Source organism: Nymphaea colorata, chromosome 6 (assembly GCF_008831285.2).
Source record: "Nymphaea colorata isolate Beijing-Zhang1983 chromosome 6, ASM883128v2, whole genome shotgun sequence".
Taxonomy (NCBI): domain Eukaryota; kingdom Viridiplantae; phylum Streptophyta; class Magnoliopsida; order Nymphaeales; family Nymphaeaceae; genus Nymphaea; species Nymphaea colorata.
This window is the reverse complement of record NC_045143.1, coordinates 22,902,348-22,974,436: the sequence shown is the minus strand read 5'-3', so window position 1 is coordinate 22,974,436 and position 72,089 is coordinate 22,902,348. Positions and strand designations below refer to the sequence as shown.

Genomic DNA, 72,089 nt, shown 5'->3' with positions numbered 1-72,089 from the left:
ACTCTTCGTGGTTTGGCTAAGTTTTGAAAGATGTGACTAACGGGTGTGATTGTGTATGTTGCGAATTGTTGCATATGCATTGCCATGAGCAATGATGCAAATGAATGGAGTGAAGGATAGTTGTACCCGTATTATTATGACCGCTTGCTAAGACTGTTAATGTTGTGTGTAGCCCTCATATGAAGGCAATTGGAGGTGTAGGTGCACTTGTGAAGTGAACCAACCTCATGAGCTAGCCAGTCATGTTGTGAATGATTTGTCATGTGACAAGTTTTGTTTTGAAAAACTATTAGAAGCTCGTTTTGAAAATTGTTACGCATTTACATGTACATGCTAGAATTGATAACTGTTTATGACAGATGAGGTGGGGTATCGAGTCGAGTGTCTCCTCGACCCTGATTGTGCACTAGAGAGCATCATAGAATGATAATTGCATAGGACAGCTACGAGCCATCACAGATCGAGACTACTCTCCGAGATTAGGCTAAGTTTTGAAAAATGTGAACGATGTGTTTGATAAGATGTGAGTGCTTATGAATGTGAATACTGTGAATTGTTGCATATGCATTGCCGCGAGCAATGATGCAAATGAATGAATTGAAGGGTAGTTGTACCTGTATTATATGACGGCTACCTAAGAATGTAATGTTATGTGTGGCCCTCGTGTGGAGGCAATTGGAGGTGTGGGTGCACTCATGAAGTGTACCAACCTCATAAGCTAGCTAGTCATTTTGTGAATGTGCAATTATAATGATAATAATGAAAGAATAAGATATGAGAGGTCAATTGAATGTGGCTATGTGTTTGGGAGACGTCCTGCTTTCGCCATTGGTCTCGCCTGTTTGGAGCGCAGGCGGTGCAAGGCCACAGGGTACTGTTGTATGATGTGCTTGGAGCATTGGGCTCCCGCCTTCTCAACCTGGGTGTCCTAAGGAAGGCTGAGTATCGCTCCTTAGAATTCACACATCCATGGATGAGTGTTCTACTGCTGCAGCGGGTGAATGGATCCATACTGCCCTGGGCCACCACGGGGTTGTCTCTCGGCTATGGGCCGCCCGCGGTGTGCACGTGTCTGTGTTTGCATCCACAGGAACTGTCAATTCACTGAAGTTAATTAAATGTAAAGTATATGAATAAAGGTTTATGATTGAAGTGTATGTGATTGATGTGTGTGTGAATCGAAATGGTGTTATCTTGGCCATTGAGTGGCATTTACATGTCGTAGTCTGTGAGGGGCCTTCTTGGCAAATGATGTGACTATTCCCTGACACAATATGATGATGATCTGTTTTATAATTGTATATTATCATATTTGAGTCATGTCTAAGAGGGTTTAGGATTTTCCTGGCTTGTTGTTATACTGTGAAGACTAAGTCTTCAGTTGTTTCTTTTTTCAGGTTTTGGCTTCACTCACATCCTACTGAGGAAGTTTTGGGTCTTTGGTAGTGCCGGCGCGTCATAGTTTGGTCTCTTTGATGTCTTATTTTTGTTAGGCATGAAGGTTGTGGTTTGGGGCAGTTTTGGCATACACATAGATATGATTTTTTATTAATTAAAATTGTTATATAAATGAAAGTTTGCCTCATTGTTTCGAATGACATAGCTCCCTCTTTTTTTGAATTGCTGTGTAGTCGCACCCCAATGCTCTATGTTTAGAAAAAAAATTTGTTTGAGGGTCAAAAGGTTGGGGTGTGACACTGGGCATCAGGCCGAGCTAGTCATTTTTATGCCCGATTACTGTATCGGGCCAACCCGATACCCAACCCGTTAATAATCGGGATGGGCTGGGCCTATAGCTAATCGGGCTTCGGGCTTGATCTTATGCCCGAGGCCCGGCCTGGCCTGATTATTAACGGGCCAAGCCGGGCTTCTTTTGGACGGGCTTTTCTTATAGGGCGATATTTCCTGTGAGCAACCTAAGCCCTGTTGCATTGGAAGTTTTAACGTGTTACATAGTTACAAATGCAGTTAACGTGGATAAACATTCTTCGTACAACTTTTGTGAACAGACTGTCTTATTCAGACGTGGATAAACATTCTTCGTACAGCTTTTGTGAATAGACTGCCTTATTAAATTAAGGAAACATCTCCAAAAAGGATGCTAGATACAATCCACCCACAGACTACTGCCTTACTGCCTTATTAAATTAGTGAAACAACTAACATCCGTAGAACAATTAGAATGCCATATTAATTCATTGAACATCTTGTGTGCAAAAAAATTGTTCAACAGCCAAAAATAATGTTATGAAGGTGAATAAGAAGGAAAATCATTCGCCATCACCATCCAAAAAGCAAAACCCTGATTAATTCAATCCTCTAATTATTCTACCATTTCTAGCTTTTGCACTCAATGACAACAAAGGCAATCATGAATATTCGAACGGGAAAGAAAGGAGAATTGGGAGAAAAATGTTTCCTCTCTTGCAAGATGAGAGGCAGTCGAACGGCGACGGAGACAACCATAGAAAACAACCGAATAGCCGATGGGCAAAAGTCGACGGGGAGGACCAGAGAAAGCGGTCGATGGGCGATGGGGAGGACTGGAGGAGGTAGTCGCGCTGGTCTTGCTTGCAAAGCCGCAGAGGAGTGGAGGACTAGAGGAGAACGACAGATAGCTAGAGAATGAAAGTATCGAGTATGAAATGAAAACTGCTTATTTTTTTGAAAAAAAAAATATATTTTTTTAAAATTATTGTCTGAGCCCCCTACGAACACAGTCGAGGGCCCAAGCCCGACCCGTTAATTACCGGGCCGGGCCCGATAAAGTGAGCTCATTTAGCAGTTTTTCAAGGCCCGGGCCCATGCCCGAGTCGGGCCAGGTACCGGGTACCCGGCGGCGGCCCGGCCCGATCCAGGCTTGCTTTCATCCGATATTAATATATCTTACTTTCATCCCGGTATTAATATGCAACACAGAATAAACCCAAAAAAAAAAACAGCATCTTTAAACATGTCTCCTTTATTGGTTTGTTAGTTTGGTTTCATTTTTTCTTTATCTGCTTTTTTTGTTTGGTTTTCATATTTGCTCTTCTTTGTGGGGAATGCCATGCACCCAAAACCACCCACTCCACCTACTGACACCTACACATTTCGCATTTCACTTCTGGCACTAGAAGTGAAACTGATTTCTTACCGGTTTATCTATTTTCATTTTTTTTTTATTGTCCACCATTTTTTCTCCTGGCATCGTTTTGTCATTTTTGTTTCATTGATTCAACTACGGGCTACAACTGGTATGATGACTATGTCATATGCATTTCAACTACGCCTGTAAACACCTAAAAACAACAGCCGACTAAAACATACCTACAAAAAAGACCTGTGAAAGATTAAAACAAAGCAACCATCACCTAAACACGACACTTAAAACGCGTCATCAAGCGAGTCTGCTGCGAGAAACAAAAGGCTTGTACACGCCCAAATCCCAACTATATCACACACAAAAAAATCTCAAATTAAAATGCTCCAAGAAAAATCGAATCCAAATTCACAATCCCAAATGAAGAAACAACAAAAACAAGAAGAAGAACGAGAGAGGAACATGATTTTTTATGACCAGCCGCCCTACTGCACCGGCACCAGCGGCCTCCACACAGGCAGAACAAATCTGCAAAAGGGAGAAGCCTTCAATAGTAAAGACGAAGAACACAGGGCAGATATAGAGAAACAGACCGCCATAGAGAGTCAAAGAGAGAAGTGCGGTGGGCAGCCAACACTTTCCAACAGGTAGAAAGGAAGTCGGCAAAAACTTGCTGTCAGACGGGAGAGCTCGCGTGAAGGCTATATTCAAAATTCGGACAAGCAATTCGTGATGAAAATAGCAAAGAAACTTTAGTGCCAACAGATGGATATGGGAATGAGATGCAAAATGATATAGCCTCACCTGCCAGGGGAAGAAGAAATAGTTGCCCTCATCGCCCGATTAAAACCGCCCTTGAGATCTTCGATCGATATATGGTCGCCTGAAGGAAAATCGGGTGAGATGGTGAGAGAGACGACATCGCAGATGTCAACGAGAGAACCGGGGACGAGTTGCAGAAGACGACGCTGGGTGAAGTTTTAGCTGTAAGGGATCACAAATTATAGACCTTGTGGTCAGCAGATCACCCGCACAAGAGAGAGAGAGAGAGGAGTACCTGCGCAGCAGGAGAATGAGATGGTGTGAGAGACGACACCAGGAAAGGGTTTTCAGCATGAGGTCCGCAGGATAGCAAGCCGGCGAGAGAGACGACGACGACAACAGGGTTTTCAGCGTAAGTTTTGAGCGAGAGTAGTTTCGGAAAAAAAGAAAAAAAAGAACTCCCGTTCCGGGGGAGGCTATTTCACGAGAGAATACGTTCTTCAAGGACAGGACAACTGTGTCCTTCATGATTTTAAGTCCGGTGTTTGGTAGTGTCACACTTTTCTGAGAACAGCCCTTAGAACAGTGTGTTACTCAATCCAAACGCCCTAAGTACATAATTGATCCATCTAACTCTCTCCAAAGCTTTTGACTTTCCACGAGAATTCCATCATCAATCTTCAACTTGGTTCCAATTACTAAGAATCTCAATCTGTTATCATTTGTTATTCTTATCCTAGGAATAATATTTATGGCAAACTTGGTGTCAAAGAAAAAATATTCATGAAGGTAATCAACTTTAGTTTCTAAGAAGTATGTTAGAAATCTCAAATCTGCCTCTTTAAAGATTATTTTTGAGGACTGTTCACCTTAATTTCTTTATTATCACTTGCTATTATCAAGAAGCCATCCACACATTGAAACAATATCCCATTACATGCAACGGAGCTCCTAGCAAACAAAAATCATGTCAATAAAACAAGATTTAAAATGTTTCATCATTATGTTAATAAATTTATCAAACCAATATTTAGGTGCGTGCTGCGGACCATAAAAGGTCTTTCTCAGTTTGAGCACCTTCAACTTGAAACATCCATTCAAGGTGGAACATTCGAAGAAGCTTAGATCTCTATTCATAAAAGCATTTTTTGTGAATTCATTTGATACATACTAATTAAGACAATAACTAGATGTCGTAAGAGTCCTTGGTTCATGTTGCATGTGGATCTAGAAATTGGGTTAAAGTAGTTTCCTCATTTTTATTTCATATTATTGAGTATAACCTTTCACTCTAGCTTTGTGTATTTCAGAGAATACCACTCTTGGTTTTTACTTCATAGACCCAAATACAACCAACAGCCTTCATCTTTAAGAGCAAATTTTGTATCTTCTAAATGTCGGCTCTTCAAAGTACACATCTAGCTTAAAATTCTTGGCTTTGCTAACCCATAGCTTCATTATGTTTAGATTGTACAAAATAGAGACGCGGAAAAGACCGAACTGAAAAGCAAGTTCAATTTCGTACAAGTTTAACTTTCGGAACATAAATCGGAAGCACATTTAACATTATTTTCAAAGAGGATGTTCCATCAGCCGTAGAACATGCTACACATTAATGTTTGGTTGACATTTAGAATAAAAAAGAGTTGGGATCAAATGAAGAGACGCTCTCAAATGTAATAACCATGAACAAATACCGTTATGTCAATCCTTTAAGAGGCTAAAAGGACCTTATGCTGACTACAATGGACGTCTATTCATCAGAGCTCCGTACCAACCTTTCTGACGTTCAAAACATTATTGGATTTGGGGATTGCGAATTAACGTGGTTTTGTTCACAATACAAATGGCACATCGCCCTAAATATTCCTTTGTATTAATACTTACTGCATTTGTGAGTAAGGTGGGGTTTGATGTAATTTCTAAATCTAGATTTCGCAAGTCCTTTAGTGTTTCTCGAAGATCACATACACAGGAAAGGAGACGGGTAATACCCTGATCGGCTAAATTTAAGCTCGCACTCAATTCTTTGGTACTAATGTCCAGGTTATATTTCCACTTCTAAATTACAGAACCTTTTGTCTTGACTGTCAATCTAAGATACATATCACCACCCAAAAACAAACCAAAAAGCCCCTCCTTTGGGTACAGTCCAACAGACACCTTTGAGCAAGTTGTACATGATAAAGCACTTTGTATACCAAAAAGGTGTTGTGCAGCAGAAACATTTGAGCAAGTTGTACATAGTAAAGCAGTTTGTATTCCAATAAAGGCGTTCTATAAAACTCTGAGTGAGGTCGTCATCATAGGCAGTCATAAAGACCAGTTTTGACATTGCACATTTTTCTTGGATCTAAAGAGAACAACGGCCCATAAGACTGGCAGCACTCCCTAAGCAATAAAAATCTCCAAAAGCTCCACCACCCCATATATGACCTGTAAAAGGATACAGAACCATGGGGCTTAGCCTCGGCTATGTATGGCCACAAATCTATATCACCCTCTCATACGCAAGCATAAACATATAAGAGTAACTATTATAAGACCTATCTCATGAAGAAGCATAAATGCAACAGAATAGTTGCTATATCAGCTGAGCAGGTACCTATGAGCAATACCAACTCCTCCTGGTGGTGCATACAAACTCATCATACTCAGACATGTAAGCAAAAACTAATAGGTAAATGCAAGTTCCATGATAAAGTCAGCAAAATAATGTGTAACACAGTGCACAAGATGAATCATTAAAGAAACATTATCATGCAGGAGCAAAATGGTGATTGGACAACCCATCACCAAAAAGTTCTCAAACTAGGAAAAAATCCAGCATGATGTCAAACAAAGTTAACAGCCTACACGCATGCATAGTTCTCCCTTTGATGAGCAGTAAATTTAGGCAGAGCACTCAAACCTAAGTCCAAACACTGCTCACCATCAACTGGATTTGAATTCATTCAATCTCTCGGTGTAGCTTGTAGTGTCTGTCACACCCCGACCTTTTAACACACAACCATTTGTTTTTTTTCTAAACATCAAACATCGAGGTGTGACTACACAACAGTTCAAAAAAAATGAGCCAAGCAATTAAAAACAATGGGGCGAACTTTCATTTATAGAACAACGTCATTTCATACAAAATCACATCCCTATACATGACAAAATGCCCCAAAATCCTAACATTGATGCCTAACAAAATAAGACATCAATACAAACAAAGCAAGACGCGCCGGCACTATACAAACAAAACCCAAAACCTCTCCAGTAGGACGTGAGTGAAGTCATCTGCTCAACCTGCTGCCCGGGGTCCGCCAAAACCTGAAAAAAAAAACAACTGAAGGCTCAGCATTCGCAGTATGGCAACAAGCCAGTAAAATACCAAACCCATCCATGTAGGGCTCAAATAAGAGAACAAATATCAAAATCATCTATCATCATGTCGTGTCAGAGTGTGACACGTAAAGGCCACTTAATGGCCGCACTAACACAATTTGAATCTCATGCAAGGCCAGCTTAAACATAACACTTGCATTCAGATCATTCACATGCACATCAGTCATATACATTCAATCATATACATTACATTTTCATTAGCTTTAACTTTAGTGAACTAACAGTTCCTGTGAGTGCAACACAGGCACGTGCACACCATGGGCGGCCTACAGCCGAGAGACAACCCCCGTGGTGGCCCATACAGTATGGATCCATTTCATCCGTTGCAGCGGTAGAGCACTCAACCCTGGATGTGTGAATTCCAAGAAGAGATACTCAGTCTTCCCTATGACACCCAAGTTGGGAAGGCGGGAGCCCACGCTCCAAGCACAACACACAACAGTACCCTGGGGCCTTGCACCGCCTGCGCTCCGAACAGGCAAGACCAGTGGCGAAAACGGGACGTCTCCCAAACACATAGCCACATCCCACTATCCTCTCATCTCTTAATCATTTGTTATTATCATTAGAAAAATGCATTTACAAACTGGCTGGCTAGCTCATGAGGTTGGTACACTTCACGAGTGCACCCACACCTCCAATTGCCTCCACACGAGGTTCACCCATAACACTAACAGTCATAGCTAGCCGTCATACAATATGGGTACAATTACCCTCCAATCCATTCATTTGCATTATTGCCCACAGCAATGAATATGCAATAAAATACAACATTCATATCAGTTATCAGATCAATCATATTTTTGAAAAACTTAGCCAAACCACAGAGAGTAGTCTCGATCTGCGATTGACCCGTAGCTGTCCTATGCAGTTATCATTCTATGATGCTTTCTAATGCATAATTGAGGTCGAGGAGACACTCGACTCGATACCCCGCCTCATCTGTCCTAAACAGATATCAATTCTAGTATGCACATGCAAATGCGTAACCTTTTCAAAACAACTACTAATAACCTTTCAAACAATTCATATTGTATATCAAAGCATGGACAAACATACATATACTCATTCACAAGACAATCAATCAAGTCACATCACAATCCTAGGATCCCATGATCCTAGGAGCACACAATCACACATTTGCCCAGGCATGGATTTGCCTGGAATGTCGCCATACCTGTGGCGCGCTCACAAAACTCTTCAAAATTCCTCGACCTTCGAAATCAAGGTCGACGGGACGTGCCCGGTGCACCTGCAGACATAAACAAAAGGTAAGACTTCTACTAGTTACCTTAACATTCCAAATAAATACAAAACAAAATCATTGAGGCATATGTCATCGCCTCAAGAGGTAGTCGACTGGTAGTGTCGACCTACAAGCCCTCTAATAGGCCACTACGCAACTTCTTGCCATTCCCACCCAACATCAAAACCCCAAAGCTTCGATCAATCCATTCTTCATGCATTTCTCATAACCTTTCATTTAGTTGAGACGTCTTCCCAACATGCACGCCCTCTTCCTACCACACATACCACCCACGATATCAAGGGTGCTCCAAGCATTCCCCAAAGGCGGTCCTACGCTTCTCCACAACTTCTCTAACTCTACCATGCTTCCCTATTGCATCGAAAATCAACTCATCATGCTTAAATGATCATTATAGACATTAATCAACGCTTTTCAACATAATCATAAACTTTCCCCCAAAAACAAAATCGCTATCATGCGTCCTAATTCATCAATTCGAAATTGTAGCATGCTTAAACAATAATTATACATGCTCTAATAGGTAATATTCAATAAAATGAGTTCAAATACGCCTTGCTCACCCCAACTCAAGAGTCTAGGCTGCAGCAATCCTTCCGGCAACCACCCTCCCAAGTTCAAATGGTCCCCAAGCAACTAAAATCCTTCAATGCCGCCACCCCAAGGCCTTTTAATCACTGTTATGCGGGGAAGAACACGTCCCCCAAACTGGAATCCAATCAACAGAGATAAAATCAATTCAGACGAGAGCTATGTTGGGGAAAAGGGGAAAACAATTAGCAAAATGGGGAGAAAAGGGCTCACGTAGGGAACGTGAGGACAGGGGAACGGCGCTGACCAAGGGAGACGGACAGAAAAGAGGGTGAAGGAAAGAGGGTTCGGCAAAAAAAGGGAAGACGGCGATGAGGGTAAATGCGTGAGAGAAGAGGGAGAGAGCAGGTGGGAGAGTGAGGGCGAGTGAAGAGAGGGATCGTGTGGGAGAGAACTAGCAGAAAGGGGAAAGAGAGTGGCGAGGGAGAGGAAGAGAGGGCGTGCGGCAGAGAGGGCAGGAGCAAGAGAGAGGCAGAGAAGGGTAAATCGCACAAAAGAGAGGGAGAGGGTTTATCAAAGCGTCGCCGCCGCAGTCGCCGCTGCCACCTCCGTCGCCGTGGCCGTCGCCGCTCCAGCCACCACCACACCGACTGCCACTTCTTCTCTGCGCTGGCACGGGAGACCACCAGGAGAACGACGAAGGAGGAAAAGGGAAAGGCGAGGGAGAAGGGGCCTCGCATCGGGCTTCTTTCCACGAGTGGAGCTTGGGTCTGGATCTGGACCCGATCCAACCCGTCCTGAGAAATAAAACCTGCGTCACAGTGCCTGAGATATATCAACGAACCAACATGGTACTCACTAGTCCATAACAAACCACCAAGGATAAAACATGGGTTCACATAACTTGTTAATCCATTAGGATTAACTTCAAATCTAAGAAACATTAGCACAAAGTTTAGAGTCTTCAGACACCTTCAAGCAATCACAAACCCAACATACAAAAGTTAATCCAACTTAGGTATCTCCCCAGCATCTTCCCATGTGGGATTTGTAAGATTTTGAGATATTACGCCAAACCAGTGGATTGAATCCTTTGTAGATGCGAGAAGAGAAGAAGAGGAGGCGACTGCACGTGCAATAGAGAGAGAGAAGAAAAGAGGGCAGCAACCGTGACCCCTCCTCCTTGTCATTAATATAACCTAATGTACGCTACAAGTAAATACAGAAAACAACAAGTATTTACAAGTATGCCACCGCCCATTATGTTTAGGTATATGGGCAAGCTGTGCGAGAGGTTTGATCATGCACAACTTGTTCTTCAATTCCCAGAAATGGTGCCCTGTGAGCCCCTTGGTAAAAAGATCAGCCACTTGTTGAGACGTGGCTATATAAGTAGGAACAATCTCGGCTTCCTCGACCTTTTGACGAATGAAGTGTTGATCAATCTCTATATGCTTAGTGCGATTATGTAGAATAGGATTGAAAGCAATCTTGATCGCACTTTGATTGTCACAGAATAAAGATGACTGAGCAATGGGAATGGAGACTTCCCCAAGCAGATGACGTAACCATGAGGCTTCAGCTGTGCCTGCAGCCAGTGCCCTATATTCTGCCTCAGTGCTGGATCTGGCAACTGCACGTTGTTTCTTGCTACTTCAACAAATAAGATTGGAATCAAGGAAGAGACAATAACCTGAAACTGATCGTCCATCGTCTGGATCACCTGCCCAATCTGCATCACTGTAGGTGGAAATGTTATGTGTTGAAATTAGAAAGTTTGTTTTTAAATGTGGTAGTTATTTGATTATTTAAGAGTTAGGGTTCCTTTTTGTCCTTTTAATATTTTATTTGTCCTTCTCTTGTAACTGTCTCAGCCGTGCCCTAATCTCCCTTTAAGTTGAGATTAGAGCACGAGATTAATGGGAAGTTTTCTCGCCTCTCTCTCTCTCTCTCTCTCTCCCACTCTCGTTCTTCCCTTCTTCATCACGTAACATGGTATCAGAGCCTACGTTGGTGTGATCGACTCAAGTTTGCTGGCGTGATCCTCTCGTGCCTTCCTTGCGGTATTGATTCAGTCTGCTGGCGTGAACCTTCAAGTCTGCTGGTGTGAACCATTCATCTCAGATTTCTCATACGTGAGCATCTCAAGTTGTTGCTGGCGTGATCGCTGGTTTCCCTTATTTTTTCTTCTTGCGTGGAAGAGGACCTGATCTCGCCTATGTGGAAGGCGTGATCAGATCCTCTAGTGGAGTGCGTGGACAAGGTTATGGGCTGTTGATGGATAGTGCGTGGACAAGGTTATGGGCTGTTAATGGACGCTGTTGAGAGTATTTGAGTGGAACGTTATGCTGTTAGTGGCTGCGGTGTAAGGTATGATAGAAGTTTTGGTGACGCAGAACAGGTTTTGCTATTTTTTTTACGAAAGATATGGACCTGCTGTTTAAGAGTTGAGGTTGGGAATAGTAGAAGCAGCGGCAGACCTTGTTTGTAAGGTTTTTTTTTTCAGCAAGTTATTTTCTGGCGTGTTTTTCAGCAGGCTGTATTCCCTGTTCTTGTCTGACGTGTTTGTTCAGCAAGTTATTTCCAGCAAGTTGTTATTTTCTGGTGTGTTTTTCAGCAGACCATTTTCAGCAAGTCACTATTTTCAGCAAGTTATTCCCTGTCCGTTTCTGGTGTGGTTTCAGCAGGCTACTTTTATTTGCTGTTTGGGAATGTGAAAGAAACGTGTGCATGTTCCTTTGTTTCGTGTTATTCCTGTTGTCCACGTGAAGTTGCTGCTTATATACAGTTTATTGTGGTATTCTTATCCTTGCTATGATTTATTATGGCTGAGAGCCGCAATTCCGAGGGTGGTAACGATCACAAAGGAGGTGGAAATCCCTTCTCCTATGGATCTACAGTTAAACTAGATGGACACAACTATGAACTGTGGTCCACATCCTTTATGTTGTCAGTTAAAGGTCATCGGAAGAGACACATAATTGAAGAGGATGAGCCTACTAACAAATCAGGGAAGTACATAACCTGGGAAGAGGACGACAGCATGGTAATGTCGTGGATTATGAATAGTGTTCAACCTCAGATTGCTTCTACTATTACGTACTATACTACTGCGAAGGAGATGTGGGAATTTCTTAGACAGACATATTCTCAAGATAAGAATGTGAGTAAAATCCTTCAAGTTGAAGAAGAGTTGCACAATCTCCGACAGGGAAGTCAGGATTTATCTCAATACTTTGCCACAGTTAAAGCCACTTATGAACGTTTGAAATTCTTGCGTCCTCCGTGCAAATCATGTTATAAGTCACACTTTGAACCTACTATGGTTGCAAAGTTTCTTGCTGGTCTCTCTCCTGAATATGCTGCTGCTAAGGATCAGATGCTCACTGGAAGTGAAATTCCTGACCTCTCTGATGCGTACAACAGACTTAGCCGTCTTGCTATTAGTCTGTCTCAACCAGCTGGTGTGACGCCTGCCTCTGCACTTGCTGTGGGGGGTGGTCGTGGTCATGGCTCCACCTATAGTACAAGAGGAAGAGGTATAGGTCGTGGAACTGGGGGCCGTGGGAGGTTCCAATGCACCTATTGTGGTAAGATTGGTCATTTAGAGGATCGCTGTTGGGATAAACATGGTCGCCCATCCTCTTTGTCACAGGGAAGAAATATGGTCACCAAACAGGGCAAGAGCTCTACTTACTCGTCTATGGGTTCTGCACAGACTGCCACTCCTACAGTGGAGGACTCTTCGCCTAGTATAGCTCCAGAGACAGTTAGCATTGACAGAGTTGAGTATGAGCAATTTTTGGCACACAAAGCCTCACAGGCTTCAGCTACTACAGCGGTGACTGATCGAGCCTTCTCAATGGGTCCTTCCACGTCTGACTCAGGTACTTCGTGGATTATTGATTCAGGAGCATCGAGACATTTCTGCAGCAGACCCGAGTCTTTTACTACTCTGCATAAATTTCCCCAGCCACGTCATGTAAAAATTGCAGATGGTAGACTGTCACCCATATTGGGTTCTGGAGATGTGAAACTCTCTAAGTCTATGACTATTTCACATGTTTTATATGCTCCTGAATTTCCATCTCATTTACTCTCAGTTAAACAGTTGACTACTGATTTACACTGTCGTATTATTTTTTACCCTGGTTCATGCTCATTTCAGGACTTGCAAACTGGGAAGACGATTGGTGGCGGCTATGAGAAAGGGGGTGTCTACATCCTGTCGACTCCTATGGGCCTTGCTGCAACCTCCTCTACATCAGAGTCTACAGTCTTCCAGTGGCATCTCCGGCTTGGTCACCCTTCAGCACCCAAGCTCCGTTCTCTCCTTCCTAATCTCTCTATTCCAGAGTCTTTTCAATGTGAGGCTTGTCAACTAGGCAAGCACACACGTAGTAGTTTTCCTTCGAGTCTTAGTCCTTCCAGTCAAGGGTTATTTGATCTTCTTCATGTTGATGTGTGGGGGCCTAGCAGGGTTGCTAGCCGAAATAAGTTTAGGTACTTTCTTGTCGTTGTTGATGATTATTCTCGAGTCAGTTGGGTATTCCTTTTGAAGGAAAGGTCTGAAGTTATTTGTATTCTCAAAAACTTGATTATTGAAATAAAGACTCAATTTGGTTCTGTGGTTAAGTGTATCCGCACTGATAATGCTCTTGAGTTCAAATCATCTATCTTAATTTTATGCTGAAAATGGTATCTCTCCCCAATTCACTTGTCCTCATACCTCACAACAGAATGGAGTTGCTGAACGAAAGCATCGGCAACTTCTAACTGTTGCTCGTACCCTCATGCTTCATAATCATGTTCCTGCATACTTATGGGGTGATGCCATACTCATGGCTTGTCACCTGACCAATCGTTTGCCGTCATCCTCCATTGACCACAAAGTACCTATCAAACTTGTTTATCCCAATCGAAGCTTGTTTTCCGTTGCACCAAAAGTTTTTTGTTGTACCTGTTTTGTACACATTCTTGGGCCTAAACGTGATAAACTTGCTGCTCAAGCCATTAAGTGTGTGTTCATTGACTATCCTCGAAACCAAAAAGGGTACAAGTGTTTTGAGCCGGTAACTCACAAAGAGTATATCAGTGCGGATGTCACTTTTTTTGAGTCTCAGTCTTACTTCAGTCACACTTCTGCCTCAACTGAAGTACCATGTCCTATCCCGTTACCTATTCCTCCTATCCCGTTGCAATCCTTTCCATCTCCTACTCTCACTATGAATAGGTTTCAGGACCCCCCATTGGTCTACACTCGACGACAGGACTCCTCTCATGGTCGACCATCAGACTCTTCTCAAGATGTAAGCCTCACTGACGTAAGTATACCTGGTGTTGTTCCTTTAGATGACTTGCCTATAGCCCTGCGCAAAGGCAAGAGACAGTGTACCATGCATCCTATCTCTCACTTTGTTTCCACTACCCATCTTGATGGTAACTTACAACAGTTTCTGAAGGCTATGACAATTCATACTGTCCCAACTTGTCATCAACAGGCCTTACTAGATTGTAAATGGCGAACAGCTATGCAAGACGAGATGGATGCTCTCGTACAGCGTGGTACCTGGGAGTTGGTTGATCCACCTAAAGATTGTGACATCGTTGGTTCCAAATGGGTATTTACAGTCAAATATAATTCAGATGGGTCGTTAGAGAGATACAAGGCTCGATTAGTAGCTAAAGGTTACACTCAGACATACGGGGTTGACTTCTTTGAGACGTTCTCTCCAATGGCACGATTGGGCACTATTCGCCTTATTATTTCTGCTGCAGTACACTCTGATTGGCCTATGTATCAGCTTGATGTGAAGAATGCCTTTTTGTATGGTGATCTTGAGGAGACTGTATATATGCAGCAACCACCAAGGTTCGAAAGACAGGGGGAGTGTAGTAAAGTGTGTCGGTTGAAGAAGGCCATCTATGGACTCAAACAAAGTCCTAGGGCATGGTTCCACAAATTATCAGAGGTGGTTTCACAATGTGGATTTGAACGATCTCTGTTGGATCATTCCCTATTCATTAAGAAGACCTCCACAGGTATAGTTGTCATGATAGTTTATGTTGATGACATTATCTTGACAGGTGATTGTGGTCGAGAAATATCTGCTACTAAGGTCTTTCTTCAAAAACATTTTGTCACAAAGGATCTTGGTCACTTGAGATATTTTCTTGGGATTGAAGTTGTGGAAAACAAAGAAGGTGTAGCATTGTCTCAAAGGAAGTATGTCCTTGATTTACTGCAGGACACAGGGATGCTAGGGACCAAGCCGGCTAATCTCCCTATGAACCCACGTATTCACCTTCATGATGATCAATCAGAACTAGTAGATTCTCGATCTTACAGGTCTCTCATTGGGAAACTACTTTATGTTACTGTAACAAGGCCAGACATAAGCTTTGTTGTTGGAAAATTAAGCCAGTTTATGGAAAAGCCTAGAAAAGTCCACTGGGATGCAGCGATGATGGTATTGAAATACCTAAAATCATCCCCAGGCAGAGGCCTCTTCTTTAAGAAGGGTGAATCTCTTGATGTTGTTGCTTATAGTGATGCTGACTATGCAGGGTCTGTTGATGATAGAAGGTCTACAACTGGCTTCTGTGTCTTTGTTGGAGGTAATCTCATATCATGGAGAAGCAAGAAACAAAATGTAGTCTCTAGATCAAGTGCAGAATCTGAATATAGAGCAATGGCTCAAACGGCGACTGAGATTACGTGGGTTAAATCTATGCTAACGAATATGAGTATTCATGTTCCTCTTCCTATGAAAATGTACTGTGATAACAAGGCGGCCACTTACATTGCAAACAATCCTGTATTTCATGAAAGAACAAAGCACATTGAGGTGGATTGTCATTATATTCGTGACCTTATAAAAGAAGGTGTGGTGTCCACTGTTCATGTTGCTTCTGAAGACCAAGCAGCAGATATGTTTACTAAAGCTCTTCCAATTGGTGATTTCTCTAGATGTTGTAACAAGCTGAGCATGGTTGATATCTATGCTCTAGCTTGAGGGGGAGTGTTGAAATTAGAAAGTTTGTTTTTAAATGTGGTAGTTATTTGATTATTTAAGAGTTAGGGTTCCTTTTTGTCCTTTTAATATTTTATTTGTCCTTCTCTTGTAACTGTCTCAGCCGTGCCCTAATCTCCCTTTAAGTTGAGATTAGAGCACGAGATTAATGGGAAGTTTTCTCGCCTCTCTCTCTCTCTCTCTCCCACTCTCGTTCTTCCCTTCTTCATCACGTAACATTATGTCCATTCAAAATTGTTGTCTGTCTTGTGTAAATGAGTCCATCCCCAAGAGTAGCCTTAAGGTAACGCAAAATGCGTTTGGTAGCATCCATATGCCCTTTTGTGGGTGCATGCATAAACTGAGATACTTGATTCACTGCATACACTATGTCTAGACGTGTAAAGGTGAGATATTGTAGCATGCCAACTATACTCCGATAGAAACTAGGATTTGAGTATGCATCATTCCCATCAAAGGCATTCAATTTTGTGTTGAGAACACTAGGAGTATTTATGGGCTTGCAATTTGTTATACCTGCTCTATCCAGAATATCAAGAGTATATTTATGCTGCGTAAGAGTTAATGTGTCACCTTTTCTGCCAAGCTCAACACCCAAGAAATACCGTAGTTCGCCGAGATCCTTCATCTTGAATTCTTGTTTTAATACCTCCTTAACATGAGATATATGACATGAAGAATTTCCAGTAAGAACTATGTCATCAACATATATGAGTAGCCAAGTGGTAACTTCACCCGCATGATATATGAATAAGGAATGATCAAGTGAACTTCGGAGAAAACCAGCCTGCTGTATATGAAAAGAAAATCTATCGAACCATGAGCAAGATGCTTGCTTAAGCCCATACAACGATTTTTGTAATTTGCACACCCACTGAGTTGGATCATTGGTAGCATAACCTGGGGTTATTCCATGTATACCTCTTCCTTTAGAAAGCCATGAAGGAAAGCATTTTTAACATCCAACTGATATAAAGTCCATCCATGTGAGACTACAAGAGAGATGATAACACGGATCGTTCCCATCTTGATGACTGGACTGAAAGTCTCATCGTAATCTTCCCCATACTGTTGAGTAAAGCCTCGAGCCACAAGACGAGCCTTATATCTATCAATGCTACCATCAGGTTTGTACTTGAGTTTGTAAACTCATTTTGAGTCCACTACATTCTTACCATCTGGACGAGGAACAATCTCCCAAGTTTGACATTCATTCAAGGCAACCATTTCTTCGTTCATGGCCTGTCACACCCCGACCTTTTGACACTCAAACACATTTTTTTTTCTTCTAAACATAGAGCATCGAGGTGCGACTACACAACAGTTCAAAACACGATGAGTCAAGCAATTCAAAACAATGGGGCGAACTTTCATTTATATGATCATTTCAAATAATACAAAATCACATCTATGTATAACAAAAATGCCCCAACCATATGATTGATGTCTAACAAAAACAAGACATCAATACAAATGAACCAAGACGCGCCGGCACTAAACAAGAAAACAAAACCCAAAACCTCCCCAGTAGGACGTGAGTGAAGCCATCTGCTCAACCTGCTGCCTCGGGTCCGCCAAAACCTGAAAAAGAAACAACTAAAGGCTCAGCCTTCGCAGTATGGCAACAAGCCAGGAAAATACCAAACCCTCTTAGATAGGGCTCAAATCAGAAAACAATTATCAAAATCATTCATCATTATGTCGTGTCAGAGCACGACACGTACAAGCCATTCAATGGCCACAGTACACAATTCAATCACATGCTTTCATATCCATCACATGCACATCAGTCACATATACAATCATCTACATTACATTTTCATTAACTTTAGTGAATTAACAGTTCCTGTGGGTGCAACACAGGCACGTGCACACCATGGGCGGCCTACAGCCGAGAGACAACCCCCGTGGTGGCCCATAACAGTATGGATCCATTTCATCTGCTGCAGCGGTAGAGCACTCATCCATGGATGTGTGAAGTCCAAGGAGAGATACTCAGCCTTCCCTAGGACACCCAGGTTGGGAAGGCGGGAGCCCAACGCTCCAAGCACAACACACAACAGTACCCTGGGGCCTTGCACCGCCTACGCTCCGACAGGCGAGACCAGTGGCGAGAACGGGACGTCTCCCAAACACACAGCCACATCCCACTGGCCTCTCATCTCTTAATCATTCATTATTATTATTAGAATAATGCATTCACAAACTGACTGGCTAGCTCATGAGGTTGGTACACTCCACGAGTGCATTCACACCTCCAGTTGCCTCCACACGAGGTCTACACATAACACTAACAGTCATAGCTAGCCGTCAAACAATATGGGTACAATTACCCTTCAATCCATTCATTTGCATTATTGCTCACAGTAATGAATATGCAACAAAACACAACATTCGTATCAATTATCACATCAATCATAACTTTGAAAAACTTAGCCAAACCACAGAGAGTAGTCTCGATCTGCGATTGACCCGTAGCTGTCCTATGCAGTTATCATTCTATAATGCTTTCTAATGCATAATTGGGGTCGAGGAGACACTCGACTCGATACCCCGCCTCATCTGTCCTAAACAGATATCAATTCTAGCATGCACATGCAAATGCGTAACCTTTTCAAAACAACTACTAATAATCTTTCAAAACAATTCATATCGTATATCAAAGCATGAACAAACATACATATACTCATTCATAAGACAATCAATCAAGTCACATTACAATCCTAGGATCCTATAATCCTAGGAGCACACAATCACACATTTGCCCAAGCATGGATTTGCCTCGAATGTCGCCATACCTGTGGCGCGCTCACAAAACTCCTCAAAATTCCTCGAGCTTCGAACTCAAGGTCGACGGGAGGTGCCCGGTGTACCTACAGACATAAACAAAAGGTAAGACTTCTACTAGTTACCTTGACATTCCAAATAAATACAAAACAAAATCATTGAGGCATATGTCATCGCCTCAAGAGGGTGTCGACAGGTAGTGTCGACCTACAATGCCTCTAATAGGCCACTACGCAACTTTTTGCCGTTCCCACCCAACGTCAAAACCCCAAAGCTTCGATCAATCCATTCTTCACGCATTTCTCATAACCTTTCCTTTAGTTGAGACGTCTTCCCAACATGCACGCCCTCTTCGTACCACACATACCACCCACGACATCAAGGGTGCTCCAAGCATTCCCCAAAGGCGGTCCTACGCTTCTCCACAACTTCTCTAACTCTACCATGCTTCCCTATTGCATCGAAAATCAACTCATCATGCTTAAATGATCGTTATAGGCATTAATCAACGCTTTCTAACATAATCTTAAACTTTCCCCCAAAAACAAAATCACTAACATGCGTCCCAAAACATCAATTCTAAGCCCTAGCATGCTCAAACAATAATTATACATGCTCTAATAGATAAAATTCAAGAATCTAAGCTCAAATAGGCCTTGCTCACCCCAATCCAAGTGTCCAAACTGCTGTAACGCCTCTGACAGCCCCCTTCAAACGTTCAATCAAACTTCAACGGCACCAATCGTGAATCGTGCAGTGCCGCCACCACCAACACCGCCTAATCGCTGCTAAGAGGGGAAAAACACGTTCCCCAAGCTGGAAACCTAACAAACCATGCTGAAAACAGTGAGGAAGAGTGCTCGATTGGGGAAAAAATGAAAAAACAAATAGGAAATAAGGAGAAAAACTCAAGTAGGAAACGTGAGGGCAGGGGAAGGGCGCTGCCAAAAAGGGGTGGACAGAAGAGAGAGTGAGGAAAGGAGGGCTCGGACTGAAAGGGAAAGACGGTAGAGGGGAGGGAAAATCGAGCGGCCAAGGGAAGAGACGGTGAAGAGAAGACGGGCGGAACGAGTAGGGAGCTCTAGCAGAGAGGGAGAGGAAAAAAAATCATGCGGTAGGGGGAAGTTGACGAAGGGGGAAGAGGCTGCGTGGGAGGGAGGAGAAGAAACGAACAGAGAGGGCGAGAGAGAGATAGAGAGCTCACCCACGCTGCCGCCGCCGCCACCTCTGCCACTGCCGTCGCCGCCGTCGGTCTAGCCACTGCCCCTTCTTCTTCTCTGCGCTGGCACGGAAGACCACCAGGAGAACGACGAAGGAGAATAGGGAAAGGCGAGGGAGGAGCCCTCGCGTCGGGCTTCGTCACGACAAAGGGGTTCGGGTCTGGATCTAGACCCTGACCCGATCCAACCCACAACATTTTCACTTATACTGATGCAGATTGGGCAGGTGATCCAGACGATAAACGATCAGTTTCAGGTTATTGTCTCTTCCTTGATTCCAACCTTATTTGTTGGAGTAGCAGGAAACAACGTGCAGTTGCCAGATCTAGCACTGAGGCAGAATATAGGGCAGTGGCTACAGGCAAAGCTGAAGCTTCATGGTTACGTCATTTGCTTCGGGAACTTTCTCTTCCCATTGTTCAGTCATCTCCTATGTCACACGGGTACTCCTCCAAAGGAGGAGTACCCGTATAGTACCGGTACGACACCGGTACCGGTACGGGTACGTGGTTGGGTACGGCAAAAAGGTGCGTTGACCGTACCGGGTACGGTCAACGCACCGGAGGTCATTTTTGACCTTTTTTGGACACGGTCAACTTTGACCGAGTCCAAATGTGTTTTTTTTTAATTTTAACGATTTTTAGATTTTATCGTTTAAAACCATTTTCACGTTAAGAAAATGAAAGCTCGAAACCATTAAAACATGTTTTCGTTAAGGGTTTCGTTCTCCTCTCAACTTGCGACGGCCGGCGACAGGCAGGGGAGGCGACCGGCGACGAAAGGCGACGGCAAACGATCGGTGACGGCAAGAGGCGAACGGCGACGGCGATTGGCGACGGCAAGAGGCGAACGGCGGTGGTATATTTTTGTTTTTATCATTTTTTAGTTCATTTTCTTTGGCTCCGCCCCTGCCGATCTTACTTCTGTCGCCGGCGACAGCAGGGGAGATGATCTTACTTCTGTCGCCAGCGACGGCAGACGGCAGGGAGATGATTTTACTTCTGTCGCCGCTATCAGACGTCGTTGGGGCCGATTCTGTATACGTATACCTTATTCTGCCGATTCTGTATACCTAATTCGTGTTTTGGTATACATATACCTTATTCTGCATATTCTGTATTGCATGTTCTATACTAATTGAGAAGAAGTCCTATTTCAGAACATTCTTTGCTGCATGTTGTCTTGTATTGATTGAGAACAAGTCCAACTATATTGCATGCTCTTAATATGGATTTTACAGAACCTGTTGTTCCTTCTAATCTTGATGATGCAACTGAGGAGTGAGGAGAATGAAAATCAACAAAGCTAATGTATTTTGAATGTTAATTATGAGACTGAGGAGAGTGAGACTGAGGAGAATGAGAATGTATTTATGAATATGACAATATGTTATTCTGTTTGAAATTTTTTATATAGATATGTGCAAATATGTTATTTTTCTGCATTTTTTGACATATATATGTGTGTGTATACGGCCGTACCCCCGTACCCAAGTTTTTTGAAAATGGTCTGTACCCGTACCAGTACCAGCACTCATACCCATGTGACATAAATCATCTCCATTTTGTGACAACCAAAGCGCGATCAAGATTGCCTTCAATCCTATTCTGCATAATCGCACTAAGCATATAGAAATTGATCAACACTTCATTCGTCAAAAGGTTGCGGAAGACGAGATTGTTCTCACTTATATATCCACGTCTGAACAAGTGGCTGATCTTTTTACCAAGGGACTCACAGGGCATCATTTCTGGGAATTGAAGAACAAGTTGCGCATGATCAAACCCCATGCACAACTTGAGGGGGGCTGTTAAGTTTGTACATATGGATCGGCCGATCGGGTCACCCAGACCCGACCCATTTGATCCACACGCCCAACACATCATGGGCGGTGGCATACTTGTAAATCTAATTGTTATTTTGTGTATTTTATGATGTACCCTAAATCGTCATTAGTATATAATGATAACAAGAAGCAGACGTCATCTCTCTCTTGCTTGGACGTGCAGTCCACTTCTCTCTTCCTCCTCTTGCATCTAACTTCATTCAGTGGTTCGGTATTAGATATCAAAATCTTACAAAATCCACAGCATAGCCAAGCCCTAAATCCACATGCTTCTCTAGTCAGTGCGAACGATAAAATTAATCTTGCAGTTTGGACCCATAGGAACTAATTCAAGATCCCAATTATACATTTGTATGCACCATATCAACTTTGCATACATCTGCTAGCTAACATGCTTGCACCTTTGATGGTAAATCTTGCTAAGAAACAAAGAATCTGAAATTAACTCCCGAGATATTGCTATGACTTTTTTGCCCCTAGAGAAAGTAGGCATGCCAACAATTACTACATGGAGTAGCAAACACTCAAGATCAACCATAACGGGGAACATACTTCACCTGAAAGAGCATGAAAGCGCTTCCAGTTGGGTGGATGCTACTTCGAAGAGAAGATATCTCAGTTTGATGGATAACTTCCTCCTAAAACTGCAAGCGCAGATTAGAACATAAAAAGCTTGAATAGTTTATAAGTAGGCAAACAGAAACAAATAATTGAAGTACTTACCAACTTTTGAAGGGCTTGAACCTTGCTAGGTATTCCTCTTTCTTCACAATAGGTGACTCATTGAAGCGCACTTTAGCTAATGAGAGCTCTTGTTTACCTTAAGCCCAGTTTATCTTAAAAATGCAAACGTTGCACATGGATTTTTCAATCATGTAACACGGAATTGGTGTTCCATTTGCCTATAAGCCATCAATAAATATGAAAAAGACAGACAAAACCACAAGTACATTGGAGGATAAATGTTTTTTGCACAACTAATTTAATATGTAATGGTGAAACATATAACATATTTAAATAATGAAAAAAAGAAATCTTACCATTATAAGGCAAGTCAAGTGACATTAGGAGCAAATGCAATTCAAGCAGTTCTTGTCACTGCATTACCAGTTATTTGGATAAAGATATACCTAGGTAATGAAAATTTATTGTGAAAAATCTTTAAAATTTGAAACATTCGGTATCATTTCTTGCCATTAACACATTTATATATGTATACTATCTTTTAAGATAATGATCATTTGATGGTTAGATTGAACTATCATAACCTAGTGCCCCTGAATTTCAGTTTTATGGAACAAATAAAGAAATAAAGATAAGCACTCATAACAAATTCCAGTAAGTCCTAATCATACTTGAATATAGTGAGTGAGTTCCCCCGCTGTAGAATTTTCTGAAACAGTAAAAGACTAAAAAAAAGTCAAATAGAGACTTTATCTAACAATGATCATTCATCTCTTTTAAATTAACTAAAATACATCACTTTCTGAGTGAAATTTACAAGGGAAACGCCAACATATCTTGGCAAAATATCAATAAAGATACAAAAATCACTACACATCAGCCTAGCCTAGATATCCTAAGCATAGATAATAGCCCCACCCTTTGCACAAAAAGTTAATAACCAACATGATTCACTATGATCTTCACCGAATGGGCCAATCGAACATCCAGAGGATTCATTTTACTTGCATTATTTTCACATATTGCTGCACCACCAACCATTAGGAACCTCATTTCCCATGTTTTTTATAATGTGCTTACAACAAGAATTACTTCCATATACATCACTCAAGATTTACCCTGCTGTTGCACTTGAAACATCAATTTTAGTCATATAAAGGCAAGAGATGAGCGATCATTAGAAGATTGTGGTCTACCCCTTGTTGGTGTGGGTGGCCTCTGAATGTTAAGCTCCTGCAGGAAGAAGTAAGTGTTAAGATATATACACAGGTACCTACACATATATATACATACATCCACACACACACACACATAGATATATATATATATTAACTTCTCTTTTTCATTTTCACTATTTATCTAGCAGTTTTCTCCCTACTGCTAGATTTCTAGAAGTGACTAGACTCAGTTAGTTCCCCACAATTAATTTGTATATATTAGTCTGACTAAACCACCATTTATTTCTGCTTCTTGAACAAATCACCAGTAAAAGATTTTAACTGTTTATGTCAGTGCACTACATGGCTTTGATCGTCCCTGCTTTATTAAGCTACTTGGTGAACACATTGCTCCTTTTTTGTTAATAGTGAGGAAACAAATATTCTGCATATGAGCAGATAATATAGCCCATTCTTTCAGCTGTAAATAAGAAGCAGATGGCTAACAAGACAACTTACCTGCATCCACGTCATGTCCATGGAACGATCAGGGGACGATTCTGGTGACTGAAAAGGAGGTGGAAGTGGATGAATCAGTTTAGGCACCACCACAAGATCCCTACCAATTACAAGTAATGCACCAGCGTTGTTTGCCGTTCCTGACAAGTGCCAACACAACCAATATGGAATGCTCAATTATTCAACCAATATAAGGCTATAAGACAAACAGCTTGTTTTACCACAATAGTTTGTCGCAGAGAACAAAGTGATTAGATGACCCTGTGCAAATCGTTCAAAACCATCCATAACGCATTCATGAGCTCTGATGATAAGTTGCAACTTGTTCTTCTTGCAAAATTCTATTACTCTATCAGGCTGCATCCACAGAACATACAATATTAATCACAAGAATCCTTTGTTCACCTTGGAGGCATTTCATTTTCATAACCGCAGACCTAATCGGGTTTGAGGTTCAAGAAACAACCTTTTAACCATGTCAAAGTCAAAAACATGGATCCCGCATCAGACTTTACTCAGTTTCATAATACCTTCAGTTTTTACTTCAATCCTTTTGTCTAGATATACTATTATCTATCTAGTTTAGGTAGGTGCCAAACTATGTAAAGGGGTCAAATTCAAGCATTTTACAGGTTATCAGGTGTATTTCAACAAGTGTGTTAAGCTACCTACACTTGCAGTCTGTGTAATCATCTACCAGACAAATACACGCCGCTTTATTTCTGATTTCTTGCTTTCTCTATTTGATAATCGTTTGGTTCGTCATCATGCCACTTCGACCTTGCAAGTTGAGAGACCAACAGTGGCTTGTGGCAGTATAGAAGGACATTGCACTGCATTTGCCTTGAAGACAAACTTGTGACTCTGGATAATTTTGTGGTACTTTATTTGTTGTAAACTTGATGTTCTTTTGAATTTTTTATTTATGAAGAGCTACAACAAGCATGTGAATTGGACTAGACCAATATGAAAGTATTAGTTTCTCATCCATGGTGATTTTTTGTCAATATTACTGCCTTTTATGAAATTAGTCACTTCTTCAACAAGTCAATCAAACTAAGTATTCAGGTCAAGTTTTGGCCTGGCTGTCATAGTTGACATCAAAATCATGATCAACTCTTGGTCTTCAGATCTACACACAAGAATTCATATGAGCAGCATTCGTATATTTTAAGTGTGTATACCTAATGGGCCCAATATCCTGCACTGAGAGTGAAGGATATCATTCCTGTACATTGATCTCTCAATCAAGTTGTTCCCTGGCAGGTTGGTATCTGCTAGACAGGACGCTCCTGCCAGTTTTGGGTGGAGTCATTTGGAAACAAGCAAATGTTTTACCACCAAAATACTAAAAGAAAGTGTTTTTGGAGGAAACAAACAAAAGAAGATACCAAACCCCCAAATAATTTTGAAGACCTATGAGTTTGCCCAGATCATACCTCAACTGAAAAAAATCTGAAAAAAAGTTATGAAACTTATCAGACATACTGCTATCTTATTTTACGAATGCAAAGGAAAATTTTCACAATCATTTTATAGAAGAATTTTTTTAGAGTGCTTAGACAATTCAGGGAATTGGTTCGACTACAACAAAAACCACTATGGCTCAACCATAATGGAGTCATCTCGTATGCCAGTAAAAGTGGTGAAATATAAATTGCATCTTGAGTATGGAATAGTAGCATTGCAACACTTTATGCTACAGCCATCTGATGAAAGCAGAAAAGCAATAAGGTGTCATTTATCAAATGCTCATTTTGGATGGTACCAATTATAACCACCAGAAAAACCTAGAATGTGCCTATATGGAACTACCTGTGTAAAAAGACATTTTACAGCTACAAACATGGTAAACTCTTTTACTTATAAGTTCCATACCCCAAAAGTGACCAAGCCTGGTCCCCTTGCATTGGGCCGTAATCCTTCCACCGTATCATTTTCAGTGGGGTCAGACCTACAAATTCATAAGCATCATTAAGATCGTCAAAAAGTTGTATCCTTCAAATATCAGCAGTAAGCTAACCATACCATAGTAGGTCCATAAGAACAATCGATCCAGAATCCATCGTTATGGGCCTCTCCAGTTTCTCAATCTGTTCAACATAGTTTATGGATCTCCCAATGCCACCATGCATGCAGATTATTTTCTTCTCAATAAGAGCACATAGAGGGAGAGCATTGAAGACTTGATTGAATTGAGTCCAAGCCCATATTCCATCGTTCTCACCCTAAGAAATTCAAAAGCCATTTCACGAAAACCATTTGGTTAGTTTCAAGCACGCTACAAAATTACAGCAGTATCTCTGTCATTCTCACCATTCTCTCAATGCATTCCAACCGAAATCCAAAGAGTGCATTTATATCAGCAGCTTCGTGATTTCCCCGGATCAGATGTACATGCTCAGGATATTCAATCTACAAAACGAACAAACTAATAGTTACTTCATCAGCAAGTCCAACATGCTCTATCAATGTAAGAAATAATATTTGTTAGACTCTTCAAGCTATGGGCTTGCCTTGAGAGCAAAAAGCAAGGTTATTGTCTCCAGGCTGTGCTGACCACGATCAACATAATCACCCAAAAACAAGTAATCTATATACCTGAAAACAAAAAAAAAAATCCGCTTTACCATGGCAATCAAGTCCAAGCCAATGATCAAATGGCATTCATGAAAGTCTAGTAGAATCACCATATAGAATTTGGGTTTCAGATAATGAAAATCATATTGGGTGAATAATCAACATTTGAATAACGAGATTGTGTTTCAAGAGCATAAACAGACAGGATTCTTCTTGAAGTACTCCAACCCAGAATACAATCAGCTACAATGTTTAAACAGTGTGTGCCGTACCCAAAATAAACCTACAGAGATGGTTGACAGTCCTTTCCAGATAATTGGCCAGTACAAACAATAATTGAGATGAAGAAAACCGCATAATCAGGATAGCCAAAGCAAACACACAAAATGATGAGGCCAACCATGCGAAAGCAATTGATGGTTTTCAAGATCTAGGCCATTATGCAAGACAAAGAACAGTCAGACAAAGATTAGCTTATTCTGCATTGAAAACCCAAACCCAAAGTCAACTTCACCAACTAATGAAGCTTCATTTTCTACAGTGTCAATAAAAAAGTGTTAAATTGAACAGACCTAGGAAAGAATAGAAGTAGAGACTCACGTTATATCTCCAGCAGTTGAAGGAAACCCATATTCATCAAAAAGACGCATTAAGTCACCAAACTGGCCATGAAGATCCCCAAAAACTTTAACTGGAGCTTTCAACTGCAAAACTGCAGGTTCTTGCAGAAATATTTGTTCAGCAGCATAACAAAGTTCACCAACTTCATATGAGTCCAGAAAGAAGTTGCGGTTTGTCGGAGCCATCCAATTACGAGGCCTCAGCAATAAGGATATAATCTGCAAAAGCAAAAGAAATTATGATAAACCGGCCACCAGTTCAGACACCATTATAACCACAATTTCCAGATAAAATGTGCCTTCTTATGCAAGCTAATAGGGGATTTCTGTTTATTGAGTATTCTTTTCATTGCATATCCCTGATCCATGTTCCAGGGGTTCGTTCGCCTGCTCTCATTTTCAAATTGGTCCAATGAAAGCTGCCGAACAAGCCCACCCAAGCTTCCAACCGGCTCTTTAGCAACAACTACCTGAAGGATTTCAAGTTAGCTACCAGTAAATGCCATGAAAAGGTATATTGAATGCTGTGAATGGGCACAAAATCCATGCACATACAGCTCTATGGTGAAGCCGAACATCTGTTTCAAGGGTATCTTTGTCACTTGCTTCGGAGGATGTTTCTGAGCCTTGAGATACATCCTTGACATGATGTGGTGACAGTTGTCCATCTAAGAGATGATTTTCATTCATTAAAGCTGCAGCCTTTGCAGCTTCCCAGACTGCGCTAACAGCCTCAGCTTCAGCAGCAGAAGCCTCCACTAGCTTTTCAAGAGAAGTCCTGTACAGAATAACAACAGTTTCAATAGAATGAAACTCTAAAATTGGAGATAGGCTACAATAATATCCAGAAGTTAGATTTACAAGATTAGAAGCATTTGGATAATGAACACACCTTGAAGCGCCAGATATGGCTGTCTCAAAAAGTGCACCTGGCTTTGTCTCAACATATGATGACTCGGTCATGATTGTCTGACCAATTTTGGTGGGCAGAGTTGTTCTGTCAGCCCCACTAAAAGAGTTCACCTCATCAGTTCGGATAGCTGAATTTTCCGCAAAGAGAAGATCATCAAGTAGTGCATCTGCACAATTTCAACAGTCAACACTGACTAATGTAAATCAACAGAACTAGAAATATTTCCTCAAGCCTCTCTAAAGCACAGGAAGAACAATTCTTGCAGGATATCAACAAGTGGCCTAATGAGGAGAATGTGCCCTTCTTCTTCTCTCTCTTTCTAAATATTTTATATTTTTTCTTTTCCTTTCTTGATTTTTTGGAAATTTTTAATATTAAAAATAAATTTGAGATTTTCACATACGTTACATGTCTAACTTTGGAGCCAACTGATATGGGTCACAGACTCACAATACAAATTTTACAACATTGGTTTCAAACAGCAGAATTAACCAGTCAACTGTCTGAAGCAAAATACCTCCCTTTAGACCACCATATATAAACACTCGATTTCCCACACAAGCTGCTGCATGGCGGCAACGGCACAAAAGCTCCAAAGAAGGATTGATTTCTGTAGATGATTTACTTGAGCGGGAGGATGTGACTATCCCATTTCTGTCAACCCAGACTCCAGCAGCAGTATCCATAACTAATAAGGCATAAAAAAATGTCAAACAAGTGAACAACAAATAAGAAAAGGAAGTGCAAAAATCATCAAAACCCACCTGCAATAGTTGCTTCACCTTCAATTGTCCGCCCTCCTTTAAGAGTACCACCAGTAACATGCAATCTATTGCCCAGAAATACCTGCTAAATTGAAACATTTAATTGTGAAAAAAAGCTTATGCAGCAAGCAGTCACATTCCATATATGGGCAGCATCCTAAGCTATGGACAAGATCAACCTGATCCAAAACAAAAAGAATATTTAAACAAGCAAATATAAGTATGTCCAACACAAGGGAAATTTTTCAACCTCAGAATAAACATTCTTATGCACTGCGGATTGTGAATCGACGATGCACAATCTTTGCACAGGGTAAACCATCAAGACCTGTGAGAACTTAAGCTACTATATCTGTTTCTAGATTTTTTTAAGAAAATGAATTTGCACGATTGTATCCTATATGAACTTTACCTAAGAAAAAGTTATAAAGCATTACTGTCTGAAACTTACCGCAGCATGCTGATACCTAGGGGAAGGAGGCACCCCAGGAGCAAGAGTCCATTCCCATTTACCATCTCTGTGCCTTAGCAGCCCATATGCATCCGATTGTGGCTGTGAAATATGGAATAAGAATCCCAAATTCAGAAAGTAGTTTATACATGAATCCTTAGATTATAGCCTCCCAAAACAAAAAATTCATGAAAATAAGATGTGTTGATTAGATTTATAAGGATCTAAAACTTAACAACATTAGCTCGACTCATAAAATCTAGACATCGGATCCTCATTTTTTTCTTTTACTTCAAGCATCCCACATCAATGTATGTGTCATATAGCCAAGAGAAGAAGATGATAATGCTCAAGGACAAACTCCCAAGTTTTAAAACATTAATTAGCTCTTTTGTGAAACCAAGTTCCCAATTAATTTGGTGAAAATATATTGAAAAGATACGTTGGTTAGAAAAGCAAGAATACGGGAAACTTTTTGCCAATCAACTTTGAATATATGAGTAAGTTATTGTAGATTTCCTGCAATAATAGACAAAGCTTAATCATATCATGCTCATTAACACTTTATTGAATATGAGCCATGAGCCACCAAGCCCTCAGGGTAAATTTGGTCCATCATCTATCTGGATTACAATATAAGAGACTCAAAAATCTAATCAAGAGGTTCCAAATTGCAACGTGTTTGTGTAGGAAAGATGAGAGATGACATACAAATTGAAGCGGTGCGGCCCAGGCCTCAAAACTTGCAAGGGAGCTTTAACCTTGCAAGGGTGACCGCATGGAAATATAAAACACTAAGGACCAAGGAGCAGAAGCAAGATTCCATCCTATGGCCTAATGAATTAGAGGACCTAAATTCATCTAGTTTTGTCCAATGAGCCAACAACAAGTAACTATGTTGTCGAAAGCATCAAAGTGCAGCCTGTCAGAGTTTGCCGAAGCTCCATCTCACTTGTCTGGCCTTAAGAGACTAACAGCAAGCAGCCCACTCAAACAACAATCCATCGACTATAAACACCTACAAATTAGCATGGTACAATGCAAGCCCTGCCCCAAACTCACAATACACAATGTGGAAACCAAAGATTCAGGTTCAATTACAAAGTGTGAACATTACCAGTGTTTTTCCCTCAAATTAAGCATCAAACGTTCATCCATACAAGCATATCCATCCAAGCCATGGCCAATACAAGCTGCCCACACTACTCCACAGCCGGATGACATACAAACCATGCAAATCCCCAACTCCCAACCTCCAGACAAGTTTTTTGGCTCAAGAGCATTGGACACATCCCCCTCGGATTGAGGATACCTTGGACAGTCAACCAAGCCAGAATGGCCTATTAGGCCCACACATCACCCAATAGTGCTAGAAGAGGCTACCAGCTATCTATCAGGCTGCAACCAGCAGTCCTAATGCGATACTACATCTGAAACAAAGTAAACAGTGTTTGCATCCAAAATTTTTGGTTTTGAAAAGCATTTGCTTCTTTTTGAAATTTAAAGAAGGAACCATCTCTCGGTATGAGGTCCAGCCATTCTCAATGCCTTCATCAGGTTTGCCTTTATCAGGAGTAACCAGACCAAGTATTAATTCCTTTCCTTCTATATCTAGAAGATTCTTCAGTATTATCAATTTATCGTAAGTCTTAAATGCATGGCATGGTTTAATATGTACAAGGTTTAAATGAGAGCTTTCAAAATATTAGTTTCGATCAGTATTATCCACTCGTATCATGTGATGCGTATCATGTAGGTTTGAAAAACCTATATGATATGCTTACAATAAGCAATACACCCACGTATCGTAGGCATATCGCCCATACCGTGCGATACGGGTGGCATATTGTATGATACATGCGATGTGCCCTCATAACAAATGATACAAGATAAAACAAAAAAAGGGCCCAAAGCTCCTTTTTTCATACTTTTTTTTTAAAATAGCTTCTTCCTCTTGCTTTCTAAACATCTCTAAGAGCTATGGGATGAGAGGTTTTGCTAGTTTTCTAGAAAAATCGGCCATATGTTGGTGAAGACCTTCCATTTGAAGGCATTGAATTGAAATAATTAGAGCACAAAATAAAGCTTAAGATGACGAGGATTATCAATGATTCATGTTAATCATGATTTTTGGCACTTGGCAATGAACAATTGTAAGTTTGTAAACTTGTGATATAATCTAAAACACTTTAAACTTGTGATGGATGTTTATTATGTTGTTCTAAATCTATGATTTCTCATTGTCTAAATGCGTTGTTGAGATATTATGACTTATGAATGATAAACCATGAATATTCTTTATGTGCGATAAGTTTTTTATATGGAATACATTTTCCTCATTTTTTCTAAACTTTTCTCTATTTTTCTGATTTTTTTAATTTTTGGAATCAAACATTTTACAATATGCTACGCTACATTTACAATATGCTATGATACGGCATATAGGTCAGCGCGACCGATATGGGTTATGAGACACCTTTTACAACATTGGTTTTGACTCCTTTGAAAGACATGATTCCCAACTTGTTTATTCAAAGCAAGCACTTTAGCATGATGAGAGCCATCAACATCGTCTTTGCATGTGGCCCTTAAGGTTTGAAAACTAGGTTTAGGAAATGAGTTTTGAAAATCCCTTTTAACAGTTTGGTATAGGTTTAGATTTGACCATAGATAGAAATTGAAAAGGCAGATCTGTAGTCAAGATATTGGTCCACACTGTAAGGACCTTGTTGTTTTGAAGATATTGATCTTTAAATTGATTTTGTTTGGACTAGAAGCTCTTTAGTTTGAAGTTTGAACTTTATAGCCTTTTCTCAAATTTGGAAATCTAGGAAATCATGTTGAAGGATGACTTTATTTTGGAAAAGGGGACCTCAATTTGAAATGGAATTTTGGTTTGATTTAGCCATGGGAGTTGCCTATAAGAAGAGGAAGCCTTGACCTCAATAGGCTGTGAAAAAGATTTGAGAAATCAGCTGTTCCATTATTGAAATACATCAAGTAGCTTTCCTTGAGAAAATCTGGATTTTACATTGATTAACATGCTTTAGTTAACATGATCCATTTTGATATAATCGCATACATCGATGAATTTCTTTGGTTGTTTGGAGCTACCCAACTGGAAATACCCCAAGTGCCCAAGGTTTCGGGTCAATTTTGTTAAAGAGAGTGCCATGAATCCTTTTAGAATAAGGGCGAACAAATTTCGCTTGCTTCTAGCATTATGAAACTTGAGTTGCCTTGAAGTAAAATTGTAGCCTTTCTCCGATATTTCAATACCTCCTTCATATGTGCAATCAATGTTGTTAAATGCAATGAGGCAAGGTGATGTGTTGAGCCTGTGAAGTGATGTAATGCGTAACAGTGTGATGCGATGCGTAAGCATGAAGACCAAAATTTTGTTAATGTACTTAAAAACAATATCAATTAAAACCACATGATAGAAAAACTTTCCTAAGATGAATTCAAACCACATAAATTAAAATAGAACATATCCAAGGAATACACCTTCATTGTCATGTTTCGAGTGAATAAAATATGTAAAAATGAATCTCATATAGAGACCTTGTCATCCAAAAGGGATTTTTATAAGTACACCAAAGTTATTAATGGTCATAAAATATGCCTACAATTTAAAAGAAAAACATCCAAAATACATGAGAAATTTTGGCTACTAAATTCAATTTTGCACAGAGTTTTAAAATAGCGTAAGCAATTGATTTAAGAACAATAAAAATGAAAAAAAAAACGTGGACAGCTTCTATATAATAGTGAAGAAAACTTGTATGTGAAAAAGACTGGAATGGAGATCATAAGCATGGTGCGTAACAAGGACAGAAGGAAACATAATAAAAAATTTTGACAAGCGATTCCACTTTGTATTTAATGAACATGAATCAGTTACAGAATTACATCAAAAAACTATGTGGAGAATCATGAGCGAAAAGGTGAGCTAAGTTACATAAGGATATCACAAACAAAACATTTCAGTTGCACAAATTATATACACTTGTGAATAGTAACTGTTACGGTGAGAGACAAGAGAAAATGTAATTTCTCTATTAACTAACCCTAATCTCAAGAATAAAAGAGATTACGGCTGGTGAAACAAATTTACAATATTAGTCCAGACAAAATAGGATAAACATTAAAGGCACACTCTAACTTTCTAATATTATAGAAAAAACTCTAAACAACTACTAAAGACATTCAACAGTCACCCTCAAGCTGGAGCATAGATATCGGTCATGCTCAGCTTACCAACACTCACCCTCAAGCTAGAGAATAGATATCAGTCATGCACAGCTTGGTAAAGGTGTCAGCCGCCTAATCCTCAAAGGAGACATGAATGGTACTAATCACTCCTTCCTGTACTAAGTCTCAAACATAATGGCAGTCCACTTCAATGTGTTTCGTTCTCTCGTGAAAAATTGGGTTATTGGCAATATAGGTGGCTACCATGTTATCACAATACATTTTCATTAGGAGCCACTAACATGCTCAAATTTAGAAGAACTGACCTGGCTCATGACATTTCAATTGCAGTTTGAGTCATAGCTCTATATTCAAACTCAACACTAGATTGGGCAACCACATTTTGCTTCTTGCTCCTCCAAGATATAAGATTACCTCCAACAAAGACACAAAACCCTATAGTAGACTTAATGTCATCCCTTGATCCTGCATAATCAGCATCACTGAATGTTTCTATGTCAAGACATTCTCCCTTTTTTAACCATAACCCCATCCTTAGGGCTGATTTTAACTCTCACTATCATCAATGCTGCTTCCCAATGAACCTTCAAGGTTTTTCCATGAATTGACTTAACTTATTTACAGCAAAACTAATGGAAGGCCGAGTGGCAGTCAAATATAAAAGTTTCCTTAATAGAAATATGCATGATCTTGAGTCAACCGTCTCTCTGATCCATCATCATGGATATACTTTACAGATTCATAGGAAGTGTGGCAGGTTTGGCCCAAATCTGTTTCCTACAAAAGATCAAGAACATATTTTTGTTGAAACAAAACAAACCCCTTTACTACTACAAGCCACTTCAATGCAAGGAAATAACAGAGTTGACCAAGATCTTTTGTGACAAAATGCTTTTGTACAAATTTTTTTGTCTCAGCAATCTCTTGGTCACATTCACCTGTGAGAACAATGTCATCAACATAGACAATCAATATCACTATGTCTGATGTGCCTCGCTTGATGAACAACGAGTGATCAAGCTGAGATCTTTGAAATCCACAGTTAGATATAACTAATAAGTTTGCACACCTTGGAATACTCTCCCTGCCGCTCAAAACTAAGTGGTTGCTGCATATATACAGTTTCAGAGATATCTCCATATAGAAAGGCATTCTTCACATCAAGCTGAAATAATGGTCAGTCCCATTGGACAGCAATAGTGATAATTAGCCATATAGTGTCTAACCATGCCACAGGCAAAAACATCTCAAAGAAGTCAACTCCATAGGTCTGTGTATATCTTTTAGCAACTAAGCACGCTTTGAATCTTTCTACTGAACAATCAGAATGATACTTGATGGTGAACACCCATTTGGAGCCAACAATCCTTCGATGGATCAACCAGATCCCAAGTCTCCTTAGAGATAAGAGCATCCATTTCATTTTGCATGGTGTGTTTTCACCGTGGATCTAATAAGGTTTGGCGGTGAGAGGAAGGAATAAAATGATTGGACATAGCCTGATCAAACTGCACCAAACTCGCACTCACACAGTCAATAAAAACAGATTTAAAAATCGGGTGCAAACTACATTATCGCTATCCTTGTGAATGGCAATAAGTAGATCATCTACACATCACTTACGTCTGAGTCAGTCTTATCATTGAAACTTACCTCTTGAGAGTTAGCGGTTTGGAGGGAGACCTTGACAACGAGAGCAAACTAATGGAGGATTAAGGAAACGATCATAGGGCATTGGGGGTATGGGTAGAGGAGTTGGGAATAGACTCAAATGACACTGGAGGGATAGAAACTGGCATCTCAGACACAGAGGGATTAGGAGAAGGGAAGTAAGGACGAGACTCAAAGAATATGACATCCACACTGATAAACTCTTTTTTGGTCAGGAGGTCAAACCAACAATATCCTTCTTGATTGGTGGAGTAGCCAATGAATACACATTTGACTGCGTAATCAACAAGCTTGTTTCTATTTGGGCCTAAGATGTGTGCAAAACATGTGTATCCAAATATTTTGAGAGGTACGTAAAATACCAGTCGATCTGGATATAGTAATTGAATTGGAATTCTTTCTTGGATGGCCAACAAGGGCAACCGATTAGTAAGGTAACATGTGGTAAAAATGGCATCACCCCAAAAATAAGCTGGCATATGAGTATGTAACATGAAAGTCCAAGCCACATTGGGAGTTTTCGATGTTTGCGCTTGGCAACACCATTTTGTTGAGATGTGTGTGGACAAGTACATTATAGTCGGATTCCATGTAGTGTAAAATTGAAGTAGGACAGAAAATTTGAATTCAAGAGCATTATCAATGCAAATACATTTGACAATTAAACCAAACTGAGTTTTTATTTCATTGACAAATTTTTGAAAAGTACAAATAACTTCAAATCTTTCTCGTAACAAGAATACCAACTAACTCTAGTGAAATAATAAATCAAAACAAGATAATACCAAAAACGAGACCGAAAAGCAACATTGATGGGTCCCCAGACATCTACATTAAGAAGTTCAAAAGGACTTAGACTAGTTGGACTTTGACTTGAAGAGAAACTGCTCTATATGTTTGCCTAATTGGCAAGCATCACATTGAAAAGACTCTGATGCAAAAATATTTGAGAACACTCGACAAAGTTTGGACACAGATGGATGACCCAATCTAAGATGCCATTGGAAAAGAGAGGCTTTTGATGTGAAGGAAGATGTAGTAACATCGACTGGGGTAGATAGGAAATAGACTCCCTCACGTTTGTGGGTGCCACCAATCGTCTTTCCAGTTTGTAAGCACTAAAAAGAACATGAACCAGAATAAAAAATAACTTTACACTATAAATCACTAGCCAGTTGCCTAACCAATAATAGATAAAAAGGAGCATACAACACTTGTGTAATGTTGTCTAAGTGTGGGAGTCTAACATCACTACTGCCCATAATAAATAAAAAACAACTTGCCATCGGCCAGCTTGACATGTTGAGGTGTAGAAAACATGATCAATGATGAAAATAGTTGTGGCTGAATACAAAAGTGTTTGAATGCTCCCGAATCAATCATCCACATCACACCTAGGTCACTATAGAGGCACCAACAGAGAAAGTCAAGTTCATTACTACAGTGGAGGTTGATGTAGAGGATGACCTCTGAGCGAGGACAAGAACATATTCAGCCTTGCTTAAATTTAGGGAATATGAGTCAGGTGTAGAGGAATCAGTAAGGGGCTTGACCACAGATGATGTAGCCTGTGAGAAGGGTGCCTGAGATGAGAAAGAGCCCTTGCCTGAGGGGGATATACCTCCACCACGCCCGGGTGGACCAGTTGTTGAACGGAGATGAGGATGCATATCCCAACATCGGTCTTCCAAATGACCTAACTTGCACAATAGATACACTAAAATCAGCCACTGCATGTACCTCGTCCTTCATGGCCATGTCCTCCTGATATTGCAAGAGCAGAAATAGGTGTGTCATGTGCAAGCTGTGAGAGGGTAACTGCAAGATGACTCAACCTATTATATGTGTTTGCTAAGTCGGGAAGATCACTCCATGTGAGGATTTGTGTCTTAGCCACAGAGTACTCTGAAGATAACTCAAAAAGAAACTTCACCACCATCACAAATTCAAAGTGTGATGCATAACAGTGCTGGCATGGTGGGCGAAAGGCATTTAACTTTTCATAAGCAGCAGTCAACGTGGCAAAATACTGGAATAAGTCTTGTCACCTTGTTGTATTTTGTACAATTCCTCTTTCACCTGTAAAATCTTAATGACATTAATAACATGAGAATAAGTTTTCTTCAGGAAAGACCACATATCTTTGGCCTTGGTGTAGCATGTGATTGTTGGGGCTATATGAGACTCCACAGTGTTTATAATTCATGACGTTACAATATTGTTGTCTTCATCCCACGCAGTATATTTGCCTTTCTTCTTGGCCTTACAGTGTACAAAAACACTATCACATCCTCAACTGCTTGTGGTAATTTGAGACGATGACAGTGCTAGAATTAAAATAGTAATTTTGTTGTATTTTTTCTTTTTCTCATTTCTCATGCATGTCTTTTATGCATTTTTCTTTTTCTTTTCTTTTTTTTTTGTTCTTTTGTTTCAGCTGAAAACTCAGCTAAGCCAGCCATTGGACTGTCCAACGGTTATGTATGTATGTATTATGTATGCAGGGTTTTGTTCAAACTTCAAACAATAATATTTTAAATAAACAAACAATACATTCACAAATCATAAATCATAACCTAAGTCACACGGACGCTTTATTTTTGCCACCTCACCCACGTCAACATGACTCGGGTGCAAGTGTGGTTGCGGCTTCGACTTGCACCAACAATCGGTCAAGAAGAGTCGGACCTCAAGCGACCATTTCTGTCCATTTTCGACATGCACCCGACTCGCATTTGACTCGAGTCGGGTGCGATCAACCTGTGTCGAGTCTAAAAGTGTCCTTTTGTTGTTTTTTGTTTTTCAATTTACAACTATTGAAAAGGGGGGGTTAGGGCTTCAATTGAAGTTAGTCGACCGCCCGATCCCTTTGGAGTTCGGCCTTCCATGTGTGTGCGGAGAGACTTGATAGACGATGATTTCCCGGCAGCCATCAGTGCGACGGTGACCTGAGACCGGCAGACTGTCTTCCAAGTTCCAACGAAGACCTTTGGCCCTTCTCTAGCACAAGGCAATCAGCATTCAGTCCTCTAGCAGCTACTATTTTTCTTTTATCAGTTCTCAATCCTTCGGTGACCAGCAACAACGACCTGAGACGGCGGCTGTCTTCCAGTCCTCCGACGTCCAATCCTTCAACTTTCTCCGTTGAGTTTTATTATGCTATCAAGTATCAACTATCACCCTTTTATGTTAATCTTTTCACTGCTGTTCAGTTTTTTTTTTTTTTTTTTAGCAAGCCAACTTGGTGAGTAAATCAACAATCACCCAAATAACATCACTTTGACTTATGGTGAGAATTAATCCTAGCACAAAGTCTATGATAATATCATCCCATTTCCACATTGGAAAGCCTATTCTTTGCAATAAACCACTAGGTCATTGATGTCCCACTTTCATTTTGTGACAACTTAGACATCCAGCAACGTATTCTGCGATCTTTCATTTTATTCCAGGTGTGTCTAAAATTTTGTTTCATACCTTGAAACATCTTTATACCACCAGTATGTATAGAAAATTTAGATTTATGGGCTTCAATGAGAAGTTGTCTCTTTATTGTCTCATCTCTAGAAAACCACAATCTTCAGTAGCACAAGGAAACGCCGTCCGCCAAGAAATATAGGAGATTTTTTTTTTTAGTTCTCTTCTATATATTTACCAAAAATATGGATTTTCTTTCTGCTTTTGTATAAGTTTATCCAACAACCGATATTGTATCCAGGCAGTCAATGTCGCGTTGGCATTTTCACTCAGGTAATGTGCATGCTATCACTTCCACAACCAGTTTCCAAGCATGAGCGATGAGGCTATATGTCATTACACCAACATATCTATTCATCAGTTACCAGTTTCCACATTAGCTTTTCCCCAGCAATATGATATTTTGAAGTTATAAACATTTAAATATTCCAAGCTTCCAACCACCTTTTTTTGCCTTAAGTCACCAGATTTTAAAAAAATGTGAGAACTCTCTTTTGGCTGAGTGCCTAATTGTCTGATTTATTTTTCTTGTGCTTGTTTGGAGCTAGATTTGCATATATGTCATTGATTTCATGTTTGTAATTTGTATGGTTTGAGACTGCATAGAAGGCATCATAGCCACAAATATCACAATATCAGAAGCTAGTTTTCAGGACAGGGGAAGGCCCCTTCCTTTCCTTTATTACCTATGATCAGACCCGAATCATGTCATGCATGAATAGGCTTCGTAGGATCTAGTAGAATAAGTGATGTGGCATGATCCAGATTATGTTCTATCTATTCCACTTCCATTTATTTAACTTATAGTAGGGAATGCAGTCATTTCTCTTGCATCGACCCCGAATGGATTTGGTCTCATACATACGCGAGGAAGATAATCAAAAAAGAAAGAAGATGAGTTCTTCATTAGATCTCGAATTTTGATGAACCTCGTTTCATTTTCAGGAATTCATGGAATAATGAATTGGGATCGGGAAGGATCAATTCGGATTGGCTTTGGTTCACTTGGAAAATGTGATTCGGGGAACTATATGTGGATCACCCATCCGCCACCGGAAACACTAATTCCCGTCCGACTTGCATGATATTTTCGAAAATATCCTGATATAATGAAAAAATAAAGAAAACGAAAAAAAGGGAAAATATCACGATATTTCAAAAAAATTGTTAAAATGAATTTATTGCGATTTTATCATGATTTTATCATGATTTTTTCATTTATTTTTTATTTCATTTTCTGTTTTTATTTCTTTCAACTTTTGTTTCATTGTTTTATTTCCTCTTGTTTTAGTTATTTAACATGACCTTCCAAATGCAATAGAATACTTATTAGTCTTTCATTTCCTGTATCTTTACCTAACATTTTTTTTTTCCAAAAAAACTGAAATTTGCCCAAGATATTTCCAAAAAGACAACATGGACAAAAAATACCCAAGAACAATCTTGCCAATAAAAACCCGAGAATGATATTTGTGGCTATGGATGGCATCATAGTCCCCATCAAGGTTGACCAAGCCAATGCATTACCAAACTAAACGTACCTTAATGGTTGTTACATAGAGAACCACTTTGAGGAAAGTGACCTGGAAACTCAAACAAGAGGCACCTAAGACTATTTTATGTTCGGAATCAACCAAAATAACAAAATATATATCAAGATGCAAAAATTTTGACCATTATGTTGTCAAAACGAGAAACATTAAGATGTATTGTAAGATATAGTAGTGCTAGTTTCTCCATGATCATGTAAGCAGAATAGATCAGGTAACATATGAATTCAACTAGTATATTTTTGTTGCATATGTTTATATATAAGTTTGTGTTACACTCATGCACATGTAAGAAGGCAACAAAAAATCCAAGGAAATCAACTTCATTTGGAATTTAAGCAATTTGGCAGACAATGTTATGACTTGGTATGGCGGATCCCAACCTCCTCCTTAGCAGCTTGTGCTTCCAACCCCAAAAAAGCTAGGAACCATGATAACCAGTAACTTACTAACCCATTTATAAGTCTCCCAAGATTTTTCATAGTCTTAGATATGGGGCTAAACTTTTGGGGTGTTACAATCAAATCCAGCACTTAGAAAACACTTTTTTTTTTGTGAAATATAAAACCTCATTCAGTCACTTCTCATTCTCTATGACTGTTATTATTAGTTGTTTCCATTGAGTCAAGGGTTGAAGCACAATTTTGGAAGTTTGATTTTTAATCTCATCTAAGTCACGAGTTAAATATTGTTCCTTGGCCACGTCCTTTTGTGTAACATTTGTAGAATGGAAGAAATAATCAAGTTCAAATAAGTACTTTATTGCAATACATTTGTAGCTTGGAACAAATATGGTTCAAATAAATATTGTTGCATCAATTTGCAGGTTACATCGACATTTAGTTCTTAAATAACTAAAATATTACTTGAAACAGTGGCGAAACCAAGTGGTTGCCAATCAACCAAAAAGTAGACATCTATGACAATTTTTCATTCACTACCAGTGCATGTGGAGTTGCAAAACCAGCATTATTTCTACGGATTGCCTAAAAGATCTTTCTAAAGTCTTGGACCAAACCATAATTAAATGATCTCATGAGTTCATTCCTTTTTCCTCACCGGAAGGTGTTGTATCCATTAGCAGTTCTAAAAATTCACCTTCTTTGCAACTTGCTTTTCTCCTTCCTCCACTACCAAGGCCAGAATTTGTTCCATTATATAATTTAGGAGAAAGATCCCATGAGTAATGGCACAAGAATTACAAACAACCTTCTTGTAGCCAATCATGTTACAACTAGTATTAATTAACAAGCATAGTTCAGTCATTATGCTTCTTTATCATCCTTATCTGAGTGTCTATTGATAACAAAAGGTACAAAGTGGAAAAGCCACAGAGAGAGAGGGAGGTGTAGATCAACAGTTTCTTTAACCTAGTGATGACAATAACTCACTGTAGCAAGAAAGAGTGAAGAGATAAGATGAAACAAAGGATGGCAAACTGACACTTCATTGAGTCATTCCTTTCATCGGTTATGCTTGGTAGCTTAAATGCTCTTTCATAAGACAAGCCAAAGCCTTTCTACTTTTGTTTGTAGAGCCAGGTGTAGTATCTGGCTTAACAAGCAAAAGATTTCCCATTTCTGGTAGTCCTTTAACCAAGATAAAGAAAAACAAGAATCTTAGGAAAAAGTTTGAGCACAACAATTTTTCTTTGAAAAGAATTGCAAATTGAATATTACAGTGTGACAAAAGTTGTAACATCTAGATTGAGCTGTGATCTGCAAGTTCCAGATTGAGCTGTGTCCTTGAGAAGCAATACAAGAACAAAGTTGTAGTTATAAAGTTGGTCATCTGAACCAACAAGAAGTTGCAAAACTTCCCAACCTGACAGGCCTCAAAAATAAAGCATGTCTCAATTGTCGAATGATGCTGTAGATGCAGTTATAAGACGTCTTGGCATTATGGGGCCATAATGGAGAATGCCAGATTCAACTTAACTCTTCAAAGTTAGAAAATTACCACACCAGAAGCATCTCTTCCACCACAGAGCAAAAGCAAGCCATCTGAACGAGCACTAGCTGTTGCATACCTAAAAATTTGGAGAAATATTATTTTCTGCAGCATTTCACATGAAAATATTTCATTAAGAAAGCATGATTCATGAAAATGGTGCTCAACTCATCATTCATTTGAGTTCAAACAGGCACTCTTAGATCATAAGGAGATCCTTATGAGCTCATCTGTATGAACCAATGTCTTAAAATAATTTGGGACCTGACTTGGCCACTGTCGACTGACTCAGCAAGTCAAACCACATTTCCTCAACCATTAGTTCTTGGAGATGTATACACACACACACACACACACACACATATATATATATATATATATATATATATATATATATATATATATATATATATATATATATATATATATATATATATATATACATACATACATACATACATACATATATATATATATATATATATATATATATATAGTTACACTGGAGTTGGAGAGAGGAAGAACATAAAATCATATATCAATAATCTACCCTCATCTCTTACTAAAAGAGAATTAGGGTGACACTAACTAATTCCAAAGTAAGTCCAAGAAAAAACAAATATTAATCAAGAGGTATTCCTAAACTATTTAATATTTCAAAAAACCACTTAATGTAAATGCTATTCAAGACTCCCCCTCAAGCTAGATAATAGATGTTAATCATGCTCAACTTGTCACAACATCTAGAAAACTCATTACTAGGTAAAGTCAGTAAAAATGTTAGTTGTTTGATCTTCTGAAGCTACATTCATGGTAGATATGATTCCCCTTTGAACCATGTCCTGGATGTAATGGCAATCTACTTCAATGTGTTTTGTCTTCTCATTAAATGCGGGCTTATTGGCGGTGTAAGTGGCAGCCATGTTATCGTAGAACATCTTCATAGGTACGGAAGTAGGAATACCAAGACTCTCAAAGGTCTGGACAATGTCATTTCTGCAACAGTTTGAGCCACAGTCCGATAGTTTGACTCTGCACTAGACATAGCAACAACATTTTGTTTCTTGTTCTTCCAAGATATGAGATTTCTTCCCACAAACACACAAAACCCCATGGTAGACTTCCTGTCATCTATAGATCCTGCATAGTCTACATGAATGTAAGCGTCAACATCCAGGGACATACCCTTTTTGAAGAAAAGACCTTTGCCATGGAAGGACTTTAAATATTTTACAATCATCATTGCAGCATCTGTATCTTAACCACCTCAAACTTAGGTGACAGTCCAGCCAAGAACTTTGCTACCATCGTCTGCTTGAAATGAGTCTTGTAGCATGCTTGACAAGGAGGTCAAAGGGCCTTCAGTCACCCATACGCTGCTTTAACTGAAGCAAAGTAATGGGACAGTTCTAGGTCACCCTCTTGCATTTTGAGAAGCTCCTCCCCAACCTATAAGATTTTTTAAATATTCTTGTCATGAGAATAAGTTTGTCACAAGAATGTCCACATGTGTTTGGCAGTCGTGTAATAAACAAAGGTAGGAGCAATATCAAACCGCATACTATTCATAATCCATGACATGACGATGCTATTATCTTCTTTCCACAAGGCATACTTCCCCGTTGTAACAGTTGGTTCATCTTCTTCAATGACATGGTCTTTCAGATGTCTTACCACTGACATCATGAACATGTGGGACAAAATCTCACAACTACGTCTATCTAATTTCACTGTGGACCCAAAAGAAAAGGGGTTCCCAACAACTTTGTACTCATTATGGATCTCAGTGTCGGTAGTGTCAGCTGTACTAGGCTGCTGTCAAAAGTACAAAAAAATCGGAACCACTCAAATTTACCAGAATATACTGCAGTATGTAGGTACCTCCCTGCTGATCAGATTTGCCTATATTATGCAGATCACAACAGGCACGCCAGCCAATTTGCTCCACGCAGTCCATACCAGCCACACTCAGGCTGCATTGAGATCAGACGACACCTCCACTGCAACAGCACCTTAATGGCTGACACACCTTGTAATGCTCGTTGGTTCGACGGGTCGGGTCGAGCTAGGGTCCAGACCCGGAACCGACCCCCACTCGCGTAAGGGCCCGACGCGAGGCCCTTCTCCCTCGCCTTTCCCTTCCTTCTTCGTTGTCTCCGGTGGTCTCCTGTGGCAGCGCAGAGGGAGGAGAGTGACGGTCGGGTGGTGGTGGCTGGAACGGCGACGGCGACGGCGACGGAGGTGGCAGCGGCGACGGCGGCGGCGGCTGCTGGGTAAACCCTCTCTCTCTCGTGCGATTTTTCTTGCTCTGCCACTCATGCCCTTTTGTCTGTTTTTCTCTCTGCCGCACGTCCCCTCTTCTTCTCTCTCGCCATTTTCTTTCCCCTCTTTCCGCTGGTTCTCTACCGCTCGACCCTCTTCTCACTCACCCGCACTCCCCCGCCTGCTCTTTCTCTCTCTTCTCACCCCACGGCTGTTTTCCCCCTTGACCGAACCCTTCCTCTCTCTGTCTCTCCTCTCTGTCAGCGTCCCTTTTCTTTGTTTATTTCAGTTTTTTTTTCCCCAACTACTACCGTGGGTCTTTCCTAGCAACAGAGTTTGTGTTAAACTTTTTGGGCGTTTGGGGTTGGTTTGCAGTTTTGGGGACGTTTTTCCCCTCTTACCTGATAGTAGGGTGTGTAGTGAGCAGCGACAGCAAGTAATCTCGAGCATTGGCACTTGATCGGACGTGTGAAGTGGTTGCTAGAAGGGTTGTAGCAGTTTGGACGCTTGTTTGGGGTGAGCAATACCTAATCAAGCTCAAAATGATGAGTATTTATCTTTTAGAGCATGTATAATTATGGTTCGAGCATGCTAGAGCTTAGAATTGATGATTTTGGGACGCATGTTAGTAATTTTGTTTTTGGGGGAAACTTAGGATTTGCGTTGGAAAGTGATGATTCATGTACTTATTGATCGTTTTAGCATGATGGATTAAGTTTCGAAGCTTTAAGGAAACATGGTAGAGATTGTGAGGTTGTGGGGAAGTTTTGGAACCGTCTTAGGGAGTGTAGCGCAGACTTCGGTGAACGGGTGTATCATGAAGTTAATTAGGGATATATGCGTTTTGGGATGTGACTTGAGGTTGATGTCTTACTTAAAGAACGTTATTGAGGAAGGATTTAGTGACGGTTTGATTGATGGTTGAAGGCCTTGATAATTCAAGGCAACGTCAAGACGTAAAGGAGGAGGCCTTGTGGAGAGCCCGTTGGTCGACACTACCTGTCGATGCCCTCTTGAGGCGCTGACACGTGCCTCAAGGATTTTATTTTTGTATCTGTTCATTTCTGGTTGATTGGTGTAGGAATTTAGTAGAAACCTTATTCTTGTTTATGTTTGCAGGTGCACCGGGCTCATCCCGTCGACCTTGAGTTCGAAGCTTGAGGCATTTTGGAGAATTTGGTGAGCGCGCCACAGGTATGGCAACTTTCCAGGCAAATTCCTGCCTGGGGCAATTGTGTGATTGGGTGCTCCTAGGATCAAGGGATCCTAGGATTGTGATGTTAATTGATTGACGGTTTTGTGATTGAGTATGTGTATGTTGCTTACGTGATATGAATGGGTTAGAAAGATTATTAGTCATTCGATTTAAAAATGTTACGCACTGGCATGTGCATGCTAGAATTGATATCTGTTTAGGACAGATGAGGTGGGGTATCGAGTCGAGTGTCTCCTCGACCCCAATTGTGCATTAGAAAGCATCATAGAATGATAACTGCATAGGACAGCTACGAGCCAACCGCAGATCGAGACTACTCTCTGTGGATTGGCTATGTTTTTCAAAGAGGTGATTGACATGATTGATGTGATGATTGATATAAATGTGTATGTTGTTGCATATGCATTGCCATGGGCAACGATGCAAATGGATGTTTGGAGGGTAGTTGTACCCGTATGCTATGACGGCTAGCAATGACTGTTACTGTATGTATAGACCTCATGTGGAGGTAATCGGAGGTGTGGGTGCACTCGGGAAGTGTACTAACCTCGTGTGTTAGCCAGTCTTCTTGTGAATGTGTAACTATAATGATAAGAATGAATAACTAAGAGATGAGAGGCCAGTGGGATGTGGCTATGTGTTTGGGAGACGTCCCCTTGATTGCCACTGGTCTCGCCTGTCAGAGCGCAGGCGGTGCAAGGCCCCAGGGTTCTGTTGTGTGTTGTGCTTGGAGCGTTGGGCTCCTGCCTTCCCAACCTGGGTGTCCTAGGGAAGGCTGAGTATCTCACCTTGGACGTCACACATCCAGGGATGAGTGCTCTACCGCTGCAGCGGGTGAAATGGATCCATACTGTTATGGGCCACCACGGGGGTTGTCTCTCGGCTGTAGGCCGCCCGCGGTGTGCACGTGCCTGTGTTGCACCCACAGGAACTGTTAATGCACTAAAGTTAATGAAAATGCAAAGTGTTTGACAGAATGCATGTGACTGACGTATATGTGATTGATATGAATGCAAGTGTTATGTTTAAGCATGCTTCGCATGTGACTGATGTTGTGTTAGTGTGGCCACCAAGTGGCTTTTACGTGTCGCACTCAGACGCGACATGACGATAGATGGGTTGATATTTGTCCCTTTATTTGAGCCTTACTTGAGAGGGTTTGGCATTTTTCTGGCTTGTTGCCATACTGCGAAGGCTAAGCCTTCAGTTGTTTCCTTTTTTCAGGTTTTGGTGTACCCGGGGCAGCAGGCTGAGCAGATGGCTACACTCACGTCCTATTGGGGAGGTTTTGGGTTTTGTTTTGTCCTTGTAGTGCCGGCGCGTCGGGTTTTTGGTTTTACTGATGCCTTGTTTTGATGAGGCATCGATGTTGTGATTTTGGGGCATTTTTGTCAAATGTACAATTGAATTGAAATGCTATATAATGGAAAGCTTGCCCCATTGTTTTGAATTGCTTGGCTCATTCCTTTTTGAACTATTGTGTAGTCACACCTCGATGTTGGATGTTAAAAAAAAAAAAAAAAAATGTTTGAGTGTCAAAAAGGTCGGGGTGTGACAGTTTTGGTATCAGAGCCATGGCAAACCCCATTATGGATGTGAGTTAAAGCCTATCTGTGAAGTCGTGTTGCCCAGGTACGCATTTGTTTGATTAGTTGGTTATTGTAGTTTTGATTTTTCAAGTATAAGTATGTAATGTGATCTGTGTTTTGAACTTCGTGCTAATGCACGTTGTGATTTGACTTGTGAGTTTGGTATTGGTCGTGATTTGAGAATTAAGGATCTTGTTTGTACAGATGGAATATCATCGTAGGGGTAAGAAGCGAGCTGGGCCGTCTTCAGAGGCACATAGAGAGCCCAGCCCAACCCATTCTGATGCACATACTCCGCGGGGTGACGGTGCGTCAGAGCCCCAGTATGCCCAGCTAGGTGGGGGTGCCCAAACCCCACCGAGACAGACTCCGCCAGTGGATCAGCAGACTATATTGCTGACCACGTTGCAGACGCTGACCACGTTAATGCAGTCTATGGTCGGTAATCAGAGAAGTAACGCATCTCCTTCGGGGGACACCAGTGCTCCAGTTCGGGAGAAGGCAACGACAGTGTCTTATCAGCAGTTTATGGCGATGCAGCCGCCTATCTTCTCAGGAGGGGGCAGTCATGACAAGGCAAAGGACTGGATTGAAGAGGTTGAACGTATTTTTGGGCTTCTGAAGGTGCCAGAAGAAGATAGAGTGAACTATGGCTCCTATTTGTTGAAGGGTGATGCCAAGAATTGGTGGCAATCAACTAGTGAGATTCGGTTCGCTGGCCAAGGGTCAATCTCATGGAAGCAGTTCAGAGATTCCTTCTTCAGCACATACTTTCCGGTGTATGCCAGAGACAAGAAAATGCAGGAGTTTCTGGATTTGCAGCAGAATCAGTCGAGCTTAGAAGAGTACATTGCGAGATATCGGCACTTGGAGGTGTATTGCCCACACCTTTACACTACCGATGAGGCCAGAGCGGGCAAGTTTGTGCGCGGGCTGCGAGATGGACTACGAAGCAAAGTGTTGACAAGTAGACCTCGTGACTTGGATGAGGCGGTTACAATGGCACGATGCATAGAAGAAGATTGGGTGAGGACACAGAAGGATCATCAGAAGAAAGCAGGCCAGCATTCACAAGGTGGACGGACACAGGTAAAGCGCCAACACTTTGCGGGCAGGACAAGGCCTTATGAGAGGCGGGATGACCGAACTTTCAGACGGAACCAGTCTACCCGTAGTGAGGCCACCCAGGGGTCAGTGGCCACTCCGACTTCTCAGAAGTGCCCCACTTGTTCTCGTGTGCACCTCGGGAAGCCGTGCTATCGGGTGACTGGGGCTTGTTTACACTGCGGAAGTATGGGACACTTCATCAAGGATTGCCCGTTGAAGAAAGAACGAGATTTGAAGAAGCCTGAAGCCGGTTCTTCTAGCGCACGACAGACGTCGGGACGTGTCTACGCTACTACTGTGGAGGAGCTCCAGGCACACGACCTCGTTGAAGGTACTTTACTTGTCAGTTCTCATTTTGCTAGAGTGTTATTTGATCCAGGAGCGACACATTCTTTTATATCTAGTCGATTTGCTACCTCACTCGAAGTGTCGGCTAGAAGAATGCCGCATGTTTTAAAAGTTGTTAGTCCGATGCATGCTCAAGAGTCGTGTCGTGAGTATCTTCCTGATGTGGACGTGGAAATCCTTCAATTTCACCTACCTGCACAGTTGGTGATCCTCGGTCTCAACGAGTTTGATGTGATTTTGGGTATGGATTGGTTGTATGCGCATTATGCCATTATAGATTGCAGGAAGAAGCAGATACAGATGTTGACTAATGAGATGCAGCCTGTGGAATTTCGTGCACGTAGGGCCAGTCGAACTGATAAGATATTGGTGTCTGCATTGAAGGCTAAGCGATGGATAGAAGGTGGAAGCGTTGCCTTCTTGGTCAATGTGTTGATCAATGAGGCTGAACGGATGATATTGCAGGATGTTGCCGTGGTGAGTGAGTATCCTGATGTGTTTCCTGAGGAATTGTCGAGTTTGACTCCAACTCGAGAAGTGGAGTTCAAGATAGAGTTGTTACCAGGGACAACTCCCATTTCTAAGGCACCCTACCGTATGGCACCAGCAGAGTTAGAAGAGTTGAAGAAGCAACTGCAGGAGCTCTTAGATAAGGGCTTCATCCGACCTAGCGTGTCTCCTTGGGGAGCACCTGTACTGTTTGTGAAAAAGAAAGATGGGACTATGCGCTTGTGTATAGATTATCGTATGTTGAATCAAGTCACCATCAAGAATAAGTATCCGCTTCCAAGAATTGAAGACTTGTTTGATCAGCTTAGGAATGCAAAGGTTTTCTCTAAGATCGATCTGAGGACAGGCTACCATCAACTATTGATACGGGAGGAAGATGTTTCTAAGACTGCCTTTCGAACTAGGTATGGACATTATGAATTCAGGGTCATGCCTTTTGGGTTGACTAATGCTCCCGCAGCGTTCATGGACCTCATGAATCGGGTTTTCCAAGAGTTCTTGGATTGTTTTGTTATTGTGTTTGTTGATGATATTTTGGTGTACTCAGAGAGTGAGGCAGAGCACAGAGACCACTTGAGAAGTGTGTTAGGTCTTTTGCGCAAGCACAAGCTTTACGCTAAATACTCAAAATGTGAATTTTGGCTAGAGAAGGTAAACTTTCTGGGTCATGTGATCTCGAAGGATGGAGTATCCGTCGATCCGGCTAAGGTGTCAGCTGTTCAGGACTGGAGAACACCTTGCAGTGTAACTGAGGTTAGAAGCTTTTTGGGATTGGCAGGATACTATCGCAGGTTCATACAAGACTTTTCGAAAATAGCTACGCCCATGACTAAGCTATTGAGAAAAGGGATGAAGTTTGTGTGGAATGAAGATTGTGAGAAGAGTTTTCAAACTCTAAAGGACAAGCTTACTTCTGCCCCTATTCTGACGCTTCCATCGGGTCATTCCGGTTTTGTGGTGTACACTGATGCTTCGGGGATCGGTTATGGTTGTGTGTTGATGCAGCATGGCCGTGTAGTGGCTTATGCATCAAGACAGTTGAAGACCCATGAGCAGCACTATCCCACTCATGATTTGGAATTGGGAGCAGTCGTGTTCGCATTGAAGATGTGGAGACACTATCTTTATGGTGTAACATTCGAGGTGTTTACAGATCACAAGTCCCTGAAGTATATATCCTCACAAAGGGATCTCAACTTGAGGCAAAGAAGATGGATGGAATATTTAAAGGATTATGATTTCACCATATCGTATCATCCAGGCAAGGCGAACGTGGTGGCAGATGCGTTGAGCAGGCATGCCAAGGCGACAATGTGCAGTATGTTGACTCGTTCTTGGACATTATTGCAAGATGTGATAGCTTGGCAGCCTTGCATTAGTGATGAGCACAAGGCAACGATGACGGCCTTGATTCGGCGTCCTTTGATGGAAGAACTTGTAATGAAACAAAAGGAAGATCCAGAGTTTGCTAGGAACATGGAAGCAAGCCAGAAGAACGATTCTCTTTGGCATCAAGATGAAGATGGTTCATTGCGTTTTCGGCAGAGATTATGGGTTCCTAGAGATGAAGGGGTGAAGCGTCTGTTGCTTGATGAAGCTCACAAATCTAAGTTTTCTATTCACCCGGGCAGTACAAAGATGTTTCAAGATTTGAGAAGAAATTTTTGGTGGCCTGGAATGAAGCGTGAAATTGCAGAATATGTGGCAAAGTGCTTGATTTGCCAACAGGTAAAAGCAGAACATCAGCGGCCAGGAGGCTTGTTGCAAAGAATCGATATTCCAGTGTGGAAATGGGAAAACATTACGATGGATTTTGTGGTTGGGTTACCTCGTACCAAAAGACAACAGAATGCCATATGGGTGATTGTTGATCGACTTACGAAGTCTGCCCACTTTCTGCCAATCAGAATCAGTCAATCATTAGAAAGTCTCGCAGAGTTGTATATTGGCGAGATAGTGAGATTGCATGGAGTGCCAAAGTCTATCATTTCGGATCGAGATCCGCGTTTTACCTCTAGGTTTTGGGGGCAATTACAGAGGGCTTTGGGTACCAAGCTTAAGATGAGCACAGCATTTCATCCTCAAACTGATGGGCAATCAGAGAGGACTATTCAGACCTTAGAAGACATGTTGCGTGCATGTGTCTTAGAGTGGAAAGGAGAATGGGACAAACATGTGAAACTGGCAGAATTTGCTTACAATAACAGTTACCACTCTAGTATTGGGATGGCACCTTTTGAGGCTTTGTATGGAAGACCGTGCAGATCGCCAACTTGTTGGGCCGAATTGGGTGATGGTAAGATCGAAAGCCCTTTAGTTTTGCAACACTACACCGACCAAGTGGAATTGATAAGAAAGAAGTTGTTGACTGCTCAGAGTAGACAGAAAAGTTATGCTGACATTCGTCGTAGAGAATTGGCTTTTGAGGTGGGTGATCATGTGTTTTTAAAGATTTCTCCTACTAAGGGTGTTTTTCGCTTTGGTGCGAAGGGAAAATTGAGTCCGAGGTTTGTAGGACCTTTTGAGATATTAGATAAGATTGGAGAGGTGGCATACAGATTGGCGTTACCACCAGATTTGAGTCATGTTCATGACGTTTTCCATGTTTCCATGCTTCGAAAATACGTACCCGACCTGACACATGTGATTGATTTTCAAGGTATTCTAGTACAAGATGATTTGACAATGGAAGAACAGCCCATTAGAATTGTGGATCATCGAGAGCAAGTGCTTCGCACCAAGAGGATTCCTTTAGTGAAAGTGGAATGGCAGTACCATGGGTTGAAGGAGAGTACATGGGAGCATGAGGAGGACATGCGGAAGAGATATCCGCACTTGTTCTTGCATTGAGGTATGAGCTAAATTTCGAGGACGAAATTTTCTTTTTAGGAGGGTAGGATGTAATGCTCGTTGGTTCGACGGGTCGGGTCGAGCTAGGGTCCAGACCCGGAACCGACCCCCACTCGCGTAAGGGCCCGACGCGAGGCCCTTCTCCCTCGCCTTTCCCTTCCTTCTTCGTTGTCTCCGGTGGTCTCCTGTGGCAGCGCAGAGGGAGGAGAGTGACGGTCGGGTGGTGGTGGCTGGAACGGCGACGGCGACGGCGACGGAGGTGGCAGCGGCGACGGCGGCGGCGGCTGCTGGGTAAACCCTCTCTCTCTCGTGCGATTTTTCTTGCTCTGCCACTCATGCCCTTTTGTCTGTTTTTCTCTCTGCCGCACGTCCCCTCTTCTTCTCTCTCGCCATTTTCTTTCCCCTCTTTCCGCTGGTTCTCTACCGCTCGACCCTCTTCTCACTCACCCGCACTCCCCCGCCTGCTCTTTCTCTCTCTTCTCACCCCACGGCTGTTTTCCCCCTTGACCGAACCCTTCCTCTCTCTGTCTCTCCTCTCTGTCAGCGTCCCTTTTCTTTGTTTATTTCAGTTTTTTTTTCCCCAACTACTACCGTGGGTCTTTCCTAGCAACAGAGTTTGTGTTAAACTTTTTGGGCGTTTGGGGTTGGTTTGCAGTTTTGGGGACGTTTTTCCCCTCTTACCTGCTAGTAGGGTGTGTAGTGAGCAGCGACAGCAAGCAATCTCGAGCATTGGCACTTGATCGGACGTGTGAAGTGGTTGCTAGAAGGGTTGTAGCAGTTTGGACGCTTGTTTGGGGTGAGCAATACCTAATCAAGCTCAAAATGATGAGTATTTATCTTTTAGAGCATGTATAATTATGGTTCGAGCATGCTAGAGCTTAGAATTGATGATTTTGGGACGCATGTTAGTAATTTTGTTTTTGGGGGAAACTTAGGATTTGCGTTGGAAAGTGATGATTCATGTACTTATTGATCGTTTTAGCATGATGGATTAAGTTTCGAAGCTTTAAGGAAACATGGTAGAGATTGTGAGGTTGTGGGGAAGTTTTGGAACCGTCTTAGGGAGTGTAGCGCAGACTTCGGTGAACGGGTGTATCATGAAGTTAATTAGGGATATATGCGTTTTGGGATGTGACTTGAGGTTGATGTCTTACTTAAAGAACGTTATTGAGGAAGGATTTAGTGACGGTTTGATTGATGGTTGAAGGCCTTGATAATTCAAGGCAACGTCAAGACGTAAAGGAGGAGGCCTTGTGGAGAGCCCGTTGGTCGACACTACCTGTCGATGCCCTCTTGAGGCGCTGACACGTGCCTCAAGGATTTTATTTTTGTATCTGTTCATTTCTGGTTGATTGGTGTAGGAATCTAGTAGAAACCTTATTCTTGTTTATGTTTGCAGGTGCACCGGGCTCATCCCGTCGACCTTGAGTTCGAAGCTTGAGGCATTTTGGAGAATTTGGTGAGCGCGCCACAGGTATGGCAACTTTCCAGGCAAATTCCTGCCTGGGGCAATTGTGTGATTGGGTGCTCCTAGGATCAAGGGATCCTAGGATTGTGATGTTAATTGATTGACGGTTTTGTGATTGAGTATGTGTATGTTGCTTACGTGATATGAATGGGTTAGAAAGATTATTAGTCATTCGATTTAAAAATGTTACGCACTGGCATGTGCATGCTAGAATTGATATCTGTTTAGGACAGATGAGGTGGGGTATCGAGTCGAGTGTCTCCTCGACCCCAATTGTGCATTAGAAAGCATCATAGAATGATAACTGCATAGGACAGCTACGAGCCAACCGCAGATCGAGACTACTCTCTGTGGATTGGCTATGTTTTTCAAAGAGGTGATTGACATGATTGATGTGATGATTGATATAAATGTGTATGTTGTTGCATATGCATTGCCATGGGCAACGATGCAAATGGATGTTTGGAGGGTAGTTGTACCCGTATGCTATGACGGCTAGCAATGACTGTTACTGTATGTATAGACCTCATGTGGAGGTAATCGGAGGTGTGGGTGCACTCGGGAAGTGTACTAACCTCGTGTGTTAGCCAGTCTTCTTGTGAATGTGTAACTATAATGATAAGAATGAATAACTAAGAGATGAGAGGCCAGTGGGATGTGGCTATGTGTTTGGGAGACGTCCCCCTTGATTGCCACTGGTCTCGCCTGTCAGAGCGCAGGCGGTGCAAGGCCCCAGGGTTCTGTTGTGTGTTGTGCTTGGAGCGTTGGGCTCCTGCCTTCCCAACCTGGGTGTCCTAGGGAAGGCTGAGTATCTCACCTTGGACGTCACACATCCAGGGATGAGTGCTCTACCGCTGCAGCGGGTGAAATGGATCCATACTGTTATGGGCCACCACGGGGGTTGTCTCTCGGCTGTAGGCCGCCCGCGGTGTGCACGTGCCTGTGTTGCACCCACAGGAACTGTTAATGCACTAAAGTTAATGAAAATGCAAAGTGTTTGACAGAATGCATGTGACTGACGTATATGTGATTGATATGAATGCAAGTGTTATGTTTAAGCATGCTTCGCATGTGACTGATGTTGTGTTAGTGTGGCCACCAAGTGGCTTTTACGTGTCGCACTCAGACGCGACATGACGATAGATGGGTTGATATTTGTCCCTTTATTTGAGCCTTACTTGAGAGGGTTTGGCATTTTTCTGGCTTGTTGCCATACTGCGAAGGCTAAGCCTTCAGTTGTTTCCTTTTTTCAAGTTTTGGTGTACCCGGGGCAGCAGGCTGAGCAGATGGCTACACTCACGTCCTACTGGGGAGGTTTTGGGTTTTGTTTTGTCCTTGTAGTGTCGGCGCGTCGGGTTTTTGGTTTTACTGATGCCTTGTTTTGATGAGGCATCGATGTTGTGATTTTGGGGCATTTTTGTCAAATGTACAATTGAATTGAAATGCTATATAATGGAAAGCTTGCCCCATTGTTTTGAATTGCTTGGCTCATTCCTTTTTGAACTATTGTGTAGTCACACCTCGATGTTGGATGTTAAAAAAAAAAAAAAAAAATGTTTGAGTGTCAAAAAGGTCGGGGTGTGACACACCTCACCATTGACAATAGGAAAAAAAATATCCTAAGTCCTAACAATTGATCTGAGTATGTTATATTACTAAGTTACAGTATTTACTATATATAATGTATGCTGTTCTAAACTTCTAATATGGTCGTATGCATTTCGTTCTATACATTAATAACTTAAAGACTCGTTGAATTTTTTATTTGCAATTTCGAATTTGTTATTTGATAATTTTGTTGCTTATGGACAAATTTGCTATATAAATAAATATATATATATATATAAATAATTGAGAATAATAATAATAAATATTTTCGCTGCACCGCCGCACCTAAATTTTTTAGGATGTGCCGCTCGGCACCCGCACCCGGCACCTATGTGACGTAGATCATAAGTTCATAACCCATAAACTAAGTTTTGGCTGGATGGATGGATATTCTCTGACCTGGATAATTCAATCTCCTTTGTGTGTGTGTGTGTGTGTGTGTGTGTGTGTGTGTGTGTGTGTGTGAAGATGGAGGATGAAAGATCTCTGTATGGCTAAACCTTCATCCAGAAGAATTGACTTCCCCGTATATATATGTGTTTGCTGCCTTGGTTATTCATCTAAAAGTTCATTGTTTCTGACATACTCATAATTTGTGAATCCATTGTTTGGATGTGTGCAAGCACATACAACCCTGCCACCATGCCCAAGTTTTTTTAATGTACTCAACACCCATATGACATAAGTCGGACATAGGTTCAATTAGGTCCACAAATCCCTTTGACATAATAAGCAGCTGAAAAGAAAGGGAGGATAATAATGGAATCTAGTTGCTACTTGTAAGAAAAACTAATATATTTTTCATTTTTCAATCAACAACTACCAAGGGAGGCGGGGCCATCCCTTAATATAACAAACCATCTGGCAGTTCCCAACCCGCCTCCTAGCAGCTTCCATTCTACTTTGAAAAAAATTAGTAACCAGGCCAACCAATCACTTAACAACCTATAAGCTCTTGAGGATCTCTCACAATCTTCAATACAGGACTACTCTTCTCAAAGTGGATCTTACAATCCACCCCTTTGAAGGCACATGCATATGTGCATCTGCAACCCTAAGTGAGTGTTGAACTATTCTCTGATACCATTGTAATGCCCCAACTAGCGGAACTCAACATGCCCCCTAGTAGTTTTGGTTTCAGCCCAGAAAAGGTTCGGGACCAAAATAACTAATCATTTAACAATCTTCTTCAAAAGCCCTTAAAGGTCGTTCACAAAGTGGTGTACGTATCATACGATACGGGGCCATATCGTACAATACGTATCATCGTGTTTCAAAAATGTGATATGATACAACACCTGTATCGTAAACAGGTGGTGTATTGTGCTTGTATCGCACGTGTCATATGATTCAGGCTATTCAGGCACTGTATCATATGATACAATTACGATACGTTACGATACAGTTACGACATATTTACGATATGTTACGATCCAGTTACTATACGTCGATTTTTTATTATTTTTTTGAAATTTTTTCTATTTTTTCTAATTAGTTTTTTTTAAAATACGATACATTACAATATTTTACGATACAATGATACAATGTATCTTAAAGCCAAACCGATACGGCTTAATATACGTTTTTTACAACATTGCTTTCACAATCTTCAATATGGGACCAAACTTCTCAAAGTGGAGCATGACACTTAAACTATCTAGAAACTATAAGAGTAAGTCGTATCCTTCTCAAGCCTCTCACTTTACCAGCTCTCCCACCCATCTTTTCTTTGTTTCTTTCACCTTTAATTTCTTCCCCTTACTCCCGCAATGGATAAAGCAATAATTCAGTATGGTATCATTGGTATGTACTTTTGTTTATTTTTGTTGCTTTGTTCTCCTCTTGACTAGCTTGATTTTATTGTGGATTTGATCTGCACCAGTGGTTATGTTCAGGGTCAGGCTTAGTGGCTTCTCTAGAGTTATTTGTGTTATCTTCAATGTGACCAGGCTGACTAATTGACTAGTCAGGCCAAGATACACATCCATCCATACACATTATATACACTACCCAAACAACCATTCAGTTATTTTGCCCATTTTGAGTTCCTTTTCACAAATCTAACCATATGAATGAATGTGGAATGTCATAAAAATTGCACAAATAAAGAAACAAAATCTTTTACAATGCAGACACACATGTACATGTGCAAAAGGAATTCCGAATGCTACCATCCAGCTATTGACCCAATTTAAGTTGTTTTGAGCAAATTAAACCATATAAATGGATGCAAAGCATCCAAACTATATATGTTGGCTTCTTTCCTTTCAATCTATTCATTTCTGTCATTGATTCATCATTCAAGTTCAATGATCCTGACATGAAGCAGAATCCATGTTACTTCTTCCTTAGAAACTGCATATAAGGGAGTTATCTATTGTAGCATGCTAAATCAGCAACAATCACACCAGCAAATTAAAAATGCCCTAGATGTTCTGATGCCCAGGCCTCTTCTCTAGAAATAGATTGCATTAGGTCATACGAGAAGAAATATGCATGTGAAGAGATATGCACATAAGCTTTGCCAAGTAATGCTACTAGAGAACAAATGACCAAATCTTACATTCTAGCGGAAGGTCGGTCACCTTCTGGACTGAGTCGCTTCCACTCATATGGCTTTTGTGAAGTATCCAACGCCCATGCATCAGAAAGTACTCTCATGCCTAACAAAACAAACAACATAAATGCTTATGAGATTTGTCCACAGGATAAATCATCCAACCAACAAACACAGAAAGAAAACTGTCAGGAGAAAACAAAAAAACACTGGTAATTGAGGAACGTTGCAAGCAAAAGCAGAAAAACAAGAAGCAGAGGAGAAAGGAAAAAGATGAAAAGTGCTTACCATCATTGCCACTAACCGTAACAAGATAACGCTGTCCTACTAAATCCATTGCATGACCATAACGAGGACCAGGCCCAGGGCCACGAACAACCACCCTGTATCGAGATCCTACGCAGTAAGATGATGCAAACAGAAGCGGCTTCGAAGACAAGCCACCAACTCCAAAACAAAACTAACCTATGCCACTTCAATTTGCAATGAGTTAAATCCAGGACGTACAGGTCATCAGTCGAATGCCCTGCAGGACCTATACCACCCTAGAGTAGGAACAGTTCTTGCATATTTTAGAAGCAATTCAAATGTGTCAAAGTCTCTAAAACTAGAAGGGCTCGATAATGAGAGGAGGAAGGACCTGAATGACGACCATGGTACCCACAACAGCAGCAGCATGTGCAGCACGAGGAGAAGGGGGATCTCCTGCCGGATGGGCCCTGTAGTTCCAAAAATGATTAAGAAGTTGGAGAATCGTGGGCATTGTTTACCAAGCAAAACTCCAAGCTTAACCAGATCAGAAATTCACCTTAATCAGGGAAAATAGAAGCTTGCTAAGCAGTAAATGGAAGAAAAAATCATGCGATTAAGGATTAAAATAAAAAGATATATATATATATATATATATATATATATATATATATATATATATATATATATAGAGAGAGAGAGAGAGAGAGGTTCCAAACCTAGACCATTTTCTAGTGAGCACATCGTAAATGTGAACTGAATTAGTAACACCCGCCAGTCCTGCGAAAGATAGAAGAACTATAAACCCACTGTCAGATGAGTGTGTGTGCTGTGTGAGAGAGATAGAGAGAGCTTACTGATGCCTGCATTCGAGGGTCCTTCGATGGCGGTAGCTCCACCAAAGAGGACCAAACGAGGTCCGACATAATCGGAAGCACCCTCCACACCCCTCGCTGCAACAGCTGTGAGAGTATGACCACATCGAGGACCAGGTGCATCCTCTTCTGTCTCCCAGCTAGTCTCTACCCACCTGTATGTGGGAGCAGGTGCTGCAGAAGATGATGGGGACAATCCTGCCTTTGATCCCATCATCCACAAGTCAAACAGCCTGCAGACAAATCACCCGCATCTCTAGCCAACTATAGCGCGGCTGCAGCAAATATCACCACAACGGTGTCTTCCTCCTCTGGAAATCTATGTAAACCCGGTTTTCTGCATCAAGTTCATTAACATCGTCATCATCGCTTTCGCCTTCGCCCTCTCGCTCAATGAAAAGCAAGAAACCCAGAAATCGCCTCCTTATTTTCCGCACTTCGTCCTCTTCCTCCCCCTATTGAGGGGACACCACGCCGGCCGTCCGATGCCGTCCCAATAGCGACCAGACGACCACCAGTACGACAAGTTAGGTCGCTTATTAAGTCGATCGGGCAGAGAGCATATGGCAAATGGATCGGATTTACGTGTCCTGAGTCGAATTTCTTTTCCTCCCACTAAATGCTAATTTGATGGGAGTCGGGCAATGATTAAAAGGATCGGCTATGCACGGGGATTGACCATCCAGGTTATTTGGCCAGCTCGGTGTTGCTAGGGATGCAAGTGGGATCCAATCAAACGTTGAGTCAAACAAAAAATAATGCACTTAAAATGTGCAACGTAGTGGTATAAAGACAAACCGTATGAGTACATCATGGTCATCAGTCACTTCGAAAGGGTCAAGTCTGTCAGTATGTTCCTTACATGTAGCATTAGGATGTGTACAGGGGTGCACGTAGATTAGGGGTAATTCTCTCGATGGATGCATATGTTGCGTCTAATATTGCCTAGAGTCATGCGAAGGTGAGCAAGTTAATGTTCATCGTTGAGTAGGGAGATGGTTGGCCGCGTTGCTTAATGACATATAGTTAGCAACTGGCTTCGACTGGAGACTTTCTTCAAAGAAGTCTTCCCTCATACAGATTTCATAAAGAATTAAATAGGCACTTGAAAGAATGACAGTGTTCTGACATGACCTCATGACCAAGACTTGTTGATGGCTTATTATGGGATAATCATTGGTGATGATCCCAAAAGATTAATGAGTACTTCCACTACATTAAGATTGAGCAAAGGCTAGCCGAAGGGCTGGCTAACCCTCAGCACCGCGCGGGCCACATAAGGCTTAAAAAGTCAGCCCTTGGCAAAGTGGTGTGAGAGCAGAATGATTTCTTGGAAAAGTGGTATAAGAGTAGAATGATATCTCGAAAAGAAATTGAAAGATGAGAACGATGCAAAAGATATAATCAACAAGTTGTTCTGAAAAACGTTGGCTTGTCGTTGGTGCCCTATAGTTTGGTTATATTCATCAGACACTGGTTTAAGTGATCTCGATGGTGTCGACCAGATAGAGATCACACATTCTGAAAATAGTATTTGGGTTTGAGGAACAAAAGCCCAAGGAGGAGCCGATCATTGAGGCAGATGGGGTGAGAGGCCCAACATGAAAAACATATCGTCCAAAGGGACATGGGCCCTTAGTGTTGACATGGCTCGAGGAAGCGAGCATGTTGAGTATTGATTGACAACACATCTTGGAAATTTGATACTTAGTAGTCATCAAATATGTTTGGACTTTACTAAGGTAAAATGCTAAAAGTGACAGAAAAGTGGAAAGAACAGAAGTTAGACTAAAGGCGATACACCCGATAAGGCACGTAGCCACGACGTGATGGGTGCGCGTCAGTCAAACGTATGTTGACTCAATTAAAGGAAATAAAGGGGATGGCTATAGATTTTCTCTCACCCAAAGCAAGTCATTGAGGACATCGACGATTTGGAGGTGAGAGAATGTTGCGAACTAACTACGTCTTGCTCAGCCAAGCTAGCTGTATGAGATGTTGCTAGCTAGCTTGGGCATTGCTCAGGAAGCAAGTGGGATCCAATCGGACACTAAGTCAAGCAGAAAGTAATGCACTTAGAATATGCAGTGCGGTGGTGCAAAGACAAAGCATATAAGTACATCATGCTCGTCAGTCCCTTCAAACAGTGCAAATTTGTCGATAAGTTCCTCATGCGTAGTATTTAGATGCGCAAAGAGGTGCGCATGGGTTAGGGCCAATTCCCCCAGTAGACGCATATGTTGCATCCACAAACGCGTAAAGTCACGCGAGGGCAAGCAAGTGAAAGCTCTCCATCGAGTAGGGTGATGGCCGGCCGCATTGCTTAATGACATATAGTTGACATATGGCATACCCAACATGAAAAAAGGATTGTCCAAAGGGGCACGAAACCTTAGTGTTGACATGGCTCAATGAAGCGAGCATGTTGAGTACTGTTGGCAACACATCTTGGAATTTGATACTTAGTGGTCGTCCGATATGTTCGGACTTTACTAAGGTAAAATGCTAAAAGTGACACAAAAGTTGAAAGACCTGAAGTTAGACTAGAGGCGATACACCCCATAAGGTAGGTAGCCACGACGTGACGGGTGTGTCAATCAGAGGTATGTTCACTCAATTGAAGGAAATGAAGGAGATGGCTGCTGATTTTCTCTTGCCCGGAGCAAGTCACCGAGGACATTGACGATTTGGTGGTGAAAGAATGTTGCTGACTGACGACGTCTGACCCAGCCAAGCCAACAATATGGGATGTTGCTTGGTCATTGCTCATGAAGCAAGTAGGATCAAATCAGACGCTGAGTCAAGCAGAAAGCAATGCACTTGGAATGTGCAGCGCGATGGTGCAAAGACAAAGCATATAAGTGCATCATGGTCGTCAGTCCCTTCAAACAGTGCAAATTTGTCGATAAGTTCCTCATGCGTAGTATTTAGATGCGCAAAGAGGTGCGCATGGGTTAGGGCCAATTCCCCCAGTAGACGCATATGTTGCATCCACAACCTCGTAAAGTCACGCGAGGGCGAGCAAGTGAAAACTCTCCATCGATTAGGGTGATGGTTGGCCACATTGCTTAATGGTTGGCAACTGGCTTCGGTTGGGGACTTCCTCCAAAGGAATGTCTTTCTTCACCTAGATTTCGTATGGAAGTAGATAGACACTTGGAAGAATGGGAGTGTTCTGACAGGGCCTTATGGCCACGACTTGCTGATGGTCTACTGTGGGATAATCCTGAGTGATGGTGTGTCGAGTGTTTAGCACTTCTCATCTAGTCCATGATCCCAAAAGATTTCCGCTACATTAAGATTGAGGAAGGGCTAACCGAAGGGTCGGGAAACCCTTGCCGCTGTGCGGACCAAATAAGGCATGAAAAAGTCAGCCCATGACAAAGTGGTATCAAAGCAAAATGATTTATTCGGAAAGTGGTATGAGAGCATAACGATTTCTCGAAAAGAATTTGGAAGATGAGAACGATGCAAAGGACATAACCAACAAGTTGTTCTAAAAACCGTTGGCTTGTTGTCGGTGCCCTATAGTTTGGGTATATTTGTCAGACATTGGTTGAAGTGACCTCGATGGTATTGAAGATCACATGTTCTGAAAATGGTATTTGGGTGTCAAGAGTAGAAGGCCAAGGAGGAGATGCTCGCTGAGGCAAATAAGTCAGAGGCCCAACGTGAAAAAAGGATTGTCCAAAAGGGCACGAAATCTTAGTGTTGACATGGCTCGAAGAAATGAGCATGTTGAGTACTGTTGGCAACACATCTTGAAAATTTGATACTTAGTGGTCGTCAGATATGTTTGAACTTTACTAATGACACAAAAGTGGAAAGAACCGAAGTTAGACTAGAGGCGATACATCCGATAAGGCAAGTAGTCATGACGTGACAAGTGTGTCAATCAGAAGTATGTTCGCTCAATTGAAGGAAATGAAGGGGATGACTGCAGATTTTCTCTTGTTCGGAGCAAGTCACTGAGGACATCGACGATTTGGTGGTGAAAGAATGTTGTGGACCAACGACATTTGGCCTAGCCAAGCTAGTAGTATGGGATGTTGCTTGGCCAGCTTGGTCATTGCTCGGGAAGCAAGTGGGATCCTCAACAGAAAGCAATGCACATGGAATGTTTAGCTCGGTAGTGCAAAGAAAAAGCATATAAGTGCATCATGGTCGTCAGTCCTTTCAAAAGGTGCAAGTTTGTCAATAAGTTCCCCATGCATAGTGTCTGGATGCGAACAAGGTTGTGCATAGGTTAGGGCTAATTCTCCCAATAAACATATATGTTGCATCCACAACCGCATAAAGTCATACATGGGCGAGCAAGTGAAAGCTCGCCATCGAGTAGGGCAATGATCGGCCAGCTTGCTTAATGACATATAGTTGGCAACTAGCTTTGGCTGGGAACTTTCTCTAAAGAGAAGTCTTTCTTCACCTAGTTTTCGTACGAAAGTAGATAGGCACTTGGAAGAATGACAGTGTTCTGAGAGGGCCTTGTGGTCACAGCTTACTGATGGCCTACTGTGGGATAATCATGAGTGATGGCGTGCCGAGCGCCTAGCACTCCTCATCTAGTGCATGGTCTTAAAAGATTAATAAATGCTTCTGCTACATTAAGATTGAGCAAAGGCTAACTAAAGGGTTGAAAAAGTCAGTCCGTGACAAAGTGGTATCAAAGCAAAATGATTTATTGGAAAAGTGGTATAAGAGCATAACAATTTCTCGAAAAGAATTTGAAAGATGAGAACAATGAAAAAGACATAATCAACAAGTTGTTCTGAAAAACGTTGGCTTGTAGTTGGTGACATATAGTTTGGGTATATTCATCAAACACCGGTTGAAGTGACCCGATGGTGTTGATCAGATGGAGATCACATATTCTTAAAATGGTATTTGGGTGTCAGGAGCAGAAGGCCAAGGAAGAGCCGCTTGCTGAGGCAGATAGAGTGATAGGCCCAACGTTAGAAAAAGATCATCCAAAGGGGCACGAGCCCTTAGTGTTGACATGGCTCGAGGAAGCAAGCATGTTAAGAAATTGTTGGAAATTTGATATTTAGTGTTGACCGACTATGTCTGGCCCAACCAAGCTAGCATATGGGATGCTACTTGGCCAACTTGGGTATTGCTCGGGAAGTAAGTGGGATTCAATCGAATGTTGAGTCAAGTAGAAAGCAATGCACTTGTAATGTGGAGCGTGGTAGTGCAAAGACAAAGCATATAAGTGCATCATAGTTGTCAGTCCTTTCGAAAGGTGCAAGTCTATCAGTAAGTTTCCCACAAATAGTGTTTGGTTGCGCACAGGGGTGTGCATGGGTTAGGGCTAATTCTTTAGGCGGACACATATGTTGCGTCCACAACCGCATAAAGTCATGTCGGAGCGAGCAAGTGAAAGCTCGTCATCGAGTAGGACGATAGTCAGTCTCCTTGCTTAATGACATATAGTCGGCAACTGGTTTTGGTTGGGAAATTCTTCCGAAAGGAAGTCTTCTCCAACCCAGATTTTGTATTGAAGTAGATAGACACTTAATGGAATGACGGTATTCTTAACGGGCTTCAAGGTCACGGCTTGTTGATGGCCTACTATGGGATAATCATGGATGGTGGTATGCCGAGTGCCTAGCACTCCTCGTCTAGTCCATGATCCCAAAAGTTTGATGAATGCTTCATTTACATTAAGATTGAGCAAAGGCAAGCCAAAGGGTTGGGAAAGCCTTGGCGCTGCAGGGGCCAACTAAGGCTTGAAAAAATCAGACCGTGACAGACTATCGGGCCCATGAAATCTCTCTTCTCAACTTATCCTCCAATGTTGGTTCATCAACCTATGCAAAATCTATGGACCTCATATGACATATTTTTGTTGATGTTGTAAAAGATCTATGGTAATATTTTTGTTGATGTGAAATATCTATGGTAAAAACCATGATTCATCAAGAGAAGGATATTATGTTAGACCTAGAATTCACATTTAAGAATATGTCATATCCTCAAATCCTTACATTGAAAAAAGCTTGGATTTAAGGTTACGTTTGATGGCTTTGGATCTTAGATTCGGGGTCGATTTCTTATCCTCAAATCTTATACTCAAGGGTTTTAATTCAAATTGGTAAATCCATGCAAGATATTGGACAACCATGGAGATTTGGATCTCCTTCAATGGATTTTTCTCATTCCCTCTCTCTCGTCCAAGCAATGGAGATCGACCGACCATGGAGATTGGTTGGTTGGTGTTTGGGCTTTGCTATTAGAGGTGGATCTCTCTCTCTCTCTCTCTCTCTCTCTCTCTCTATCTCAATCTCTCTCTGACTAAGGAAACCCTAGGTCCGGGGCAAGGGTTTCTCTCTTAGGTCTAAGAAAACCCTCAGCCATAGTTGACACTTTCCTCTCTTAGGTCTGATGAGACCCTCTACCATTGCCAAAGGTCTCAACCATCAAAACCTTTTGCCATAGCCAATAGGCCTCAGCTAGTGAAAGTTTCAACCAATGAAACCTTCTGCCATAGCAAAGAGGAATTTCAACTTTCAATCGATGTCCTCAGCCATGGTCGAGGGACTTACTTCTTTCTCTATGCGTGGGGGGCAGTGGTGGGTTCCTACCAGTTGCAATACCCACAAAGATTTCCCATGCAGATCACAAATCCATGCAAGATATTGGACAACCCCACCCCACCCCCTTCTTTCAATCTCAAAACCACATATTTCCCCTCTATTGATGATTTGAAATCCATGATAATAAAATATGATGTTTGATAAAACTATGGATTTATCTATAGATCCGTCCCTTGCATCTTAAATCCATGACTATCAAATGCACCCTAAGATTAGAGGAAGGGGAAGGGGGAGGTGTGATTTTATATCCATGGTTAATTCATACTTCCGTAACTTTTATTTATTCATGTACAAGTGACATTTAAATTTTAAAATTAAAATGATTGCTACCCCTTAGTTAAAAACGTATGGCTCTACCACCATCATCATCCCCAATTGCATACATTTCCCTTAATTATGGACTTTGTTGACTTCAATTTTGCCATGGTGAAGAGATCCATCCACTACTTCGATAGAGTCAGCCTCAGCCTACACTAGTGAAAAATAAGTTAGTCTTTGAAGATAACATCAAAATTCAAACTATCTATCATCTTCATATTTATTGAGCATAATAACAAGAAAGCCATGAAGAAGACAAGAATGGTGTTGCAGGAAGTCATATTAAAGAAAATAATAGATAAATGAAGCTACAACATCATGAGGCTATAAAAAGCTAATGAGTAAATCTCTGTGTATTTGTACTTTTGTTCTAAATTATGTGCAATATGTTTATAATTCCACAGTATTATTATAAACTCAAAATTTCATTTCAATGGTTGGATATTTGAGAAAATCAAACGAATGTTTCCACATATTAATAAGCCAATTTATTTATGGGTATGACAAGAGAATGCTATAACAAGAAATATGGAACTCACTTTTTTTTGCTCTGCAAATCTCGCTTGAAATCTGGTTGGACATTATAGTCAATCATATGCTAAACTGCACCTCTTGTGCGTTTTCAAATGAAATCATTCATCATTTTTTGCCTAAAATTAATGAAACATTCACACACCAAACTTAATTGGAAATTAATGTCATTTATAAACTAATGAAATGGCCATCCATCAAATGAAATGGTACAACTTTATTGTCTTAAAAAACCTGAACTTTTTTGCTTCTTCAGATTAGATCATATCTAACTCTCCTATCCATTTTGTTTCCATACCTAATCGTCTTCAGTGTCTAGTTTAATCTAATCTTGCTATTAATTATTTGCCGCCTTGTGACATGTTAATTCAAGCAAAAACCAATTTATTGAGTTGTGTAATGCATATTGCTTGGGGACAATGTTATCATTATCATCTGGTTGTGAATAATCCAAATCTCAATTTTAATGGAAAGTGAATATAATGAAGAACACAAGAGACATCTTCCCCCAACTACAAAAGGCGAGCAAAATTTTACAGTTAGTGATATTTCACATGGATACATGAAAGACACGCTTGGATATTATATGTAAAAAGTGGTCAGAGAATTAATAGTAGTGTTCCGACATAAAGAATATTGTTTGATAGCAAGGACAAGATGTGTAAAATTTACAGTTCTCATTCTCTAAATTATGGATTTTTTTGCAAGAAAGTTCACTTAAGATAAAGCATTAACATTGTGACAAGGTCATTTATTTGTCCTAAACAATTTTGAAAAATTCAAGTGAAAACACAAAAAAAGGGGTTTGATACAAGATGAAGTTGTCCAATAAACATTGTGCTAAGAAAGCTTCCTAATGGAAAACATATTATGTTTATATTTATACATGATCATAACCATTCTTTGGCACTTTTTACATGTATCAGTACTAATGGCATCTCATTTGTGGTCAAGTGAGTACTAATGGCATACAATTGCAATTTTATTTGTTGAGATTGCATCATAAAGTGACATCATCATGTTTTGTAATAGGTGAACTAGTTGATAGTTGTAGAATTCTTCTAGGGTAGACATATAATTGCTTCGTGAAGATAGATGGTGATCGTAATGATGCACCATTTACATCTACATTTTATGGAAACCACTTGCAGAAGAATAGGATAGAAACCATGAAAAATGGAAAAATATTAATTGATGACTATTCTCGTGCAATGACACTTGTTTCTATAGTGTGATACAATTCAATGAGGATGGATATGTCACAAATGTGTTTAGGGTAATCTCAAGGCTATAAGTGGATTATGAACTTCAATTATATTATTGTGTTTAACACAATAATGAAGCTTAATATTAATTAATGGTCACTTGGCCAATTGTAGGCATGCATTGTCATTCATAGAGTTGGTTTTTTGGTGGCACATTTTTGTATAACCAAGACACGTGGATGCTTGAGTGATTTTTGAAAGCTTTCACAAAAACCATGCATAGGAGATGCCTGAAAGTTGTGTTTTGAATAGTGAAATTGCAATAATAACATTACAATCTTCTGACAGCCAAATATCCACCATCAACTCCATTAGTAGCATATTTTATTAAATGCTATAAAGAACTTAAGACAACTATTTGATCAAAAAAATGCTTAAGGAAAGTCTTGCAAAATGCACACTCAAAAGCGAAGATGTTGAAAGTTTGAATTTCGATTGTAACAAATCATTTGTGCATATAATTTTGAGCGAGGTACTAGGATGCAAAGGTCGTATCGTGTAGAGGAGGTGAAATCCTTTGGCCATTTGAACCTCTGTCCAATTACACTTGATGCATTTCATTCTATATGTGTGATTAAACACACTATGAGAGGCTAGAGCATCCTCCCAAACCCAAAATTGATGTATGCATTGGGCAATATATTGTGAGAGGCTGGAGGATTTATTCATCCAAACCTGAATGGAGAAATCCAAGGTTCCTATGTCAAATGCATTGTATTAGGTGTGTCATAGGCTGCCAACTTCAGTCTGTGGGGCACGGCAAGCACCATATGCCATTAGCCTTAAAACCATAAAAAAGGGCACAAATATCATTTGGAAAGCAAAGTGTATAAAGAACACAAAGTATGAATAAAGAAAACTCGCAATGTATTTCTCTTGAAAAGCTTGTACATCACGAGGGAGGTAAGCAAAGGAGAATAATCCCAACTTGTTTACATAGGGTCGGCCGAAGCCACTTACAAGATTCTTGCCGGCCATCCAAAACAAGGAATCTCATTACATACACTGGGACCAGATTGAGGGGTGCTCTATTGTAGGTGAACACTCAAGTACAAACCAAAGACTCAACATAAACAAATAGAGTACATAACAAAGCAAATGACTATACATACTCTAGACACAAGGAAACAGACTCCCCCCTTCAAATCATGTGTCGTCCTCGGTGCCAGCTGCTTCATGGTAGGCTCTGACTTCCAGCAGGTAGCACTGCTTGATGCGGAATGCATACTCCCATGTTGGGTTCCGCTCGCCTGTCCATTTCACTTGGTACTTGTTTGGCTCACATAGATAGTTTGTTTTGTGCTGAAGAATCTACTCCATCTGCCGGTCTGCTACTCGCTTGATTGGTGGGGCTCGCTGCATGATCGAGTATTGTTCTAGGTCTTCCTCATCAAATTAGAAGGGTTTTAGGTTGCAAATGTGGAACACTAAATGTACTTTAAAGTCTAGCGGCAAGTCTAGCTTGTATGCTAGCTTTCTGATCATTTGTAGCACTGTAAAAGGTCCATCATACTTGCAGATTAACGACTGATGTCAGCCATGAAAGATGGCTATACAGTCAGGGTAAAGCTTAACAAGGACCTGATCTCCCACTCAGAATTCCATATGCCTTCGAGTTCGATTTGCAAATTTCTTCATCTTTTTGATAGTCTTGTGCAAGAACACCTTGGCCAATCTATCTGTTCCTATCAGTCACGGACAGACTAGTAGGCGAAGGTAAGCCGTCCCTTCTCCTGAGCAATAAGGGTATGAGGCATCAACAGTTGATGTCTGTTAGTTATCTCGAATGGACTATGCGGAAAAGACTCACTATTTTGTGAAATTGGGATACATCAAGCAATTTCACCGAATTCTTTTTATTTGCACTAACATAGTGTCGAAAATATTGTTCCAATAAGCTGTTGATCCATTCAGTTTGGTCGTCAGTTTGCGGGTGGAAACTTGTTGGGAATAGTAAGTTCGAACCCAACAAGCGCAATACTTTGTACCAAAACTTTCCTGTGAAACGGACGTCGCGATCACTTACAATGCTTTTCAGCACGTCTGAGTATTTCACTATGTGCTCCACAAACAACTCCATCATTTTTTTCGTAAGACATTCATTAGTGGTTGGAATGAAAGTGGCACATTTTGAAAATCTATCCACAACCACAAGGATGGAGCTGAAGCTGTTAACTTTGGACAAGCTAACGATAAAATCTATAGAAAGGCATTCCCGTGGACATTTTGGAATAAAAAGAGGCTCCAAGAGGCCGACAGCTTTCTGGTTTGTCCCTTGTCTTGCTGGCAAATCAAGCAAGTCCTTAGATATACCTCAACATCGTCTCGCATTTGTGGCCAGCAATAGCCACGTTCAAAGAGTGCTAGTGTCTGCTTCTGGCCAGGATGGCCTGCCCACAACGCATCATGGCATTTCATCAGCAACTCCCACTGAAGTCTGCCCCACCTAGGCACAAACATGTGTTCACCCTTTGTTATTAGAAGTCCATCACACAGCCAGAATCTCTGCATTTTTCCTGCCTCAGTTGTCGTGACCAAATGCTTGGCCATATGGTCTTGCTTCATGTCTTCTCAGATCCGCCCGAGAAGAGCACCTTCAATTTGTGCTTCGGATGTCTCTCTCGATCTACCAGTCAGCTCCGCCTTTCAACTAAGCACATTGGCTACGACGTTAGTCCTTCCTACTTTGTATTCCAAGGGCAAATCTTTTGTAAGGAATTCCTGCCATGATGCCTGCTTCGGGGTCACTTCTTTTGGGTCTGAAAGTAGGGATGTCAACGGACCATATATACATTTTTATCATATCTGATTTTTCAGATATTCATATATTCGGATTAAGATTAAGATTCAAATTCAGTTAGAAAAAAGTTTATACCATATCTGAATCCGACTTTAAAATCTACATACGAATCCAATCCGAATCTGATTTTTTAGTTATACTTGAATTCGATCCGAATCTGAATTTTAAGTTATATCCGAATCTGATCTGAATCAAATTTTTAAGTTATATCCAAATCTGATCTGAATTCAACTTTTAAGTTATATCTGAATCCGAACCTTGAGAGCTTGAGTTGGTGTCCCTGAATGGTTGGACAAAAGGTCTAGCCAAACACTCCAACTTAAAGTTATGACACAATAAGAATATAAATTGTATATGAATGTATAATCTCGTTAAGAGATAATGACTTTTATGAAGTTGCATATAGTAATAATCAAATAGTAACCATATACACCATTTAACTTAAAATATTTAAAACTATATCACATAAAACTAATTAATTAATAATTCATATTGTATTTAATTTAGCGTTTTTGTGTAAACAAGCATACTTTTATAGTTAAGGCATCAACTAAACATGATACCTTAAATAATGTATTTATTTAACTAAAAATAAAAAAAAAACTTGTATCAAGAAATTTCAATAAAATGAGTATTTTTAAAAACATGAAAATTAATCTTAAATAAATATATTTAATATGAAACAATTGTTGAACTCATAAATAAGTTTATCGCATATAAAAAAACATTAAAATATTGTGTTTTGGCTTCACTTAAAATTTTAAAACTATAGTTTGACTCTCGCAACAAAACAACTCGTAAGTTTATCGTATATAAAAAAAATTAAAAAATTATGCTTTGGCTTCACTTAAAATTTTAAAACTATGGTTTGACTCTTGCAACAAAACAACTGGTAAGTTTATCGTATTTAAAAAAAAAAACAAAAAATTATGTTTTAGCTTCACTTAAAATTTTAAAACTATATTTTGATTTTTACAACAAAAAATTCCTTAATCAATCCTTACCTCTATGTATTTAAATAAATGAGTTTAAGTGTGTCATCTAAACATCAAATTAATTATTAAAAACTAATTAAAAACTATTTTTTCACATATTCAATTCTTTCAAAACATTTTTTTATGAGGTATTGTACTCATTATAAATGAATTTTGAGTTCTGTCTCACCAGTTAGGACATGGAGTTGATTTTGTCGATGTTGATAATTGAGGAAAAGTGATGATAGAAGCATGTCAATTAATAGTAATGGACCAAATCAATGGATAAGATCATTCTTAATGGGTTAAACACCTAAGCGTGTGCACCTACATGTTCATTGATTCAATTTTCTCTTATTTTTTACTAGTATATTTGACTTTCATACTTTCTTCATAATAATTGTTAAATCATGTGACCCATATTATTTTTCATTAAAAAGATGTTATTTAATAACTTTTTATTATTTCATTTAGTTAATTAAAATAATTTGTGTTA

The 72,089-nt window shown here is 40.8% G+C and overlaps 1 protein-coding gene and 1 long non-coding RNA gene across 4 annotated transcripts; both read right to left on the bottom strand.

Moving 5' to 3' along the window:
* Positions 1–3,434: 3,434 nt before the first annotated feature.
* Positions 3,435–4,336, bottom strand: LOC116256371 (uncharacterized). 2 transcript variants are annotated; one of them, XR_004173099.2, is made up of 3 exons: positions 4,140–4,336; positions 3,887–4,066; positions 3,435–3,783 (listed from the first exon to the last, which is right to left on the bottom strand). It is a non-coding gene; the product is annotated as an uncharacterized LOC116256371 (long non-coding RNA). The 2 variants fall into 2 exon arrangements; XR_004173098.2 differs by having other exon boundaries at positions 3,435–3,610; positions 4,140–4,328.
* A 19,015-nt stretch (positions 4,337–23,351) lies between these two features.
* LOC116256346 (serine/threonine-protein phosphatase BSL1 homolog) lies at positions 23,352–59,637 on the bottom strand. 2 transcript variants are annotated; one of them, XM_031632698.2, is made up of 21 exons: positions 59,092–59,637; positions 58,954–59,014; positions 58,626–58,704; positions 58,451–58,530; positions 58,274–58,368; positions 57,992–58,091; positions 42,480–42,549; positions 29,608–29,709; positions 29,157–29,238; positions 28,910–29,080; positions 28,372–28,558; positions 28,035–28,257; positions 27,779–27,949; positions 27,460–27,698; positions 26,796–26,880; positions 26,596–26,694; positions 26,308–26,507; positions 26,158–26,233; positions 24,501–24,636; positions 24,280–24,419; positions 23,352–23,836 (listed from the first exon to the last, which is right to left on the bottom strand). In XM_031632698.2, exons 1-21 carry the CDS (start codon positions 59,324–59,326, stop codon positions 23,753–23,755), a joined length of 2,715 nt encoding a protein of 904 aa, XP_031488558.1. In that variant the 5' UTR covers positions 59,327–59,637; the 3' UTR covers positions 23,352–23,752. The 2 variants fall into 2 exon arrangements, with proteins under 2 accessions (XP_031488558.1, XP_031488559.1); XM_031632699.2 differs by lacking the exon at positions 27,779–27,949.
* Between the last annotated feature and the right edge of the window lie 12,452 nt (positions 59,638–72,089).

Bases quoted from the DNA above. Each gene is read 5' to 3' on its own strand.
- LOC116256346 (XM_031632698.2), bottom strand. From the start codon at position 59,326: ATGATGGGATCAAAGGCAGGATTGTCCCCATCATCTTCTGCAGCACCT. The intron at 58,705-58,953 runs GTTTGGAACCTC...TTGGAACTACAG, and splicing joins CTCACTAGAAAATGGTCTAG to GGCCCATCCGGCAGGAGATC. The intron at 24,637-26,157 runs GTATGGAACTTA...CTGTGGATGCAG, and splicing joins CAGGCTTGGTCACTTTTGGG to CCTGATAGAGTAATAGAATT.